This window comes from Quercus robur, chromosome 5 (assembly GCF_932294415.1).
Source record: "Quercus robur chromosome 5, dhQueRobu3.1, whole genome shotgun sequence".
NCBI classification, from domain to species: Eukaryota; Viridiplantae; Streptophyta; class Magnoliopsida; order Fagales; family Fagaceae; genus Quercus; species Quercus robur.
In genome coordinates this window covers 46238061-46310149 of record NC_065538.1, presented here as the reverse complement: position 1 = coordinate 46310149, position 72089 = coordinate 46238061, and the positions used below count along the sequence as shown (strand labels likewise).

At 36.1% G+C, this 72089-nt stretch overlaps 1 long non-coding RNA gene and 1 pseudogene across 1 annotated transcript; one reads left to right on the top strand and one right to left on the bottom strand.

Moving 5' to 3' along the window:
- The first annotated feature begins 45934 nt into the window (after positions 1–45934).
- On the top strand, positions 45935–62370 carry LOC126726104 (glutamate receptor 2.4-like; annotated as a pseudogene).
- Positions 62371–62624: 254 nt separating this feature from the next.
- Positions 62625–64856, bottom strand: LOC126726120 (uncharacterized). Its single transcript, XR_007655710.1, has 2 exons — positions 64063–64856; positions 62625–62834 (listed from the first exon to the last, which is right to left on the bottom strand). It is a non-coding gene; the product is annotated as an uncharacterized LOC126726120 (long non-coding RNA).
- Positions 64857–72089: the final 7233 nt, after the last annotated feature.

Below are 72089 nucleotides of genomic sequence, written 5' to 3'. Positions count from 1 at the left end.
AGAAAGATTGATAAAACAAAATAAAAAAATTCACAAGTAGACAAGCAAACAACCAACATCAAAAACAGCAAGCAAGCCAAACAAACATTGTCGCAAAGCATAGGAAGTATTAATGCATGAACATGTTGTAATGCTTATGCATGAGTACCCTTTTTCACCCACACGTCACTTGCGTTTGGGGTGATTTCCTTATAGGATTGGGTACGGGAGTTAGGGCTTTCAAACCTTCGTGAGAAGCTTTCCAAGCAGTTGGTGAATGCACCAATCATCTTCATCACGTTCATCATTCCGGGATCTCCATTTTGATCTCTAGATTGATCACCTGCCCAAATTCTCCTATCATTTCTGGGTCCTCCTGACCTTTGAGGAGTTGCATTGTTCTTTGCTCTCAGCTTTTGGCAATTTGGTCGAGTATGCCCTTGAAGTCCGCAATAATGGCACACATAAGTTCCTCTAGGACCTCTTTGTGGTCGTGGACGTGACTTGGCACGAGATTCAGACCTGCCCACAGACTGATTACGGGGATTCAGCATCCGTTGGTTCACCACATTCTTCTTCTCCTCCACCTTGAGCTTCTCATCAGTAAGGTCAGCTACAACTGGATCTTTGGCCTTTACAAACTTCACTTCTTTAGTGACATTTCCAGATGAACTACTTCCTCCGGTATATCCCAATCCGGATTTGTCTGAAAAGCTCTTTTGAGATGATATAACATCATCTAGCTTCTTGATGGTGACCCTCTCTATTTTAGCATTCGCTTGCACAACCTCATTCTCAAGAAATCTCACTTTTGTGTAAGCTTCGGACAACTCACCATTCAGTGTTTCTATCTCACATTTGGCCTCCCTATATCGAATTAGGAGACTTTTGTAGTCCTCCTCAGCCTTCTTCATTTTTCTCACAGCAGCCTTGGCCACCCGTGTGTACTCACCCGACTTCTCCAAGAGTGAGTTATAATTCTCTTGAAGATTTGCTGTGCTTTCATCTTCTTCAGCATCTGATTCTTCAACAATTCCCAGTGATTCATCATCACTATGTTCTCCAAGGTCTCGTACAAGCAGATTCAACTCATCCGAAGACTCAACATGAGCAATAGTCATAAAAGCTGAATAGTTCCCCTCTCCATCACAGCTCTCTTCAGATTCTGAGTCAGACGAATCCGAGTCACTCAAGGTCGTGGCATACACTTTGCCTTTCGATTTCAAATAATTCGGAAATTCCTTCTTAAAGTGTCCATGCCCGTTACATTCGAAACAAGTGACACCTTGTGTGGGTTGGGATTCTTTTCCATCTTTCTTTTTGAAATCCCTCTTCTCCCTTCCAGAACTTTGGAATTTTCTTTTATCATCAAATTTGCCATTATTTTTGAATTTCAAGAACTTTCTGAAATTTTTGACAAGGTAAGCTACATCTTTGTCAACCACATCTTCTCCCGATGAGTCTTGATCTTCCACCTTCTCATTAATGGTCTTTAGAGTAAGGGATTTACTCTTCCGTTGATTGGGCAGCGACATCTCATAAGTCTGCAGAGAACCAACCAGCCCCTATACTTTGATGTCATCAAGATCCTTGCTCTCTTCAATTGCTGTCACTTTAGCACGAAAACTTTCCGGCAATGATCGAAGGATCTTCCTTACAATCTTTGAGTCCTCCGTTTTCTCCCCCAAGTTGAACTTACTGACAACCACCTCATTTAGCTTCCTATAGAAAGAGTCAAAAGACTCATCCTCGCCCATTTTGAGCTCCTCAAACCGAGTGGTCAGCATTTGTAACTTGGTGTCTTTCACTTTCTTCGTGCCTTCATAAGTGGTTTCAAGAATCTCCCATGCTTCTTTGGCAATGGTAATGTGAGAAATCCTGTGAAATTCATCTGGAGACACACCACAGAAAAAAGCATTGAGTGCTTTACTGTTAGCATTAGATGCAGCAAGTGCTGCCTTATCCCATGTGGATTTGGCTGCCTCAGGTTTGGTCCAACCAATCTCAACAGCATCCCAAACAGATTCATCAATAGAACATAGAAATGCTCTCATACGAACCTTCCAAAAAGCATAATTACTACCATCAAAATATGGAGGTGCATTTAGGGATTGAGACTTTTCCATCTCAAAAGGGAGTCAAGGATCACACAATGGTAATGAAACCAATAGCAGTGTACCCGCTCTGATACCAATTGAAAGTTCAAAAACGTGTATAAAACACCTTTGAACGTTTAGACCCCCAAATTACAACTTAACCAATACAAGCAATATGTCAAACAACTAGTATGCGGAAACTTAACACATGCTATAATATGAAATTGGTTAAAGACTATCTAAGCCATAACAAAATAAAACCACAGCAGATAATAAAAAGGCAAAGATAGAGAGGAAGGAAGATGCAAACACAAAGACAACACGCGATGTGTTATCGAAGAGGAAACCGAAGTCCTCGGCGAAAAACCTCTCCGTCGCCCTCCAAGCGGTAATCAATCCACTAGAAAATACAGTTGGGATACAAGGACAGCAATAGACCCTCCAAGCCTAATCTACCCAGTGCACCTAAGCCCTCCAAGCTTCTTGCTCCAACGAGGTTGCGTCGAACCTTTTTCTTTTCTAGCTTCCCGGATTCCGCTACTAGACCGTAGCATCAACCAATGAAGATTGGTTCCTTCCTAACTGCTTTCCAGAAATCCAAACAACTGTCTCACAGTGATGATGATGGTGAGAACCAGGTTTGGTATAATGCCTCTCAAGGATTTGACAATGGAGAGGAAGAGAGTTGAGGAATTTGAAGAGACTCTAAGGTAGAGATTGTGGGTGAAACAATCTGGTTTTTCTTTAGGGTTTCTCTCTCAAAATTCACTCTGGAAGCTCTCTTTCAATCGTGGGTAAAAGGGGTATTTATACTGGAGTGGGAGAGGAATGTGAAACGTCAGGTTTTACAAAACAGGGGTAGCTCGCGGCTTGACCTCGCGGCTTGACTAAGTCGCGAGATCCAGTCACGAGTTAACCGTATGGCCAGTTGTCCTGTTTTGTCCTGTAGTGCTCCAGCTAGCATGACTGTTCATCTTCCAGCATGCTTGGCACGTGTGCTGCTTCTGGCGGCTTGCAGCCGCGAGTCACCCGCGAGTCCCAGCCGCGAGTCTCTGTTTTCTTGCACACTCTTGAGCAAACTTCACTCTATCTCACTCACTACCCTTACAACAAACCCACCTAAATACAGGGTTACTAAATGCTGAATTACAAGCAAATTTGGCACGGAATAAAGCCAATTAGATGGTTGAATAAATTCAACCTTACATGCGCTATACCTCAAAAAGACTAGTCACAATTGAGACTCTTTGTAGTTATTAATAAAGCCCTGTTCAACCCAATAAATACCCGATGTGGGACTCATCACACACCCACACATACACACATCACATAATCAATCAAATTAGGGTATCACAGGTCACAGATGTAAAAATAACATACAAAAATCACATCTTTACTTTTTTACAATTTATTGGAAAAAATGGCATAATAATCTTCATTTTTAAACAATGTAGCCAATTAGCCATTTTTTCTAACTATCTAATAAAATACCATTCTTTTAGAACTTGACATTGCTGATGTCGAGTTTTGACTGGAACTCGATATTCACAATGTTGAGTTCTTTTTCTTTTTTATAAGGTGTGTGTTTTTGAAGTGGGGACTTAATGTATCACAGGTTTGCAAGTCCTTTTCCCATAAATAAATAAATAAATAAAAGGATTACATAGAAATGGGTGCACATGTGTGCATGGTGACCCGACTAAGTAAAGTTCCATTTATCTATAATCCAGCAATAACTAAAGTCTAACTCACTATTTTCAGTGGAGTGGTCACTATAAGTGCTGTAGGCCACACTCCCTTTTTCTACCTTTCAGCTCCCCCTGTCGTGTAGGTGGGGTATGTATTTTGCTTGTTCTCCCTCACGACAATTTGAGTTCATAATCGGCAACAAGCCCGTGAGTATGCAAATGCCTTTGAAATAGAGGCATGGAAGGAGTCGTCGTCTGATTATAGGTTCAGGTAACATTTAATAACTCCATGATGAAGGTTTACACAATTGAGTTTAGAGTTAAGGTATGATCGCAGGATGGGGTTAAGCCCCCAGCTGCGTAGCTAGAAGTGGCCCTCATTTGTATTACTAGATTACTTAAATGGAGTTTACTAGGTAGGTCCTTACGCATGTACACACATCCTAACCCTAGAATCTAAATAAGCAAGAAACGAACAAAGAGGCAAACAAACAAAGGGAGAAGTGTCGAAAATTAATCACCCAAACATTATGGACATAGATCACAGGAGCATCAATCCAACATGTGAGCATCCAAATCATGTGAGCATTCAAGCATATGAACATGAACATCCAAGCTATGTACATTTGGTGGAAAATGGATATGTTGACTGTAAAGAATAGTGTAAAATCATCAAAAAAAATTGTACATTTCATGTACAGATTCTTTAGATTCTTAGAAAAAATTTAAGTGCATTGATGTAACAGAATTGTGAACATTCAACGAAAAATGGATAGGTTGAATGTACAAAATTTTGTAAATTAAACAAAAAATAGTATAGATTTTCTAGAATCTAAGAAAAATTTGAGTGGGTTCATCATACAGAATTGTGTAGATTCAACAACAAAAATGTGTACAATTGATATACAGATTTTCTAGATTCTTAAAAAAATTGAAGTGCGTTTGTGTAGAACATTGTGTACATTCAGTAAAAAATGGATCCATTAAAAATATAGATTCAATTAAAAAATGTATACTTTTGATGTGTTCTTAAAAAAAATTGAGAGCGTTCATAGTACAGAATTGTATACATTCAGTGAAAATGGATACTTTAAATGTATGTAATTGAGTAAAATAAAAAAAAAAAAAAATTGTGTACATTTGATGTACAAATTTTTCATGGATTCTTATAAAAAATGAATGCATTCTTTGTACAAAATTGTAAAATATGGATTCACTACATGTACAAAATTTTGTAAATTAAAAAATTATGTACATTTAGTGAAAAATGGATATGATGAATCTACAAAATTGAGTAAATTCAATGAAAAATTGTGTACATTTGATATACAAATTGTCTAAATTCTTAGAGAAATTTGAGTGCATTAATCACACAGAATTGTGTACATTCTGGGAAAAATGAATAAATTGAATGTATAGAATTTTATAAATTCTATTATAAATTGAGTACATATGATGTACAGATTGTCTAGATTCGTAAAAAAATTTAAGTGCATTGATGTAATAAAATTGTGTACATTAAGTGAAAAATGGATGATGCATAATTTAAGCCTACAACAACTTGTAATTTTAATAATTGATTGATGACATAGTTATTGATTTTTGATCTTTTGGAAATTTTGCAAGTATAAAGGGTGTAAGAAGAAAATGTAATCCAATGATAGATTTGTCAAAATTAACATTGAATAAAAAGATATTGAGTAAAATTGTAGTCTTAGGCTACAACCAAGTTTGTAGCCAAACTTTGTGTGTGCGCATGTGTGTATAGCGTGTAATCCTGAATCGGTGCATTGATATATATTGGTTATCAAAATATTCTATTCCAATTGACGATTTGAAACAATCTTCATAATTAACAGAATTCAAAATCTTGGTTAGACACCCACAACACTGATCCCAAAAGATAGCACATTGTTTCAAAATTAATCCAAAGGTTCAACATTTAAAGGATAACTAAAGAATTTGGCATTTGGTTCATTATTGACCATGTGAAACTTGTATAATCTACCCTAGAGAATGACATGGGAAAATGTATGAGCATGTGATTATATAAACACATAAATTTATCCAATGAGATGACATGTCAAATACATGAACATATGAACAATTTATTCTAAAAAACAAGACTAGAAAGCATAACTAAGCATGCGATTGCATTGCATTTACTTGGAAAGCAAATTGCATGACAAATTTAATGAAGCCTTACCTCATTCCATAGCATTGCATAGTATTGTGAGCCCTCTCCAAACATTTTTCTGATGCAAAAAGACAAAGAAACAACAAGAAACTCAAGGGCTTAAATTCAATAAAATGGGAAAATAATGTCATTTAAAAATTTTATTAATTTTAAAGAAAATATTTTTATTTTGATAAAGTTTGGCACCAACTATACATTTTTATGACTTGAAGGGCCTTTGTGAACTTTTGGAAGTTTGGCGGCTAATGGGCTTAAGTCACATATTCGGTGGACTGGGCTTGTTATTTGAGTGTGAATTTGTTTCTTTTTACTTTGGGTTAGGCTTATTATATGGCTCTCAGCCAACCGGGTCAGACTAACCCGAGCCACTACTTCTTTATCAAACCGATTCCCCAACCCTTCTTGAACGTTCTCAAACTCCTCTCTCTCTGTTCCAAAACTCCATGGCCGAAAGCTTCGAGCTCTGCCTCCTCCTCTCATCGCCACCGCCGGCGGTGGTGCTTTCTTTTCTTTCTCTGACCGACCCACTATCGATTTCGCTCAAACCCAGACCCAAATGTGTCGAGCTCCTCCACTCTAAACGCCACCGCCACCAAAGGCGGCGGTTTCCTCTTCAATCATCCTAGTACAAACCCCTCTCTCTCTCTCTCTCTATTCGAAAATTTCAAACCTTAAGGCTCTCACTCCCTCTCTTCGATCCAGTGCCTCTAGACGGTGCGTGGGTAATGGATTCAAGGAATGGAAGTTCTGAAGATTGTAGATTGAGGGTGGGTTATGTGTTGGCGCGTCAAAGTCGTGTTGGATATTCTGTGTTATGGGGTTTGAAGTTTTATCGAGTCTTTGTGCAATTTTCTACTTCTGAGTGTGTGAGATTGTGTACAGAGTACAGAGAAGTTTATATATAGCATAGACATAATGTATGAACTATGAACATGTACACAGATTTTATTTTGAGGAATGAGAAAGGAATTTCCCCTTTTTATTATTATTCTGTTCTCTGAATCTGATTCTGAATCTGCTTTCTTGGGTTTCTGAGTACAATTAAAGTGGTGGGATTTTGGATCTGTTTGTTTTTCTGGGTTTTCACTATATTTTTGGCTGTCTGTTTTCTGCTCTCAGTTTTTGCAGTTAAGTTTCTCTGGTATTCTTTCTGGGTGTTTTTCTAGGTCTTTGGAGTTTGGGGAACTGTTTTTCAGGGTATTTCGAAAAATCATTCCAAAAGATGCACATGTGTTTAAAAATTGAAAATTATTTTTTGAAAACATTTGTAAAAATACGTGTATGTGAGTGAGTATGTAATGTTGTTTAAAAATTGAAAATTATTGTTTGAAAATATAAACCAAACACCCCTTAGGCTCATGAAGCCCAGTTTTTGGACAAATACAAAAGCCCAATCCACACTATAGTTCACCACGGACCAAGGCCCGGCTTTATCGTCAATTTTCCACTTAGGTTGTGTTTGTTTTGGCTGAAAAGGATTTCAGGAAATCATTTTACACCAGCCTGAGTGTTTGGTAAGCACAGAAAATTGGGTCAAACGGAAATCAATTTCCGCGTTGATCGTAAAATACCCCTACAAAGCCGAAAATGATTTTTAGTTTCTATTTCACCTTCAAATGAATTCTAGGCTCACAGACAAAGAGAGAGAGAGAGAGAGAGAGAGAGAGAGAGAGAGAGAGAGAGAGAGAGAGAGAGAGAGAGAGAGAGAGAGAGAGAGAGCACAGGTGGCCGCCTAGCTAAGCTCTGGCCAGCCCAGATCGTGTCTCCCCCACCGCTCAGATCACGTGCCGGCCAAACACCCAAGACCCACAAACACCGGTCCACCCAGATCTCAGCCCACCCCTCCCTCATCACCGATCCACCTTTCTGGTTGCCAGCTATGCACCCACAGTGATTTTCTCCCTCATCTTCTCACTCCACCTCACTGTTGACCAGTCAAACACCTCCTCCACCTCTGCATGAACTTGATCCACCACCGCCATTGCTCGATCTGGAACGGTATCACCATCCCTCTCTTCAATCGGTCTCACCCTCCCTCTCTTCTCCACGGTGGTCTTCATCTTCTCATCTCACTTTTTCTCTCTAACCCGAACCAAACCCCCCACATATTTCTATGTTTGATATTCTTTTTCTTTGATTTTAGATTTTGTTGTTATTGTGGTGGTTTGAGTGGTGGTTTTTTGGTGGATTTTGGTGGTAACGAAGCAATGTGGGCGGTTTTTTTCCTCTTCTCGATCTGGATTTTGGGTGGTTGGTTGTGGGTTGTGCTTTTCCTTGGTGGTGGCGGTGGCTGGACCAAGTGCTGGCCGGGGGCTGACTTGTGTTTCCCTTTTTTGAAAATAGGTTTTTTACATGTAAGACCAAACACAAGAAATAATTTTCCGGCATAATTTTCACAACACAGTCAAATAACCGAACATATTTTCCTTTTACATAAAATATTTTCCCCTGAATCTATTTTACACTCGGAAATGAATTTGCATCGAGCCAAATGCAGCCTTACTCCAATTCTCCTCTCCTTGGATACTTTGGATTGGCTATTGATTCAGAAATTAGTATCTCCATTGACCTCGTCACTCGGCTGATGGCTCGGCATTAGTGTTTAGCCTCAAAACAGGGACACGCCCCTATATAGCCATTATGAGAGTTTGATAATTATGTTCACCCAAAAAGAAAATAAAAGAACACAAAAACAAAAGTCTCTTAAATCTTAATTACAGCAACTTTTATTTATGGACGTGGTTGAATACCATTCAATTTACGTAAACGTGTATGATAGTCATTGATAGAAAACGACTAACGAAATCGAAGGATGGCTATTTTTAACATTATTCAAAAAGTCGGAATAGAATTTTTGTTTTTCAGTATCTTTAACTTAGATCCTTAGACTTGACTGCTTCAATCGAACAAATTACAAGTGCAGGGAAAGTTGGCTTCTTATGGTCAAATCCAAGCAACTATTACGAGGCATCATGGAAGATGATATTTTTTGACTTGTGATGGCAAGAAAGTACATTACAAAATAAATTGTTTAATTGCTTCTAAGTGATGTCAACGTCTACAGAGGCGAAAATTATGGGTCCGTTTGGATTGAATTTATTGTTGCTGAAACCGAAAACTGAAAACACTGTAGCAAAATAAATTTTAAATGTGTGAAAAGTACCGTGGGACCCATTTTTAATATTTTTAATGCGTAAACAGTACTGCTACAGTACGTGAACAGTACTGCTACAGTGCATGAACAGTAATTTTTTTCTCTGCACAGTAAATTAACTGTTCATACGCTAAAAAAAAAAAAAAAAAAGGATGGAAACGTGAAATGAAAACGTGAACGTTGGTTTCAGCTGAAACCAAACGCTCACTATGAGGGCGTTTGGATTCAAAAGAATCCTGCGTCCACGTTTTCTAGTGTTGCGTTTTCCTTTGTTTTTTTACTTTTTTGCCCACATTTGTTGATTTTGGGAGACAAAATATACTGTTATGAACAGTGTATGTACTGTTCACGCACTGTACATACACTGTTCACGTATTAAAAAATATTAAAAATGGGTCCCACGGTACTATTTACATATTTAAAAATTATTTTGCTACAGTGTTTTCAGTTTTCAATTTCAGCAACAATAAGTTCAATCCAAACGGACCCTATATCTTGTACCTGGCATATGTGCCAGGTCACTCAAATATAGGAGGGTCCTACACTACAGGAGATACGAAAATTCATGCAAGTTGGGACCCCAATGTTATGCTATGCAGTAGGCAGTATGCAGTATGAAATACGCAATTATTTTTCTAATAATAAATTAATCATATAATACATAATATGAATGGGATAGAGCATTCAAACCAACTTATCTATTTTTTTTTTTGTTAAATTTTAGCTTATAACTATTTTCTTATTTTTTTTTTTTTGCCCCACTTTTTATATATAACTAAATCAAATTTGCTTCTTCTCAATAAATAAATATAAAGGAAGAAGATGAAGAAGTCAAACTACTTTTTTTTTTCCCTACCTATATTTCTAGAAAGCACGGTGCAGATTCGAGTTTGGGTGTGGGTGTGGGTGTGGGTGCAATGCAACAGCATGACAATTTTTGAAAAAGTAGGATATGAGTGTGATAGGATACATTTATTAATAAATTATTAAATATATTTTTATTTTTATTTTCTATATATTGCAAAGAATTTTATTTTACATATAATGGTAAACATATAACAATTTAAGAGCATTAATAGATAATAAAATGAGAGATAGAGGGAGTCTGAGGAAGAGCTGGACTGCTAAAGCCGTGGGTAGAGAGAGAGGTGACAAAGAGAATAAGAGAGACTTTGGGATAATTTTAAAGTTATTTCTTTAAAGTAGGTTGTCAAAACGGTGTGTTTTGATGAAACATTTTACCTTTTTTTTTTAAAACAATTATTTCTTCTCATATCAGATTAATTTAGGGCATGTTTCGGCCCTTTTTGAACCCAATCGGACTGTATTGGCCCAAATTAAAAATAACAAAAAAAAGTTCGGCCACGAACACATGTGTAGCTACATCTATGGCCGCATAGCCAATCCATGCATATCCGACTCAGGTGCACTAGCCCAATCAGCGCACCCATGCTTCCTAGCTATATTTTCATTTAGTAATTATTCTATTTTCTTTTATTATTTTTTCTTCTTGTAAGGTTGAATTTAATCAACCATCTTGTTGGCTTTATTCCGTGCCAAATTTGCTTCTATTTCAGCATTTAGTAACCCTGTATTTAGGTGGGATTGTTGTAAGGGTAGTGAGTGAGATAGAGTGTTGAAATGCTCAAGAGTGTGCAAGAAAACAGAGACTCGAGATTGGATCTCGCGGGTGACTCGTGGCTTCGAGCCGCCAAAAGCAGCACACGTGCCAAGCATGCTAGAAGTTGAAGCGTCATTCTAGCTGAAGCACTACAGGACAAAATAGGACAACTAGCCATTCTGTTATCTCGCAACTGGATCTCGCGACTCAGTCAAGCCGCGAGGCCAAGCCGTGAGCCAGCCCTATTTTGAAAAACCTGACTCTTCACATTCCATTCTCACCCCAATATAAATACCCCTTATACCCACAAAAGAAAGAGAGCTTCCAAAGAGAATTTTGACAGAGAAACCCTAGTGTTATACAAGATTGATTCATCCACAATCTTCACATAAGAGACTCTTCAAATTCCTCAACTCTCTTCCTCTCCATTGTTAAACCCTTGAGAGGTCTTTTTACCAAAACCTTTTCTCATTATATCCATTACTGTGAGAAGGCTGTTTGGTGTTCTAGGAAGCAGTTAGGAAGGAACCAATCTACATTGGTTGATGCTATGGTTAAGTAGCTGAATCCGGGAAGTTAGAAAAGAAATAGGTTCGGCGCAACCTCATTGGAGCAAGAAGCTTGGAGGGCTTAGGTACACTAGGTAGATTAGGCTTGGAGGGTCTATTACTGTTCATGTATCCCAACTACATTTTCTAGTGGATTACTTACCGCTTGGAGGGCGGTGGAGAGGTTTTACGCCGAGGGCTTCGGTTTCCTCTTCGATAACACATCGTGTGTTGTCCTTGTGTTTGCATCTTCCTTCCCTTTATCTTTGCCTTTTATTATCTGCTGTGGATGTGATTTTAATTGGCTTAGATTGATTACCAATTCTGTTTATAGCTTGTGTTCATTTTTCGCACTCTAGTTGTTTGTTATAAAGCTTGAATTGGTTATTTTGTATTTGGGGGTCTAAAACACTATTTGAAATTTCAATTGGTATCAGAGAGGGTACACTTTTAGTGGTTTCATTACCATAGTGTGATCCTTGACTCCCTATTGAGATGGATCGGTCTCAATCCCTAAATGCACCTCCATACTTTGATGGTAGTAATTATGCTTTTTGGAAGGTTCGCATGAGAGCATTTCTATGTTCCATTGATGAATCAGTTTGGGATGTTGTTGATATAAGTTGGACCAGGCCTGAGGAAGCCAAATCCACATTGGATAAGGCAGCACTCACTACATCTAATGCTAACAGTAAAACAATTAACTCGATTTTTTGTGGTGTGTCTCCAGATGAGTTTTACAGAATTTCTCACATTACCGTTGCCAAGGAAGCATAGGAGATATAGGTTGGACCAGGCCTGAGGAAGCTAAATCCACATGGGATAAGGCAGCACTCACTGCATCTAATGCTAACAGTAAAACACTTAACGCGATTTTTTGTGGTGTGTCTCTAGATGAGTTTCACAGGATTTCTCACATTACCGTTGCCAAGGAAGCATGGGAGATATTGGAGACCACCTACAAAGGCACAAAGAAAGTGAAAGACACCAAGCTGCAGTTGTTGACCACTCAGTTTGAGGAGCTCAAAATGAGTGAGGATGAGTCCTTTGACTCTTTCTATAGCAAGCTGAATGAGGTGGTTGTCAGCAAGTTCAATTTAGGGGAGAAAACGGAGGATTCTAAAATAGTAAGGAAGATCCTTCGATCATTATCGGAAAGTTTTCGTGCCAAAGTGACAGCGATTGAAGAGAATAAGGACCTTGATGACATCAAAGTCCAAGAGCTGATTGGTTCTCTTCAGACTTATGAAATGTCACTGCCCACTTAACGGAAGAGCAAATCTCTAGCTCTTAAGACCATTAATGAAAAGTCGGAAGTCCATGACTCATCGGATGAGGATGTGGTTGACAAAGATGTTGCATACCTGGTGAAAAACTTCCGAAAATTCTTGAAATTCAAGAATAATGGTAAATTTGGTGATAAAGGAAAATTCCAAAGTTCAGGAAGGGAGAAAAGGGAATTCAAAAAGAAAGATGGAAAAGAATCCCAATCTACACAAGGTGTCATTTGTTTTGAATGCAACGGACATGGACACTTTAAGAAAGAATGTTCGAATTATTTAAAATCGAAAGGCAAGGTGTATGCCACGACCTTGAGTGACTCGGATTCATCCAACTCAGATTCTGAGGAAAGCTGTGACAAAGAAGGAAATTATTCTGCTTTTACCCATGTTGAGTCTTCAGACAAGTTGAATTTGTTGTACATGAACTTGGAGAACATAGTGATGAAGAATCATTGGGAGTTGTTGAAGAATTAGATGCTGAAGAAGATGAAAGCACAGCCAATCTTTAAGAGAATTATAGCTCACTCCTGAAGAAGTCGGGTGAGTACACAAGGGTGGCCAAGGCAGCTGTGAGAAAGATGAAGAAGGCATAGGAGGACTATAAAAGTCTCCTAATTCGATATAAGGAGGCCAAATGTGAGATAGAAACACTGAATGGTGAGCTGTCAGAAGCCTACACAAAAGTGAGATTTCTTGAGCAAGAGGTTGTGCAAGTAAATGCTAAGATAGAGAAAGTCACCACCAAGAAGCTAGATGATGTTATTTCATCTCAAAAAAACTTTTCAGACAAATCCGGGTTGGGATATACCAGAGGGAGTAGCTCATCTGGCAATATCACTAAAGAAGTGAAGTTCATAAAGGCCAAAAAGTCAGTTGAAGTTGGCCCTACTGCTGAGAAGCCCAAGATAGAGGAGAAGAGAAATGTGGAGAACCAACGGATAGTGATCAACCCTCATAATCTATCTGTGGGTAGGTCTGAATCCCGAGCCAAGTCTCATCCACGATCACAAAGAGGTCCTAGATTGAACTATTTGTGTCATCATTAACGATTTCAAGGGCATACTCGGCCAAATTGTCAAAAGCTGAGAGCAATGAATAATGCAACTACTCCAAGGTCATGAGGACCTAGAAATGACAGGAGAAATTGGGCTGGTGAACCATCAAGAGATCAAAGTGGTGATTCTGGAATGATGGACATGATGAAGATGATTGGTGCTTTCACCAACTGCTTGGAAAGCTTCACACGAAGGTTTGAAAGCCCTAACTCTCATACCCAATCCTATAAGGAAATCACCCTAAACGCAATTGACGTGTGGGTGAAAAAGGGTACTCATGCATAAGCATTATAATATGTCCATGCATCAATACTTCCTATGCTTTGTGACTTTGTTTGGTTGTTTGCTTATTAATTGTGTTGGTTGAAATGTGTTTGTTTGTTTTTGCATTCTATCGTTTATTCTTTTTTGTTTTTTTTTTTATCAATTTTTTCCTTCTTATGTGTCAAAAACCCAAAAACCACATAAAAAGTAGAAAATCAAAAAGTTTGACCGACATTGTTGAGTTTTGTCTCAAGACTTGTTTTGCCTTGTACCTTTGTGCTAATGGCTTTGTGCATTTATGAGTGTAGCTTGTTTCTTTGCACTCTTATCACTGTGGAAGAAATCTTGAAATCTGTGTGACTATTGTAAATAGATCTTCAAACTTGTCATGAATGATTAGTAAATGGTTATGTTGATCTTGAGACATGCATAGACTTGTGCCTATATATCTTCCCACTCTTTATTTTTGTTTTTTGCTAAAATGAACTCACCAAATGTAATTCTCCAAATGAAAAAAGATATTGAACTGCAAAAGTCTATCGCACATACTAGTATTCGACTAGGAAAAAAGGAAAGTGACCAAAAATTAAAGTGAATGATTATTCAAAAAGCCAAAGGCTATCTCATTAAGGTGAAATATCAAATATCACTCTCACAATGAGAGGTGATTGTCTCAAAAGGATCAAAAAGATCAAATATTTTGATTGAAAGTGGAGTCAAATGTAAAGCTCCAAAGTATGTAATCAAGTCTTGTGGGAGGTTATATATGCATACTTCTGTAATTGAGATGAGTCACATGATCTAATGTTAATTGCGTATGCCTTGATTGAATTGATCATTGAAGCTTCACATTAGACTAAGGACTATCTCATTGTTGATACCCACACACAACACACAAGATTATGTTCAATGAATGCCATATTTATTTGTGTGATTGTACTTAATAAAATGTGTTTTCACATGCTCAATCTTTGTTGATTCAAACACAAAAAGATTTTTGAGTGTTTTAGGTGTTTTTTGGAAAGTATTTTGTTCTTCAAAAATTGCAAATTTCAAAAAACAGTGTTGCCCTATTTTGGCAACTCAGTCGCGGGTAAGTCAAGTCGCATGCCACAGTCGCGAGCTTGCGGGACAATTTTGGAGACTTGTTCGCGAGTGGAAGGTCCAGTCCCAAGGGTTACACAGAGATTTTCGCTGCTCATCTCGCGATTCCCTCGCGAGTGAAACTTCCAGCCGCGAAAAACACTTAGAAAATTTTTCAAAAACTTTTGGCTTAAAGTGTTTTGGCGGGTGTATCTGACGACTTACCTCAGCCGCGAAAAACGCGTGTTTTGCACAGTGAGGGCAGTTTTTAAAATCTTTTTCAGTTTTCCCTCGAACTTTATGTGACTGTTCATTTTCTCTTTCGTTTGAAACTTACCCAAACACTCCGTGTCACCCCCTTCGAACTCCATTGTTGTATCATTTCTTCTCAAAATCATCAAGAAAAGGTATGGGTCTTCTCTTTCTCACTTCATATTTTATGTTTTGAATATTTTTTTCTTGCTTTTTGAGTTGTTACTGTATTTTGACACATACTGTGTTCGAACATTTTACTCTTAGATTGCTGGGTATGGTTGGTTGTGTTTGGTGTTGTTTTCATTTGCTTTCATATCGTTAGTCACATTGTGCTAATCTTTGTTTTGTGTTTTGGTTTTTGTTGGTTTCATACTCATTTGGTGTATGGGTTTGGTATTTTTCAGTGTTTTACTCCGTTTGTGAGTGTGAGTGTTTAAGTATGTCTGAGGCATTGGATTGCTTATCTTATATTACTATGTTTTTATGTTGACATAACATGTATGTGCTTCCGTCTTGAGGGTATTACTTTAAAACATTCCATTTTTAGTATGTTATGCCTCACTGCCATTTGCTCTATTTTGGGTGTATGTGGTTTCCACTGTTCTTACATATTGATGTTTTATGCCTGTTCTTATCTTCTGTGTTCTAATTTGTGCTATCCTTCCTTATTTCTCTAATGTTCTTGATCTGTGCATATCATGCTCATGGTATATTGTCTCATTGACAGTTATTTATAAATTTGTGTTACTCTATGTTCTCTTGCACTATCACCATTTTGATGCACCTGTCTCATTCTATACTTCAGTGTTACTTATGGTTTTATTTGGCACTAACCTGACTTTTGTTTGTGATTGAGTGCGATATCTCTGGTTTACATTTTTATCTGAATCTAATCAAGTTGATATCTGTCCTTTGTGGTGCTATTTTTGGTTCTTTTCTGTATGCCTACTCTCTTGCAGATGTCTCGTCGATCCTCTAAGGGCAAAGACATTGTAACTGATGATCCATCAACCTTGGTTGCTAAAAGTACTCAACTCTCATCTCAATCATCTAAAGACTCCGATTTGGAGAGGTTTAGAACCCCACTTACCTCACACATCTACTCAAACATCTTTAACAGGGCATCTCCTATAGTGGAACGGGTGGTTGAGTTTGACACCCTGGGGACTGCTTTTATCCCTCGAATCTTTGAGCCAAGAGATTGGGCAAACTTATTTGGGAATTATGATAACCCAATGGATGAACTGGTTAAAGAATGCTACTCTAATTCAAGTGATCTTGGAGTTGAGTTAATTTGTTGGGTAAGAGGAAAGGAATTTATCATCACCCCAAACTCCATAGCCGGAATTCTCCGTATCACTAGACCTACGAATGTGGATCTAACTCCGTATGATGATCGAACTACAGAGACTCAAGACATTCTACAAGTTCTTAGACCTGACCATGAAGTCTCTTGTACAGGCACATCCATAAGCACTGCCAAGTTTGCACTTAAGCTGACCACACTAAAGCTGATCATGTTCTCCAATCTCTACCCATTGTCCAACATGACTTTCATCAATCTTGGAAGAGCTCAATTCCTCTGTGATCTTATTACAGGAGCTCCAATTGATATTTGTACCCACATCTTTCGAACCATAAGGAAGACTGTAGCTCGATCAGTAGCTCGAGGATGTATTCCATTTTGCAGTCTCATCATGAAGTTCATTCTTCATGAAGGTATTGTTCCTCCCTCAGATGGAAAAATGATGACCCGTCTACGTCCAATTTCCATGTTCACTCTACAAGCCAGCAAAATTCATTCCTCTAAAACACCAAAGAGTGCACACATCTCTCCGGTTACTCCATCTGCTCTTGAGTCAGAGACATATGCACATACCACACCTACTTCGCGTGTCATCCCTGAAGTTCAACAAACTAGCATTCCACAAGTACAGTCTGATCCTTAAACTGATAGAGTGGGTAGTTTGCTTGAAAGTATTCAGAAGCGCATTGAGGAAATGGTGACACTTCTCTACTCCACCAACAACCATGTTCAAATGCAACTCGAGACCATGGAGAATTAACTAGAAGCTATTTAACAAAAGTTAGACGACAACCTTTAGCTATTCATGCCAAAAAGGGGGAGAGCGTACAGTAAGGGGGAGAAAGTTCAAAGGGAAGTCTACATAGTAATAGGGGGAGTACACATACTTTTGTTTTAGTCTTACCTTTTAATTTATAGGTTTATGTTTTGGATAATTATTGTTACTATGGGTTTGATACACTGTGGTTTTGGTGTATGTTTGTTTCTAACTCATAACACATGGATGGTTTTGAAACTTGGTTTACTTTATATATATATATATATATATATTGTTGATGTTTTTCAGTTTATAATGTGGTTTGTACCCATGTTGCTTCTGTAAGCTTTTAGGGTTTGTTTTCTTTATCTGTAGGCTTTATGGTCTGTACCATACTTTATGCAGCCTTTTATACTTTTTTAAATCAGTACTTTTAACTAAATGTCATGCATTTTCTTGTTAAGTATTGTCACTCTTGTGCCCTTGTAGGATTGTTCCTAGATGCATATACTTAGTGTATTGTGCATTGGTTGAGTGTTGGGCATGCAAGCGACTTGCATTGAGCTTGTTAGCTTGTTTGTTCAAGTGTTCATTCCAAGTGTGAATGAGCATTGTTGTCACTATCTTGTAGTGATTGCTTTCTTGATCAAGCCATGGTTTGTTTCTTAACTCCATCTTTGCTTGATCGCATATTGCCAGCTTCATATGCATTTCATGCTTTTCTGCATACAATGATCATGGTGTATTGTTGTGTTTCAGGAGTTTCATATTCATATGATTCAAGAGCTTCACGGTTTCTAGAGTTAGGTGTGAATGAGTTTTGCTCAACTGTTCCCAACTCACATGTTAAGTCTAGAGTTTGTTTTAGGGTTTTGTTACGGAATAGCCAAAGGGGGAGATTGTAAGCTTGAATTTAATCAACCATCTTATTGGCTTTATTCCGTGCCAAATTTGCTTGTATTTCAGCATTTAGTAACCCTGTATTTAGGTGGGATTGTTGTAAGGGTAGTGAGTGAGATAGAGTGTTGAAATGCTCAAGATTGTGCAAGAAAATAGAGACTCCCGACTGGATCTCGCGGGTGACTCGCAGCTTCAAGCCGCTAGAAGCAACACACGTGCCAAGCATGCCAGAAGTTGAAGCGTCATGCTAACTGGAGCACTACAGGACAAAATAGGACAACTGGCTGTTCTATTATCTCGCGGCTGAATCTCGTGACTCAGTCAAGCCGCGAGCCAGCCCTGTTTTGAAAAACCTGACTCTTCACATTCCATTCTCACCTCAGTATAAATACCCCTTATACCCAGAAAAGAAAGAAAGCTTCCAGAGAGAATTTTGAGAGAGAAACCCTAGTATTATACAAGATTGATTCATCCACAATCTTCACATAAGAGACTCTTCAAATTCCTCAACTCTCTTCCTCTCCATTGTTTAACCTTTGAGAGGTCTTTTTACCAAAACCTTTTCTCACCATATTCATTACTGTGAGAGGGCTGTTTGGTGTTCTGGGAAGCAGTTAGGAAGGAACCAATCTACATTGGTTGATGCTATGGTCAAGTAGCGTAATCCGAGAAGCTAGAAAAGAAATAGGTTCGGTGCAACCTCGTTGGAGCAAGAAGGTTGGAGGGTTTAGGTACACTAGGTAGATTAGGCTTGGAGGGTCTATTGCTGTTCATGTATCCTAACTACATTTTCTAGTGGATTACTTACCGCTTGGAGGGCGGCGGAGAGTTTTTACGCCGAGGGCTTCGGTTTCCTCTTCGATAACACATTGTGTGTTGTCCTTGTGTTTGCATCTTTCTTCCCTTTATCTTTGCCTTTTATTATCTGCTATGGATGTGATTTTAATTGGCTTAGATTGATTACCAATTTTGTTTATAGCTTATGTTCATTTTCCACACTCTAGTTGTTTGTCATAAAGCTTGAATTGGTTATTTTGTATTTGGGGGTCTAAACGTTCAAGGGTGTCTTATACACTATTTGAACTTTCACTTCTCTCCAAAATATCTTCCTTTTTATTTTTTATTTTTATATTTATCTCTCTTTCCATCCTTCTCCAATATTTTATCCTCATCAAGCTTCCCATCTGAGCACCATCCTTTTACCAATAAATATCCCCAATTTTCATTAACAAATAACAAAATTTTGACCAACAAATCACAAACTTGTTGGTGGCCCCTCTCCATACTCCTGAAAAATAACATTACACCACTTAGACCAACCTATCAATTCTTGCCCATAAAATTCTTCTCGCAACCTCCCTATCAATCCTCAATAGGGTCAATGATTCTTAATATCACGCCCCGAACCCACTAGGTTCTAGTACATGAGAAAAACCAAGAGTTTTTAGAAATGAAAAAGAAGTTTTCACACACATGGTTAATTAAAAATAATAAAAAGAAGGAGAAGAAGAAAAATCACACACATGGTTGCATCGACTAACAAAGTATAAACAATATTATCACTTTGAAGAACAATTAAATTCAATACAACTATGTGTTTGCATTTAATTTAGAAACTTAATATAATAGACCTAAGGAATTGTATATATGTTTTACCAACAGTAGGTTCCAGTTAGCATATTTAGTAAAGTATTGTTGTCAAATAAGAAATTTGGAATTTGAACCTTGCCTAATCCAAAAACCGATTGGTATCTTAGCTTGATGATAAAGAGTAATCATTATGGAGCAAATGTCATAGTCCATATATTTAAATTCTATTGTATTTATCTAAATATAAAAATTTTACCAATAAATTATTATGACTAGTATTATTCATGTTTGATGTGTGACTTAATTGGCCATATGCCATTTGATGTGAAATCTAATGGAATTAAACAAGGGATGCTTATGCATTGGTGCATGTGCTGCTAGTTTTAATGGTTTCTAGAACTGTGAGCCTTTAATTGCAATTAACATGAGAACCAAAGTAGAAAGCCATAGAACAATAATGAAAGCCAATCATTTACATCTCCAAACATGTAAATGATGTCAAACAAATAGCCATGACCCCTGAACATCTAAATAGAATAAAAGCATATAGGAAGAAAAGAAGAAAGTATTAGAGAGTAGAGAAGTGATGATCTTCATCAAAATATGCTGAGTTTAATGAAAGGTATATACCCAAATTCTTTTCATTGGGGTATGTTATCAAACAACTGGAGTGCAAATAAAATGAACTCAAGTTGTGAAATGAAATCCAGCGGCCATGAGTTCCTAAACACCCATTACAAAAATCATTCAAGATACATCATCTTCCCATCAAGACCAACCATAATCATCAAAGAGCTCAACATGGGTATCAAAGAAAAGCAACCCAAAAAAAAAAAAAAAAAAAAAATCAAGAACACATATGGCAAAAAATTTTATGGGCCAAGAAAATCAAGGAATTTGATCTGACTAAAAGAGAGGTGGTCGCAAGCATATTAATTTAGAATTTAGAACATGTTGCCATTAAAATGAACCCAAAAATTGGTTAAACTATGAAACTTTAAGGCACACCAACCTTCAATATTACATCAACAAAATGTAGCAATAATGACCACAATTCCATAAATTCCAAGTAGAGTCCTTTTGAAAATAGCTTATTTAACTAAAATTGAAAACTTTTTACTAAAAATACTATAGATAAAGCTAAAAGGTAGCTGAAATAGTACAGTGGAGCCCATAAATAGTACCAAAAAGTGGAATGAAACTTATGAATAGTAGCAACAATAAACTGAATAGTAAAAAAACTTGACTTTTTAAGTAATCTCAAACACACACATTGGGGTTATATTAGTTTTTTAGTGTTGTAAATTTTAATTACTAAAAATGACAATCTTTAAATTTGCTACAAGTAATCTACAATAAATCTAATTTGGGTGATGAGTATTATGGGTTTACATTGGGTTATATTGGGTCTTTGGTGGTATAAATTTTATTGACAAAAGGTGAAAATCTTTAGATTTGCTAAAACTAATGAACAGTTGATCTTTAGATTTGCAAAAGTTGAACATACATAATCATCATTTGTCAAACATTAACAACAACATTCTGTATTGCACACATCGTGTAGACATTAACAACAACGTCTAATGTTTATGGTCAGATGTGAGTGTTAGCATTTCATTTTTAGCATGTAGTAGTACACAAATTTATGAATGTCTTTGTCGTGTACCATCTTATGCAACTATACATTATTTACCAACAATTGATGCATACTGTTAACTCGATCATTTGATGTTATTGTATTTAGCGTCAATGTCTAGTTATGGTAACCCTTACATCTATAGGCCTTGCGATGTGTTCATTGTGATGGGTCATTGCTGGGTATTGGAAGATGAGTTTAGCTATCCAATCGATCCAAATCTGTGAAATAGTGCAAGGGTTCACAATACCATGAGGCAGGAGTGGGCTTGGTTACCTATGAATAGGAAATGTTTTATGATGAGTTGGTCGGTTATAAGTTGCCAGTGCCTCAACAACTCGCATCGCAGATGCTAAAAGACACAATCTACGAACTTCGTAGAACACTGAATCGTATAAGAAAAGAAAATAATTGAATGAAGATACGTCTTAATTGATATCGGACCCAAGTTGAGATTCGAGAGTTAGTGGAGTGTAAGTTGTATGAGCAAGCATGATACATGCAATCACTTCTTGCAGCAGACATTTATCAATCAGACATGAAGATGTCAGATAAAGAGTAATCGTGTGGTGGTGTAATTGGATATTGTTGGAGAACTATTTTCCTTAACTATGTTTTAGATGTATGTGTGTCACTGTTGTTGCATTTGTACTATGTAGGGAACAATGTCTACTTTACGATCGACGAACTTCGTAGAGCATTGAACTGCATAAGAGAAGAACATAATCAAATGTAGATAGATCTTAATCGATATCAAACCCAAGTCGAGATTCGAGAGTTAGTGGAGTGTAAGTTGTATGAGCAAGCACGATACATGCAATCACTTCTTACAGCAGACATTTATCAGTCAGACGTGGAGATGTCAGATGAAGAGTAATCATGTGGTAGTGTAATTGGACTTTGTTGGAGAACTATTTTCCTTAACTATGTTTTAGATGTATGTGTCATTGTTGTTGTATTTGTACAATGTAAACCTTATTATTGATTGTGAGAAGCATGCACGTTATTCGTAATCTTGAATATTCCTACATAACATATAAAAGTTAAATATTCCCACACAGGATGTTTTTCAATATGCACCTACAGCATACCGAACCAATTTATTACATGCATAACATAGAAAACTTAAATATTCTTACACGATGCCAAAAATATGCATGCACTGCATATCGAACACTAACAGTACTAACATTATTAACTTAATCCTAGACATAATACACACACCACATAGAACCCAGGTAGGCGATGTCGTACATAGGCATTCATTCTGACAGGTAGTTCTCATAGTTAAGGACATTATTATGTTCCGCTGAAGTGAGTTGCCTATTGGTTGCGGCGGCCAGCTCTTCCGCAAGTTGTAGCATGTGATACCTGCACCTATGGAGTAGCATAAGATTGTTCACCTTTTTTATTTTAGCCACTGCACGCCTATATTGGTCCATGTTTTGCCGTGACAATGTGAGCAAGATACGGTCAACAAGAGGCGCTCCAAGTCGCACGAGATCATCGTGTAGAGGGTTGGACTCATTCATGAGAAAGTCACACTCCCGCCTCAGTCTAGCGTAGTATTCCTTCTCATTGACATCTCTCTCCCTCCTATAGTTATCTGGAAAATGAGGTAGTATCCAATTGTGCATTGACATTGGAAAATGTGACTTCAGATCGGTATGTGTAGATTTTTTGCAAGGGTATATGTAAATGTGACTATATATAGGAGTTTTTCAAGGGCAAGTATTCATGTGAATGTGACTATATGCAAGGGTAAGTATTCACGTGAATGTGGATGATATGACTGGACAATGTGTGAAATAGTGCTGAGCTAATGAGCAGCACATGCAAAATTGCGAACATGACTTGGCTAAACAGTGGCGACTGTTGGCGCATGTGGTTCACTGAAAGGGTTTGATATGACTACAGTTGGTGCTACAGTAGCGAGTTGGTGATGTGTACTGCAAAAGAGGTTGCGTATTTATTCACGTGAAGATTCTTCAGCATTCCTATGCTTCATTTGACTTGACTTGACAAAACAGTGCCAAGCTGTGTTAAATTTATCATAAACTTTTCAAGGATCCTCTGCATCATTGAAAACAATGCATTGCAAAAGGCTGCATATCTGTGTATTGATGTGAGTATGGATGATATGACTGGACAAGGTTCAACAGTGCCGAGCTATTGAGTAGCACATGTAGAACTACAAACATCAGTGTAGCAACGGTGGACAGCTCATCAACAAAATTTTGCATAAACTTTTCAGGGATCCTCTGCATCCTTGAAAACAGTGCATTGCAAAAGGTTGCATATCTGTGTATTCACGTAAGTGTGGATGGGTACTTGTGGACAAGGTTCAATAGTGATGAGCTGTTGAGTAGCACATGTAGAACTGCGAACATGACTTGACTGAACAGTGCCGATTTGTGTTAGCTTTCTCCAACCTTACTTGCCAAATGCTACTATTAGGAGTAGTGAGTGTAGCAACACTGGAGATTTTATCTCCATATTCCCTTACAAACTTTTTAGGGAGCCTCTGTGGGTACAAAATTTAGTTACATTTTCTTAACATCAACGTAAAATTAAATGAAGGAAACTGTGCTTCCAAGGTTTACATCAATGGCTTCTGATCATCACAATTGCAACATTAGGGAGCTTTGGAGCAATGCTACACCAAACCAATAAATTGAATGAAACATTTTAGAGGCTGATCAAGTTTTTAGGCTTTTACCCTATTTCTAAGTAAACTAAATATCCTTGTGATAGTATGTTGTGTGAGAATAAACTTTCCTTATGACAAGTCAAGAAACTTGGTTCTTATTGTAACTCAATTAAAATAAATAAATAAATAAAAAACTCCTATCCATTGTAACATTGCAAATTACACAGAAAAAAATATTGGAAACAACATATCTAATTGGAGGCATTTCACTTCCTAAGGTGTTTCTTACATTACAAAGCAGAGGATATTGTCCAACAAAAGCACAAGAATCATATGTAGCAACAAAGAACAGTTGGGAAAAAAAGAGCAGGTGATTTCATATAAACTTAGCCAAAATAGATTAATGTAATACATTACCAGTTTCATGTCACGCATGGTGAAAGGGAGTGTTATCTTGAAGAAATGTAAGTGTCTAGACCTCGATGGTTGGTGATGGTCCCAGTTGGGCCCCACTCAACTCTGGCGAGCCCTTGCTTTAGGAGCTATATGGTTTTTCTATGAAAGAGTAGTTGGCCTGTGTGGTTCGAATGAGTCTTAGAGTTTGTATGTTTTGAATCTATTACATTTGCTACAAGTAATGTACAATAAATCTAATTTGGGTGATGAGTGTTATAGGTGTACATTGGGCTATATTGGGTTTTTGGTGGTGTAAATTTTATTGACAAAAAATGAAAATCTTTACATTTGCTAAAACTAATGAACAGTTAATCTTTAGATTTGCAAAAGTTGAACGTACATAATTATCATTTGTCAGACATTAAGAACAACATTCTATATTGCACATAAGGTGTAGACATTAACAACAACGTCTAATGTTTGTAGGTAGAAATTTTTGGAAATCATCATTGCTTGAATCTGAGATGTCTGAAATATTTTTTTCATCATCTAACGGAGTAATTTCATTAATAGACTTGATGTCTTGCTCTTGCGCCTTCCCCTTTAGATGCTTCCTAACTTTTTGGATTGCATGAAAAATGTCTAGTATGTTGGCAGGTTCATCTCTAGGTAACTTAGCTGAGCGTGCCTTAGGAACTCGTAACCCATGCCATTGACAATATACCTCCAACTCACACCTCTTCTTGTATAGGGTTGACCATGGTGGTTCTGCTACGACGAACTCTATTGCGGTGGTATTTGTACTTAGTTTTGTAGGGTTGCCGACCATGATGTGCTCGACGCTTCCAAGATTCTCATACGTGTATATTGGAATATTAAAGAAATCTCTCTTCTTTCCAACCCATTTCCTTCCATAGTGGTCCATGTATATTTGTAGTTGTTGATCTGCTAGAACTTCTGATGATCCATTAGTTGAAATAGATCCAAACTTGTTTCGCATTGTACGATGTGATATTGAGGCATTGCGACTCATAGCTTAGTCAATCTAAGAAGTTAGTAGGGTAGAAATAAGATCATTATTGTGCTGCATTTATAACCTCATTTCATGGTCCAAGCATTATAATATCAGTTATCAAGGCTTGTCATGTCAATACAAGCTAGAAAAACAATATATGAACAGGATTGTCCATGTTCCCAATGTTACAGTGAGATTTCAACATGTGGGCAGTAGTTGTAGTGTACTTGAACAGCATCATCTTTAATTGACACAGTGCTATGTCCCACGTCTCGTCTATAACTAAAGGGTACACATTAGTTACAGGAACTGATTCTGACTCTCTAGCTCCACTAGCATACTACGAACCCTGGTCGACATTAAACCCAACAACGTCAACAGTTACGTACAAGTCAGAAGCTATGAATTGCAGTGCCTACTTTATCACTCTCCACATCATGTCCACATCATCGTCGTGTTGCAACTAAATTGAATTGTAGAAAACTTAGGTACTCACCAGTTGCTGAAGAGCCCGATATACAATGGAGATGTCATGGGAATCCTTGTCTAACCCCAAAGCTGACATTATCTTCCGTTTCATTTTTCTCATGTGTATCCCACGTTTCAGTTTAATAAACTTCTGCTTTTGGTTCAGACCTCGGTATGATAGCCCATCCAAATCATTATAATATGCCTCTCCATTGTAGTAAATGTAGAAGTAATGCAGACTCATAACGAACCTAGACCACAAATACTACCCAATATCATGCTATGTAAAATTGTGAAACTGTAGACCAACTATATATGTCCTATGTTTGGGTGTTCATTTAGCTAAAAAAACCTAAGCAAATTGTGCTAAAAAACCCATCTTTTTATCATAATTTTTTTTTCATAAAGTTTTGATGATAAAAAATACTATTGAATAACTGTATCATCTAGTCCATCAGACTGAGGTTTGGAAAACAAAAATGTTCGCACAATGTGTTTGGGTTTCATGTAGGATACTATTAAACAAATGAGAATTCAGAAGCATTGCAAATAACCGAGATAATTCCTAGCATGTAACATGTACCACATTATTACATTCAGAGACAACCCATTCCAATTACAACATTCAAAGAATTTGTGTTATCATAAATTGTACTACAAGTGTGATCAGTTATTACTTGTCAGGCGAGATGTTAACAGAATGGAGAAGACGTGGACGACAAACAATTACTACACTTGGTGAAACTGGTCAGTTGAACTTGAAAGTGGCATCACAACTAGTGAAAAAATCATGTGGAACTCTCAGAGTCTCAGACTCCGCTCAGACATTCAGAGAGGAACCCAGACAGTTCATGCATGGCAAATGGTTAGTGGTCCCAGAGGGGGGAGATAATTTGAGATAATTTAATAATACTCGACTTTATGTCAATCGAGTTGCTTCAAGAACTCGATTATTGGAATGCCGAGTATTATTTAAACGCAGTACGGATTGGTGAATATAACTCGATTACAAGGACATCGAGTTTAATGTAACATATAACTCGTCCCTCATGAAATCGAGTATTATTTACAGCACTGTACAGACATTAGGCAGCGGTTATACATACTCGACTCTCTGACAGTCGAGTTACATAGGAATCGAAGATGAATCAAGTAGGAGTCGAATCAGGTATTGGGGAGGCCGTGGGAATGGAAATTGTCTTCGATGGGTCGAAACTACTCGATGGGTTGAACAACAATGCAACTCGATTCTTGGATAATTGAGTATTGAACTCGATTATTCTAAAATCGAGTACTACTCTCCTTTACTTATAAAAAGACAAACTCTTTTCATTCTGGTTGGGGGGTTGAAAAGAAAAAAACAATCAGAGACAGAGAAGAGAAGCCTCCTTTGATTCTAGAGGTAACATACCCATATGTTTCGTAGTTGTGATTAAACAAGTCAAAGGCTGTACAATTTTCATTTATGCAACTGTTTGTCAGATCTTGGTAGAAGCAACGTCAAGGTTGGTATAGTCCACCAGCACGTGTTGGTAGGGTGAAATGGTACATGTCTATCTAATTTACCTTTTGAAACTTGTTAAGTTCTAACTCTTGGACAGCTCATGCGCTTTTAACATACAGTCCTATTGTACGTTCCTCTTTTAGGGTGGTAGATACTATGTTGTTTTCATTGGTCATGCTCCTAGTATATACAACAATTGGGCAAAAGCAAGTAGACAAGTTCTTAAATTTGCAAATGCCGAACACAGGTCATACAAAGATCGATGGGAAGCAAAATCCGCATACATGGAGTTCTTGCAACGTAACGGTAGGAATGTGCAATATGGTGCTTCCCCATCGTGGACATCTCCTAACATGTCGACATCAAGTCCAGGGAGGATGTCTCAAAGCAAAGGATCCAGCTATTGCCATGGAGGCATTAGGAACAGTTTGTTGAGGTATCAGTTAGATGTTGCCATTGAGGAGTGTGACCACGCAAGGAGGATTGCAACCTTGAGTACTAACATTCTCAATGAAGTGGTAGCCCATGTTATGCGAGATGATGAAGTTCATGATTCGACATGACAAGGAAGCACAAATTGAATGCAAAAGTATGGCTCCTGCTTGTGGTATTTACGAATCTAGTATTATTACCATATGTGTTTTTATACTAAAAGTGGAAGACATTGCCTCAAGTTTGCACTAGAGATTGGCTGAAATGTTGTTCAATAGCCTTTTGGTTTCCTTTTAGTAGTTTATTTTGGAAACTGTCTTGGCCTCTTGGCCTGTAATTGCTTGAATTCTTGTAAGAATTGGTTAGCTTGTTTTGGTAATTGTACTTGGCTTTGGATAGCCTATAAGTACTTTCTCTATATATTTTTGCTTAGTTCAATAAAATACACTTGTTTTGAAGAAGTTGCAAATATAACGTGCAATCTGAAAAGTCATAACGCTTCTGTAATATACCACTTTGTTCAAGTTTATAGATTCTGCAGCATGAAATGAAGCCATCTTGAAACATAAAATCCAAAAATGAACACCACCTAGCAATGAAACAAGAAAGGCATATACAAAACTTTTTCAGTACATAATATGCAGCTATGCACATATGGATCTTAACATATAGAAATGTACATTTTCATTGCATTTTAAGATATTTGTCATTTTACATATATCATTAGTCCCTAACTAGAAGCTGCTAATATAGAACCTAATATGTTTGATTAGCTTCATTAGTTACAAAAATTGTTAGATATTATTTCCAACAAATTGTTCAATATGTTGTTGTCCACTAGTTGTCATTTGTATGTGCAATATATTGTCCATTAGTTGTGCAAAAAATTATCCAAAATTATTGAGTACCTTGGCAAGTAAGACATGCTTTGCAAAAATATAATTCAAAAAGTCTCCAATATGGTGCTCTTCAAGGATTGTAAATCATCATCAGCAGCTATGGAAACCTGCAAATATGCCACCAAATATAAATATGTGTATAAGAAAAAGAAAAAGAAAAAATAAAAAAAACTTAGGAAAAATAGAGGTTCAAGTTGTAGCAAAAATCACAAGGAACTAATTCACATGTTTATCTCAGAATTTCAAGTAGTGAGGTGTTCAGTCTATATATATATATATATATATATAACTAATTCTTATAAGTAAATCTCCCACATAGTCAATTACACTTTGTTATGGGAAGGAAACATTTCCTTATTTTTTTTCCTTCCTAATATAGTAAAATATAGTAAAACAGATGTCTTAAATATAGTAAAATACTCATTTGACTTTCCTATAGTATCATCCAACTGAATAAAAAAGGAAGACAAACCATATAGCTCATTATTGTAGTCCTAAGCTTTCAAAATGAAAATGCAAACTGCCAACATCATCATCACTCATAAAACCAATCTAAAGTCGAGTATGGGTTACTAAACTTGATCTTGCCTTAATCTGGTTAAGTACACGACAAAAACACTTAAAGTGCAACAGGTGATTTTACTTTCCTTAGTAACTCGATTTTATTAGGATCGAGTTTTTAATAACTCGATTTCCTTACTGTCGAGTTGTGAGGAATATTTTATTGCCGAAAATCCATGGTGGCGAGCCAGTGTGGCAAAAACCTGATCAAAACTCAACTTTAGCATAGTCAAGTTTCTTATATAACCCGATTATGCTATGATTGAGTATCAAAATAGGGACACACCCCTATATAGTTTTGAAACAAGAACATATTGCTATTTTTTATCCTTAATAGGGGCAAAAGCCCATTTTCTCCAGCATATCTAACTAATCTAATGCTTTGAAAAAGTTATTCAAATTAAGTCTATTCTCCATATCTTTTAGTGGTTTATTATTTTTTAAATTTCTCAATTATGTGTGTGTTTGAGATTACTTAAAAAGTCAAGTTTTTTTACTATTCAGTTTATTGTTGCTACTATTCATAGGTTTCATTGCACTTTTTGGTACTATTTATGGGCCCCACTGTACTATTTCAGCTACCTTTTAGCTTTATCTACAATATTTTTAGTAAAAAGTTTTCAGTTTTAGCTAAATAAGCTATTTTCAAAAGGACTCTACTTGGAATTTATGGAATTGTGGTCATTATTGCTACATTCCGTTGATGTAATATTGAAGGTTGGTGTGCCTTAAAGTTTCATAGTTTAACCAATTTTTGGGTTCATTTTAATGGCAACATGTTCTAACTTCTAAATTAATATGCTTGCGACCACCTCTCTTTTAGTCAGATTAAATTCCCTGATTTTCTTGGCCCATAAAATTTTCTGCCATATGTGTTCTTGATTTTTTTTTGGTTGCTTTTCTTTGATACCCATGTTGAGCTCTTTGATGATTATGGTTGGTCTTGATGGGAAGAAGATGTATCTTGAATGATTTTTGTATTGGGTGTTTAGGAACTCATGGTCGCTAGATTTCATTTCACAACTTGAGTTCATTTTATTTGCACTACAGTTGTTTGATAACATACCCCAATGAAAAGAATTTGGGTATATACCTTTCATTAAACTCAGCATATTTTGATGAAGATCATCACTTCTCTACTCTCTAATACTTTCTTCTTTTCTTCCTATATGCTTTTATTCTATTTAGATGTTCAGGGGTTGTGGCTATTTGTGTGACATCATTTACATGTTTGGAGATGTAAATGATTGGCTTTCATTGTTGTTCTGTGGCTTTCTACTTTGGTTCTCATGTTAATTGCAATTAAAGGTTCACAGTTCTAGAAACAATTAGAACTAGCAGCACATGCACCAATGCATAAGCATCCTTTGTTTAATTCCATTAGATTTCACATCAAATGACATATGGCCAATTAATCCACACATCAAACATGAATAATACTAGTCATAATAATTTATTGGTAAAATTTTATATTTAGACAAATACAATAGAATTTAAATATATGGACTATGACATTTGCTCCATAATGATTACTCTTTATCATCAAGCTAAGGTATCAATCGGTTTTTGGATTAGGCAAGGTTCAAATTACAAATTTCTTATTTGACAACAAGACTTTACTAAATATGCTAACTGGAACCTACTATTGGTAAAACATATATACAATTCCTTAGGTCTATTGTATTAAGTTTCTAAATTACATTCGAACACATAGTTTTATTGAATTTAATTGTTCTTCAAAGTGATAATATTGTTTATACTTTGTTAGTCAATGCAACCATGTGTATGCTTTTTCTTCTTCTTCTTCTTCTTTTTATTATTTTTAATTAACCATGTGTGTGAAAACTTCTTTTTCATTTTTAGAAACTCTTAGTTTTTCTCATGCACTAGAACCTAGTGGGTTTGGGGTGTGATATTAAGAATCATTAACTCTAATAAGGATTGATAGGGAGGATGCGAGAAGAATTTTATGGGCAGGAATTGATAGGTTGGTTTGAGTGATGTAATGTTATTTTTCAAGAGTATGGAGAGGGGCCACCCACAAGTTTGTGATTTGTTGGTGAAAATTTTGTTATTTGTTAATGAAAATCGGGGATATTTGTTGGTAAAAGGATGGTGCTCAGATGGGAAGCTTGATGAGGCTAAAATATTGGAGAAGGATGGAAAGAGAGATAAATATAAAAATAAAAAATAAAAAGGAAGATTGTTTGGAGAGAAGAAAAAATAATAAAAGAAAATAGAATGATTACTTAAATGAAAATATAGCTAGGAAGCATGGGTGCGCTGATTAGGCTAGTGCACCCAAGTCGGATACACACAGATTGGCTATGCGGCTGTGGATGTGGCTACACATGCGATCGTGGCTGAAATTTTTTTTTGTTATTTTTAATTTGGGCCAATACGGTCCGATTGGGTTCAAAAAGGGCCGAAACATGCCCTAAATTAATCTAATATGAGAAGAAATAATTGCTTAAAAAAAAGGTAAAATATTTCATCAAAACACACCGTTTTGACAACCTACTTTAAAGAAATAACTATAAAATTATCTCAAAGTCTCTCTTATTCTCTTTGTCACCTCTCTCTCTAACCCACAGCTTCAGTAGTCCAACTCTCCCTCAGACTCCCTCTATCTCTCATTTTATTATCTACTAATGCTCTTTAATTGTTATATGTTTACCATTATATGGAAAAAAAAAATTCTTTGCAATATATAGAAAATAAAAATAAAAATATATTTAATAATTTATTAATAAACATATTCGATCACACTCGTATCCTACTGTACGGCACTGTGATACCCAGGCCCAGCTAGGCCTTGGACCCTGACTCAACAGTGTGGCCCATGGCATCAACCACTTTCTACCTAAAGCCCGAGCCCAAGCCCACAAAAGTCACAATCCCAGTCCTTATATTGTCTAGAAGCCTAAGGAGTAGATAATCTCAATTTGCACGCACCTTGTTCCTCCGCCTGGGCTTTGCTTGGCGAATCACATCTCGAGCAAGTGGAAAGGCACTCGAGGGATACCATTTCTTGTATACATGGCAGTGCCTTAGGGAATATCGCTACTGAGCATATCTACTGAAGTGGGAACTATTTCCAAAGCCACTCTCATCACACCCCGCTCCCACCTAAACACCCACTTACGATTATCGACATTGGACCTCCTATTGCGCTAACCTTGGAAGTAACCATAGTCTCTCCACTAATTTTAAGCTATAAATATGAGAAGCTGAAGGAGGAAAGGGGGTTGGAAAAAGCTTGCAAAGAAACAAAGAGAATAGAGTGAGGTGAGTTATCCAGGGTGAAGAGGGAGGTAATTTCGTTGAGTCTTTATGCCGAGAATGACCCAAAGTAGGAAACTCAAGCTCACAATACAAATAGATTGTGAGCCCGAGTGAGGCCCAACCCATTAGCCTCGCTTTTGGCACGTATAATTGGCGTCATCTGTGGGAATCTCCTTCAAAGTTGTGGTTCAACTAAGACTTACGCTTGAGAAAATGTCTGAAAGACCTTCGGGAAGCAATACTGAAAGTGGTTCTGTGGGGTCTTCTCAGGGATCCACTCAACGAGAACAAAGGCACAAGAGGTGTGAAGATAGGGATCGCGAACCAGAGGAAGAATGGTCCAGTCTTGGAGAGAAGTTGCACCAAACTCACTGAACAATATCAGGTGCTTCGGGGCACGGGCAATTTAACGAAAGAGATGAGGAGCTAGAGCAATTACACAGATTGGTGAGAGATTTGGAGCTGGAGGTGAGAGGTAGGCACCAAAGAAGGGACCAAGATGACCGAGAAAGGAGAGCTGATAGTGGGGGAAATCGATATAGGGCAGGGTCTAATCAATCTAGTTCTTGTCGACGTCAACACAGGGACAATTACGCAGATTGGTGAGAGATTTGGAGCTGGAGGTGAGAGGTAGGCACCAAAGAAGGGACCAAGATGACCGAGAAAGGAGAGCTGATAGTGGGGGAAATCGATATAGGGCGGGGTCTAATCAGTCTAGTTCTTGTCGTCGTCGGGACCATTCGCGTTCACGGGAGTCCTGTAGACACAGGGACAATTCCTATTCCCAAGAGTCGCATCAACACAGGGACCGTTCATGCTTACGTGAGTATGCCAACCAAGGTTCAGACTCCCCAGAAGAGCGACAGCCCCACAATGCCGCTATGGATGCTATGAGCCGTGCCTTATGTAAAGCCGCTCGGTTGCCGTTCTTGGACGACATTGAACGGGCCCCAATGTCGAGCAGATTTATGCGGCCACCATTTAACTCCTACAATGGGAAAATTGACCTGGTAGAGCACGTCAATCATTATATCCATATGATGTCTCTACACACACGCAACGACGCATTGATGTGCAAGGTATTTCCCTCAAGCCTTGGGCCCACGACATTGAGATGATTTAATGGGTTACGAAAAGGTTTCATTCACAGTTTTGTTGAGCTGATTTAGGAATTCGGTGCCCGGTTTGTAACGTACAGCTGGGTGTCGCAGCTGATGGATGCATTACTATCTATGAAGATGAGGGTCGGTGAAACCCTTCGCAGTTATGCTAGTTGGTATTGAGAGCATTACAATGAGATTGGTGGGGGTAACGAGAAGATTGCAGCAAACACTTTTAGGATAGGGCTACTCAAGGATTTCGAACTACGGGAGTCGTTGACGAAGAGACCTCCCGAGGATATGAGGCAACTCATGAGGCGCATTAAGGAGTATAAATGCCTCAAAGATGATCGGCTACAGAGCAAGGGCAAGGCCCCATTGCTAAATCGTCCTTGGCAGGGTGTTTTTTCACCAAGACCCCGAAAGGATTTAAGAATGCAAGAGCCGGAAGTACAAATGGGGGAGGTGAACATGGCATTCATGGAACCAATGCACAAGATTGTAGACCAGATTAAGAACTAACCATACTTCAAATGGCAGAACAAGATAAGGGGAGACCCATCTTAGAGGAACCAGAACTTGTACTGTACCTTCCATAGAGATAAAGGGCATACTACCGAGCAGTGTCGGGTGTTGAATGATCATTTAGGGAAGTTGGTGAAAGCAGGGTATTTGAAGGAGTTTGTGGTGGATTCCAAAAACCGGGGTATCGGGCAAGGAGCCCAGCAAAGAGGAAATCCTCTCCCACCCCTACTAGGAGTGATTGAAGTCATCCATATTGTGCCGAGGAGTACGACGGTGACTAGAAAGGGGGTATTGACTATTGAACTCATAGAAAATTACTCAGATGAGTAGCCTCTAGAAAAGAAAATGAAATTTGCTTGGGAACCCCTTGCTTTCGACGATGACGACCTAGAGGGAACGATCCAGCCACATGATGATGCGTTGGTGGTGACGGCTCTAATAAGTGGTTTCCTAGTAAATAGGGTGATGATAGATCAGGGGATCAGAGCTGACGTGATGTACCCCGACCTGTTCAAGGGGCTTGGGTTGAAAAAGGAGGACCTCTCAAAGTATGATACCCCTCTGGTTGGGTTTGATGGTAGGGTAGTGATTTCCTAGGGGCAAATCTCCCTCCCTTTGAATAAGGAAGGTAAGGAGGTAGTTGTAACGTTTATAGTGGTAGCCTCATTTTCTCCTTAGACAACGATTTTGGAAAGGCCATGGATTCATGCAATGGGGGCCGTTCCATCCACCTTACATGTGAAGGTTAAGTTCCGCATCGAATAGGGTGCTGCCGTGATGAAAGGAAGCCAGCAAGTAGCTAGACAGTGCCTAGTCACGGTAGTTAATTGGAAGAACGATCGGGCCGATCAAGAGGAGACCACTAAGGAAGCGACTTTATAGTAATTACAGGAGTCCCGAGAAGAAATGGGGGTTGCTGGTGCCGAGGAATTTATTAGGGTTAAAATATTACTGGATGTTGACAGATATTTCCAAATAGGAACAAGTATGAAAGATGAGGATAGGGTAGGAGTGTTGTTGTTTCTCATTCAAAATGTAGATGTCTTTACTTAGAGCCCATATGAGGTGCCCGGGGTGGATCCCGAATTCATAGTCCACAGGCTTAATGTAGACCTGTCGTTTTCTCCCAAGAAGCAGAAGCCGATGAGGTCAGCCAAGGAGCACATCGAGGCAGTTAAAATGGAGGTTAACAGGTTAAAAGAGGTCGGGGCGATAAAGGAAGTCTTCTTCCTGGAGTGGCTGGCGAATACTGTGGTAGTCAGGAAAAAAGAATGGAAAATAGAGGGTTTGTGTAGATTTCACGGATTTGAACCGAGCATGCCCAAAGGACCCTATGCCTAAGATCGATTAGTTGGTGGATGCTACCTACGGGCACCCAAGGATGAGTTTCTTGGATGCTTTTTAGGGCTATCATTAGATCACCCTAGCTGTCGAGGATCAAGAGAAGACGACAATCATCTCCCTTGATGCCAACTACCACTATACCGTGATGCCTTTCGGATTAAAGAATGCCGGGGCAACGTATCAGCAGATGATGATAAGGATGTTTTGGGACAAAATTGGGTGTATGGTTGAAGTGTACATTGATGACATGGTGGTAAAAATCAAGTAAGAAGTATGGCATATTGAGGATCTTCAAGGGGTGTTTGAAGTACTTCAGCAACATAAGATGCGCCTTAATGCGGAGAAGTGTGCTTTTGGGGTAGGAGCTGGTAAGTTTGTGGGGTATTTGATCACTTGCTGGGGAATCAAAGTCAATCCTGACCAGATCGAAGCCGTGAAGCATCTCAATCCGTTGAGCAATCCAAAGGAGGTGCAAGTATTGACCGGAATGATGGTCGCCCTTAACCGGTTCATTTCTAAATTTGCTGATCTCTACCGCCCATTCTACCAACTCTTGAGGAAGTGGAGGGGATTTCAGTGGGATGAGAAGTGTGAAAAAGCTTTCCAAAACTTAAAGGAGTACTTAATGCAGGCACCTATGTTGACAGCCCCAGAGCCCGAGAAGGACTTATTCATGTACCTCTAGATGTCCGATCACACTGTAAGCGCCGTGCTTTTGAGGGACCGAGGAGTGCCATAGTCTGTGTATTATATTAGCAAAACCTTGGTTGATGTTGAGACAAGGTATCTGGCTTTAGAAAGGTTGGTGTTGGCACTAGTTCATGCCACAAGAAAGCTGCCCCATTACTTTCAGGTTCATACCGTATACTTATTAACCGAATACCCCTTGCAGTCATTGTTGAAAAGATTTGACTTCACAAGACAAATAGCTAAATGAGGGACTCGGCTCGTAGCCTTTGACATAAGGTATAAGCCAAGGAGTTCGGTGAAGGGGCAGGTGTTGGGTAATTTTGTGGCAGAATTTTCTCCTAGGAACAAAGGGGAAATGGCTTGTCATGTGGAAAGCCGTCCATGAAGGGTGTTTGTGGATGGTGCATCAAGCGCCATGGGGGCTGGTGTCGAGATCGTCATAATTACTTTAGAAGGAATACGGTTGGAGCATTCTTTTAGGTTGGGGTTTAGGGCCTCTAATAATGACGCAAAGTACGAGGCCTTGCTTTTCGGATTGAGAACCATTTTAGGCATGGGTGCCCGGGATGTAGAGATTTATTCAGATTCACGGCTGGTGGTTAACTAAGTAGAGGGCAGTTTTGAAGCCCGGGATTCTCGAATGAAAGAGTACTTACAAGTGGTAAAGCAAGTTATGGGTAAGTTTTGTATGGCGAAGGTGACCTAAGTGGCCTGGGGACAAAACAGGCACGCTGATTCTCTGGCTATGCTAGCTTTAGCAATTACTGAGGATGTTCCTCAGTTAATCAAAGTGGAGCTCATAATAGAACCAAGCATTGGTACCGCGATTGATGAGGGTGTCGCCGGGGTTGGTGTTACTGTGATTTCAAAAACCGACCTGTGTTGGATGGACCCGATTATTGACTTCTTAGCCGAGGATCGGATTCCGGATGATGAAAAAGAGGCTAACAGGGTTTGCAGAATAGCCACTCGATATTGGTTGTTGGCGAATAGGAAGCTATATCGGAGGTCCTTTGGAGGGTTGTACCTTTTGTGCTTACACCTCGGGAAATTAAATGAACTCTTGGTTGAGCTACATGATGGAGTGTGGGTAGTCATGTGGGGGGACGCTCATTAGCCCATCGGGAAATGACTCAGGGATTTGGTGGCCACAAATGCAGAAGGATGCTGTCGAATATGTACGTAAGTGTGAACGGTGCCAAAAACATTCTCCCTTGATCCACCAGCCAACGAGACATCTAAATCTGATTAGCAGCCCTTGGCCTTTTGTACAATGGGGGCTAGATATTCTTGGCCCATTTCCATGGGCAACGGGCAATCGAAGGTTTGTTTTAGTGGCTGTAGATTACTTTACCAAGTGGGCGGAGGCAGGAGCATTAGCCAACATTCGGGATGTGGATGTCAAGAAGTTCATGTGGAAGAATATAGTCATTAGATTTGGGGTGCCGGACTCTCTTATATCCGACAATGAGTTGCAGTTTGATAGTAAGGCCTTCCGCGAGTTTTGCAGTGATCTCGGCATCAAGAACAGATACTCTATCCCGGCGCATCCTCAAAGCAATGGACAGGCTGAAGCCATTAACAAGACAATTATGAATGGATTGAAGAGAAGATTGGACGGTGTGAAGGGTAATTGGGTCGAGGAGCTGCCCAATGTTTTATGGGCATACCGAACAACACCTAGGAGATCTACAGGAGAAACTCCATTTTCCTTAACATACGGGGCAGAAGCCGGGATACCGGCCAAAATAAATCTATCCAGTATACGTGTCGAAGGATTTAATCCCGCCCAAAACGAAGGAATGATGGTGGAGCATTTGGATCTGCTGAAGGAATACCGAAAAGCAGCAACCATACGGCTTGCCGAGTATCAGCAGGACCTCACTCAGCATTACAATTGAAATGTGAAGACTAGGGAATTCGATGATGGGGACTTGGTGCTACGGAAAGTAGTAGGGAACATGCAAGATATGAATGCTGGGAAATTGGCCCCTACATGGGAAGGGCCTTATAGAGTTACTGCTATCGCGGGCGTAGGAGCGTACTACTTGGAGGACCTAGACGAGAGGCTACTTCCCCGGCCGTGGAACATCCATAACTTGAAGAAGTTTTATCACTAATCGGTTGTACACAAGAGCGTAGATTTAGTGTAATTTTGTACATATGCTTTAACTAATATGAAGTTGATGTTTATTCATACACGTGCATTTTATTCCATTACCGTTAATCCATCAACCCCAGTCGGCAAAAATAGGAAAGTTAAAAAGACCTACACGGTTTGTTTTAAGCTAAGGATAGAAGCCTGCTTCTCGGTTCGATCATTATCATCGAGCAGGTGGGAACCTAACTAAAACTAAGGACAGAAGCCTGCTTATTGGTTAGATCATTATCACCGAGCAAGTGGAAACCTAACTAAAAACTAAGGACAAAAGCCTACTTCTCAGTTTGATCATTATCACCGAGCAAATGGAAACCTAACTAAAAACTAAGGACAAAAGCTTGCTTCTTGGTTCGATCATTATCACCGAGCAGGTGGAAACCTAACTAAAAACTAAGGACAAAAGCTTGCTTCTTGGTTCGATCATTATCACCGAGTAGGTGGAAACCTAACTAAAAACTAAGGACAGAAGCCTGCTTCTCAGTTCGATCATTATCACCGGGTAAGTGGAAACCTAACTAAAAACTAAGCACAAAAGTCTGCTTCTCGGTTCAATCCTTATCACCGAGCAGGTGAAAACCCCACACAAATATTTACTAAGGATCGAAAACTATTTAGAAACGAGGACCAACATCTCAGTTGTCCATGCCCTACATTCTACCTTAGGAGGTAAGAAGGGTGGTTCCTGTTAAGTAGGGTTTCCATTGTCGAGGAATTAACTCATTCCCCTCTCCAAACCCGCCCCGAACGCCATGCAGGCCCGGAGATGATCCTCCTTGATCATTTAAATAATAAACATATAAACATTCACGAAAATCAGAAGAGTATACCGAAGGAACTAACATAATATTAAACATTCATAAACATGATTAAAGTTAAAGTTCGACAATTAAACTTTAATCAAATGTAGCCAACACATAAAAACTAAATCAATGTTTCATCACCAAAACCAAGTGACTATAGAAACCTTAACCTAACAAAGATAATTGTTTAGTCACCACAACCCGATGACATAGGCAAACTTAAAGAAAAAAACAAATTACTTAAATAACAGGGAAGGTAAGTAGTAGGAATCTGGTTCAAGAATTATACTGAAGGGTCTGCAGGCTGCGTCTAGGCAGTGGTCTCGAGTGGTTACTGATTCATTGTGAAAGGCTGAAGTTGGAGGTCTTTGCCGGGTTGATTGCCAACACAAGGGTTTCTGGAGACCTCCACGTCAACTAACTCCATGTGGGAGTTAATTTGCTCCACCAACTCCCTCATACTTGTCATCTCCTCCTCATCAACTATCCCGGGGGGATTCTGCATGGCAAGGGTAGTGCTTGGGAAGGGGATTTGACCGGGATTCCTTAGAGGGGAGTCCTCGGGGACCCTCAAGACCTATCCCCGAAACCTAGCTTCCGGGCTTCCAGGATGACAGGCTCTGTAGAGTTCTCCCTCATTATACCATTTGTTTTTGTAGGCCTCCAAAGCTGCCTTCAAGGCAGCCAACTCCTCCACCCGTGCAGTATTCAAACTCGTCGCCTCTGCTAGTTTTTGCTCGGTCGCCCCTAGCTTAACCTCCAGCTTCGAGGATCTTTTTTCCGCTGCCGCCCTAGCCTTCTCAGATGCAGCAGCTTTCTTCTCCACAATTGCAGTAGCCTTGGCTTTATCTTTCGTGGTCACCTCCGCCACATCTTTAAGGGCCTTTTCCCAACCGGCATCCTCGACTAGCTCCTTCAGCCGCTCGTCGAGTATATGAGCCAGTTGAGCGACCTGATGAAGCAACAATGATAAGTATAAAAACAGAAAGAATGTGCGTAGAAGTTAGTGGTGAACTAAAAAACAAGAGATTACCGCAATAATATATCATTGCAACCTCCTTGCCATGGACTCATTTTTGCCATCCTCAAAAGCGTTCACATCCTTGGGCAAAAGGAGGCTGTGCGTTAAACTTTGCGCAACACGACCTCCCTCACCTTTATCCCACACCCGCACACTCGCGGTTGCAGAAAGAGGCTTGCCGACCAGTTGGAATGTGGGTTGCCACTCCGGCGTAACTCGGGAGGTGGATGCCACGTTCGACCCGATCTGAGCATTTGGCTCCTGGATTATGATGCCTCCTAATGGCTGGGGAGGAGTCCTGGTGGGCGTATCACCCGAGTCGATAGGGGTCTGCTCAGAAACACGTTGCCTCTTCTGGGTTCATCCAGAAGGAGGAGGAGGAGGGGGAGTTTAACCATGGACTTGAGGTGGTTGTTGATGCGCAGCTGGCCGGGCGTTGGGCATAAAATGGATAACTGTTATTATCCTTCGTGTCACCATTTCTTCACCTCGATCGAATTCGGTATCAAAGCCAATAGGTTCGGCGGTTGCTTCCTCAGCTCCTTAAACGGGTGCTTCGGGTTCAATGAGACCCTCGGGTTCAATAAGGGCCTTGGGTTGAACGAGGGCTTCAAGCTGCACTGGCATGTGTGCTTGTTCTCGGCGACGTTGAGACACGTGCCCAACTAACTTGTCCCGTATAGGTGCAAGTTCGTCCGAACATGTGTACCACAGACCAAGATCATGAGCTTCCCCTATCATGACCCTTGGGGGAAAGAAATTTGCGTGCCGTACGTCGATGTATGAAAAGAGGGGACTGTCAACTAGCAAAGCTTGGCTGAATGCTGGACAAGTAGAATACAAGGGATCAACGTCGAGGATTAAATGAGATGCTCGGAGTTGTTCATCCCAATGTACACAAATTTTTGACCTACGCACAAAATTTAGGTCCCGAACATGCACTACTCTAAGATCCTTCTTAAACCTTTTGCTCTCTACACGGAAACAACACAAAAATTGATTAGTAATTACTTGATTAAATCAAAATTGACAAATTAATAAAATTAAATTAAGAAATTATATATGGGACCAACCAAAATCGCGTGGTGAGAATGCGCGAGGGAGCTCCTCGACAAGCCGGTTGCACTCACTCGTACAAACTCTCCAGTTGAGTTCCTATTCGAGTCGAGTAGTCATGAAATAAGCCGTACCTTCATGTCTTTGGTTTTTAAGTAATAGTCCGAATCAATATTGCCGCACAAACTATACATGTAATTAATGTCATGGTAGCTCAGTTGTAAGCTGAACAACTGGTTCAACCTACTGATGCAACTCACCACTCGGTAAAAGTTAGAGGGGAGTTGGTCGAGACACAAACCGTAAAATATAAGTGTACCTATGACGAGGGGGTCAATGGGGAACCTAATCCCACCCTCAAGAATTTCTATTAAGGCCTAGAAAACTGTATTTGCACTATGGCGCCTTTGGATGTCGATATCACCCTCGTGACAGTAGGCAATATCAACATCCTCAGGGACATTGTAGGCAACCCTAAAGGTAGCCAAGGAGGCTTCCGAGGAAAGGAGATGAGAATAACCCATTTTCTAAGGTAAGATTCCTAGGACTATGATTACGATAGAACAGAAAGAAATAGAACAAATAGAGGGAAAGGGAATAGGAACTTACTGAGGGCTCTAAAGAGGAAGGATGTTCTGGGCTAGAAGACGAACGCATAGAGTGTATGCTCGGCAGAGTGAAAGTTTGGAAAATGAAGAATGCAAAAGTGAAGGAGACACTGAAATGGCTATTTATAGAGGCCGAAGGGGGAAATAAATGGCATATAATAATTGGGGAGTGGGAAACCCTATGAATCCTTGCCTTAACTGCCACACGTGCGCCGCATCGATTCACAAATTGTCAAGCAATGATGACGGTTGAACCAACAGTTAGACGTAACGCGCCTTTTGAGGGCGCATTAATGGGTTTCTCAACAGTCCGATATTCACCCATTGAGCTTCTTGGATAGCTATTGCCTCTTGGATTCCTTGATTTGTTCCTGAGAGCCAGGCACGAAGGCACGAATCAAGGGGGGCTAATGTACGGCACTGTGATACCCAGGCCCAGTTGGGCCTTGGACCGTGACTCAATAGTGTGGCCCATGGAATCAACCACATTCTACCTAAAGCTTGAGCCTGAGCCCACAAAAGTCACAATCCCAGGCCTTATATTGTTTAGAAGCCTAAGGAGTAGATAATCTCAATTAGCACGCACCCTGTTCCGCTGCCTGGGCTTTGCTCAACGAATCACATCATAAGCAAGTGGAAAGGCACTAGAGGGATACCATTTCTTGTATGCACGGTAGTGCCTTGGGGAATATCGCTGCCGAGCGTATCTACTGAAGTGGGAACCATTTCCAAAGCAAATCTCACCACACCCCACTCCCACCTAAATGCCCACTTATGATTAATGACATTGGACCTCCTATTGCACTAACCTTGGAAATAATCATAGTCTCTCCACTAATTTTGAGCTATAAATATGAGAAGCTGAAGGAGGAAAGGGGGTTGGAAAAAGCTTGCAAAGAAACAGAGAGAATAGAGTGAGGTGAGTTATCCAGGGTGAAGAGGGAGGCAATTTCGTTGAGTCTCTGTGTCGAGAATGACCCAAAGTAGGAAACTCAAGCCCACAATACAAATGGATTGTGAGCCTGAGTGAGGCCCAACCCATTAGCCTCGCTTTTGGCGCGCACACCTACTTTTTCAAAAATTGTCATGTTGCTGCATGGCACTTGCACCCACACCCACACCCACACCCACACCCAAACCCGAATCCGCACCGTGCTTCCTAGAAATATAGGTAGGAACAGGGACGGAATAGCCTTAGGGCTGAGGAAGGCCATTACCCCCCCCCCCCACCCCCCCAAGCCTTTGAAAAAAAAATCTTATAGAATATATATTTACACAAAAAAGTTACTTTGAGCTCTAAAATTTATATACTTGGCCCCCTTCCCCAAAAAATTGACAAGATGACCCATAAATCTCAAAAATAGATAACAAGAAAAATCTTTTTTTTTTTTTTAAACACATACCCAGATAATAAGAAAAATCTTTGGACAAATCATAAATATGGTCTAAGCAAAAACAATTAACAACAAATCAATTACAAATCCTAGCAAAACAAATAAAAAAAAAAAAAAAAAACCAATAACTTTTACCTAATTTCTCCCTCTCATTTGAGAGCTCTATGCCTCTCTCAAATGATTCCACCTCATAGACACAGAGACAACTCTCATATTGTTTATTGCCTTATCTAGACACGAGTTAATCACCAATAACTTGGATCAGTTGGTGTCTTTAACTCATTAGTGGAAAAAAATTATCTATTTTTTGAATGGTAGATTTTTTTATTATATATTTTTAATGTTTTATTAACTTTGGGACACACTTGGCATGCATTTGTGACTTAACTAAATTAATGTAATGATGGGAAAAGCTTTATTATTTACTTAGTTAAAGACTCAAAGTTACCGTCCATTATCATGTGATTGTTTAATAGATCTGTTTTAATATTTTTTCTTTACTATTTTTTCAAACTTGCAATTTTTCAAAGGAAAAATTCTCAACCTTACCAAGACACCAATAATTGTCTTACCCTTTTTTACACTGAATATTAATGCATGATATTATTAACCATTATTTTGGCTGTTTTATTAATATAATGCTGGACATAGATTTGAACTTTTAACTATAGTTTTTTGTATTTTTTTTAAGAATCTTTTAACTATACATATAGCATTATGAAGTTCTTAGTTATAGAAGTATGTGAAAAGAGTAGATAATTATTATTATTTTTTAATTTATAATGTTGATAGAATAAAGAATCGGACTAATCTTGGTCAGACCTTGAAGTATTAGGACATGCCAATTGACTTACAAAACTCTTGATTATAAATTGTCATTTGTGATTTTTTTTTTCAAAATAAAAAATACAAATAATTAAAAAATTAATGCTAATAATGCATTGTTGTCAACCTCTAGTATTTATATTTCGGTTTTTTAAAATTTTTGAACAAATAACTTTGACCCCCCTAAGTTTGAATTCTGGTTCTATCCCTGATAAACTGCTTTTAATATTTGGTAGAAAAATGGTGTTCTTATCACACTTGAGCCTCCCGCTCAGTCATAACTATTAATTCTGTGTCATTTGATTGTGAATAGCAAATTGCGATCAAATATTTTGTGGCTAGCTAGCCTCCCAAGTTTCCTGGCAAAAGACTTTTTCTTTGTTATTGACTTACTGCTACGTTGGGTTAAGACTTACAAAGCTTATTGCTCATGGTACGGTACAATTTCGTTGACTTGCTTTTCTATGCTCGCTATTTACTTCTTGATAAGCTTTCCTCTAATTGCTATTTTCTTCTTTCTTGATCAAAGTAACATCCCCATCATTTTCATTAATAAAGAAATGAAATTACAATATTTGAATATTGAACTATGTGATTTTGATATTTGAACTACTTGATTTTGATTTTCATGAATGGTACGCTACAATATTTGAATATTTCACTTGCAACTTGGCCTAAGTCAAGAATGACTCGTGAAATCCAGCCTGTCAAAGGCTCTTCAAATTCCAGGACATGCTTCTCGCGTGGCCTGTTTCACAAGTTAGCACTCGTGAGCTAGTTGTGAAATCCTCATTTTCATAGAATCTTTACCAAACTCTCACACACAAGCCTTACATTAAATCCCACAAAAATGCAGGGAAATGATTGAACATAATTAAAATCAAATTTGACACAGAATTAAAGCCAATAAAAAACATAGTTGTAAAATCACAATTTACAAAACTCTTGATTATAAATTGTCAATTGTGATTTTTTTTTTCAAAATAAAAAATACAAATAATTAAAAAATTAATACTAATAATGCATTGTTGACAATCTCTAATATTGATATTTCAATTTTTTAAAATCTTTGAAGAAAGAAATTTGACTACCCCTAAGTTTGAATCCTGGTTCCGTCCCTAGGTAGGAAAAAAAAAGTAGTTTGACTTCTTCTTCTTCTTTTATATTTATTTATTTATTTATTGAGAAGAAGCAAATTTGATTTAGTTATATATAAAAAGTGGGGTAAAAAAAAGAAAAAGAAAATTGTTATAAGCTAAAATTTAACAAAAAAAAATTAGATAAATTAGTTTGAATGCTCTAACCCATTCATATTATATATTATATGATTAATTTATTATTATAAAAATGATTGCGTACTGCATACAGCATAGCATTACATTGAGGTCGCAACTTGCATGAATTTTCGTATTGTCTCTAGACGTTGACATCGCTTAGAAGCAATTAAACAATTTATTTTGTAATGTACTTTCTTAACATCACAAGTCAAAAATATCATCTTCCATGATGCCTCGTAATAGTTGCTTGGATTTGACCATCAGAAGCCAACTTTCCCTGTAATTTAATTTGTTCGATTGAAGCAGTCAAGTCTATACCGAAGCTGTCTCTCTATTTCCAAGACCCCGGGAAAGATACTGAAAAACATTCTATTCCGACTTTTTGAATGATGTTAAAAATAGCCAGCCTTCGATTTCGTTAGTCGTTTTCTATCAATGACTATCATACACGGTTACGCAAATTGAATAGTATCCAACCACGTCCATAAATAAAAGTTTCTGTAATTAAGATTTAAGAGACTTTTGTTTCTGTGTTCTTTTATTTTCTTTTTGGGTGAACATAATTATCAAATTCTCAGAATGGCTCTCCCTTTCATTACCGGTAAAACAGTCATAAAATTTTGCCTCCTCTTTCTCATACTAATCTCCTTTCTTCTCTCACTCTCTCATGGAGGTGAAGCTGCTAATACGACTAACGAAGTTACAAATATCGGTGCCATCATTGATGTCAGTTCCCGAATCGGGAAAGAAGAGAAAATAGCTGTGGAAATTGCAGCTGAAAACTTCAACAACCACCATTCAAAGAGTCAGAAGCTGTCTCTCTATTTCCAGGACCCCGGGAAAGATCCCCTTCAAGTTGTTTCTGCTGGTCAGTTATTTTCTTAGTAGTCACATGCCCACACATTGCGAGTGATAATTTTTTTATGATGGTCTCATTAAATATTTTATTAATACTATAATTTTAGTTATTAGTCATTAGTTTTTTTATTAGTTTTTAAGTTAATAAAAACCTTAAATTTACTTTTTTTTTTTTTTTTTTTTTTTTTTTTTTACACAGACATATAGTGAATCTTTACACATACCTTTAAGAAAACTCTATATATTCCACTTTTTTTTATGGGTAAAATTATAAACTATTACTCTATAATGATAGTGGCTAATTAATTTTATATATTTTTTTAGCGATCTCATATATTTACTAACTGATAATTTACATAACGAAGACGATAAATGAGAGGTAACATTGTTCATTAGTTTTTCGAAAATAATAGTGTATGAAATTTTTATATATATATATATATATATATATATTATAAATAAGGTTAAATGAAATGTCAAAAAATGGATTATTAAATTTTCTAACTTTATTTCTTTTGTAATTTCTACTAGAGAACATCTCTTTTTTAGTTATGATTAATATGATTTCCATAATTAGAGTTTGATTAGTTTTAAATTTGAATTTTGTACTATGATTGTATTTAATTGTTGATTGTTGATTCAATTTTTTAAGTGAATTTAACGGTTTATGTTACTACATTGTAAAGTTTTTAATGTTCTCCACACGATAATTTCTACTTTATTTTTTACTTCTCCTTACAACCTCTTTATTTTCCAATCAACGATTACTAATTGACGTTTTTTTTTTTTTTTTTTTTTTATATTTTTTATCTTTATCTACTCTTTATTATTTTGTTTGGTTTTTTTCTATACCATCTCTCTCTCTGTCTCTCTCTCTCTCTCTCTCTCTCTCGCTCTGTCTCTCTCTCTCTCTCTCTCCATTGGCAACCTATCGTTTTCCAAAGTTTGATGATGATTCTATGACATTAAATATGTATTATTAGTTTTTTTTTTTTAATTTACTGCTTCTAACATGATTTGTTTTGTATTTCATTCTTCCTTTGATGCATTGGGTGTGAGAATGGGTGTTTCCCTAGCATTACTCCACTAAATGTGGACAATTTTATTTATTTAATTTAGGCAAAATATTATATTTTAAAAATTTTAAAATAAAAAAAGAGTGGAAATATAAATAATTTAATGATATATATGGGGGATGTGGCTGAATTTAAATGTTAAATAAAATGATATGAGAAAAAAAAATAAAAATAAAATACATAACAACAAACGCTAACTTATCCAAATAATTCTATGTAATATAATAATAGTACATTCTTATATACTATTTTTAATTATTTATAATGCAATATGATAATATTTAACAATCAAAGTCATAAAAAATAAAAAATAAAAAATAAACTTAAAACACAAAACTAAATCCCATCAACCAAAATAGTGTTCTAAAGAATACAAAACTGTATCAAGCTAACATAGAGATGCAAGAAAAACAAAAATAAAAATCCACCAAAAAATTGAGGGAGAAAGAATGGGAAATAATCAATTTTTTGTGAGAGAAAATTATGTAAAAAATGGAAGAGTGAATGACAAATTTATACTAAGAGGATGATAATAAAAAGAAACAAAATAAAGGAAGATAAAAGGAAAGAGGAAGAGTGATATCAAGGTAAAATGTTTAGAGAGATGAAAAGGTAAAGAGTAGGAGAAAGGTTGGAGAAAGTGTAAATGTTTAAAAAAAAAATGAGTACAATTTGATGAGCACAATTTTCTTTTATTTGAATTTAAGTAAAATATATATATATATATATATATATATAACAAAAGGAGAGAGAGAAAATATAAATAATTTAATGATAAGGAGGATGTGGTTGAATTTCAATAATGAGTAAAATAGAAGAGAAGGAAAAAAAATTAAAAGATATAACAATAAACACTAAAGTATCCAAATTATGCTATGTAATGGAATACTATTTTATTTTTATCTACTATCTTTAATTTTTTATAATGTAATCAGATAAAATTTAACAATCAAAGTGCAAAATAATAATAATAATAATAACTTAAAACACAAAACTAAATCGTATCAACCTAAATTAGAGTTCTTAAAAACACAAAAATTTATCAACCTAAAGCGGAGATGCAATAAAAAATAAAAATCCACCAAAATATTGAGAGAGAGAGAGAGAGAGAGAGAGAGAGAGAGAGAGAGAACCTTTTTGTGAGAGAAAACTATGCAAAGAATGGGAAAAAGTGACAAATTTATAGTAAGAGGGAAAAGATAAAAAGAGACAAATAAAGGAAGATGAAGGAAAATATGAATAAGTAGAGGGTAGTGGGGAGATGAAAAGTTAAGGAAAGAAGAAATGTTGAAGAAAGTGCAAATATTTAAAAAATAAGTGAATGTAAAAAAAATTGTAGGAAAACTGGAAATAAAAAAGAGATATATATAGATGTTAAAATCAACAAAGATGAATATGTAAAGTCAATAATCTATTTATATATTTTTTTGTAAAAAAAAGAATAAATAACAAATAATAATTATGTAGCGAATGACGTGGCGATGAGGTGGCGTAATAGGAGCTCAGCAGCAATAAATGCCACACTTTAGCTTTTAGTAATACTAGTCGCAAACTCGCACATTGTGCGTGATAATTTTTTAAATAAAATACTATTTTAGTCTCTAAACTTTATAAAGAGTTTTAAAAAAAAAAAAAAATAGCTTTATCATATTTTTCATAATCTTGTCTATAACATTTTTTACCATTATCATATATTTATTGGTTGATGATTTGCATAACATAGACATTAAATAAGAGGTAGAACTATTGATTAAATTTTTTTTAAGTCATGGTGTATGAAGATTATGATTATATATATATATATATATATATAATTTCCCTAGTTGGAGTTTGATTAGTTTTAAGTTTAAATTTTGTATTATTATATTTAATTGTTGATTTTATTACACTATAAAGTTTTCAATGTCCTCTGTATAACCATCTATATTTTATTTCTTACTCCTCTTGACCACATTTTTATTTTCCAAATAATGGTCATTAATAGACGTTTGATTTCATTTCTTTTTTTCTTCTTTCATTTATTCTTTATTACTTTGTATGTTCCTTTGCTAGTTGTAAATTTTATGGTTATCAATAAGAAATAGATATCATGGATGGTTTAAATAGTTATAGATGTAATTACGTTAGTGGTATGTCAAAAGGCTTTTTTTTTTTTTTTTTTTCCTTTTGAATTTTCAAGGAAATATGAAAGAAATTTCTCTAGTTTGGTCTCAATCAATTAAGATATCTATAATATATTAATGGAAGTAATAATGAGCCTTAAATTTTTTTTGATAGGCCAAACAACGAATTGACCCCTTGTGATGAATTAATTGATTAATTAGCCAAGTTTATTAATTAATCAAATTAACATGCAAACGCATGGTAGCACAAACAAATCACCAATTAAACTAAGTACAGTAGAAAATAAATTGACACGATGATTTGTTTATAAATGGGGAAAACCTACACAGTAAAAACCCCACCGGGTGATTTTAAGGTCACCACTCTTGAGAATCCACTATTATCATAACAAGCGGTTACAAGTAAAGGAATCCTAGTATCTTATACCAACCTATAGTTGAACCTTTACCTCAATACCTAATTGGACTTTTTCTGTAGTGACAATCTCTCCTTGTAATGCACAACTCCTAGTACGTGACTAACCAATTGTGCGGATCCCAATATGCGACTTCAATCACCAACTAGAGAAAGTTGTTGACTGCAAAGTTCTTCAGTTCATCTAGATGATGAAGATCAAGAAGATGCTTGATCACAAAACCCTACGGTGTACAAACACAGCAACTTCTTCACAAGAAAGATGAACTAGGACAAATTCTGTCTTCGGTCACAATTTGTTTGAACAAACTTTGCTCAATACTTTTGCAACTTGTGTCCACTTTGACGGCCCTTAAAATAATCCTTTTATATGTCTAGGATTGTGAGAAAAGAAAGCCCAAACACATAATCACGGATTAGAGTCAAAACAGAACTGAAATTCTATTTTTCATAAACCTCGACAGATACCCTATCTGTCGAGTTGCTGTCAAGCCACGGGGCTGAACAGCTCTTCACTTCAAGCTCGATAGATGGCTAGTTGTTGAGCTTTAATGACAGACACTTTTTAGACTTGAATCTTGGATAGACTTGCATGACTTCAACACGTGATCTTGAAACAATATTTCTTGAAATATTGTACACATCCTAGATCTACCCAAATACAAGTAAAGTGCATTTTGTCAAAGGATTAGCCAATTACATAAAATAGTGACATATGTTCCTAACAAGTGAACCACATATGTCCTAACAATCTCCCCATTTGGCAATTCATGACAAAACCACAACAAACGAATGAGATATGAGAGAAGTCATAAATCACTCAAGTCATATTCACTTGTTGAATACAATAAAATCTATCCTAACACAAACTCTTGAAACACTTTGCAAGATGAGAGTCTATGGCAAAAAAGACTTTGACAACCTGTATTTCTGAAACACTTTAAACAAAATTCATCAAGGCATCTTTGTGTGAAATAGAAACAATAGATTGCATACAAGTAATAAGAACAATGTGTATAAAGAAAGAAAAGAAACGACACATGCAAGGGTAGGTGAAAGAAAAACATAAATCAACATATAAAGAAAATAAGTACAATGTATGTCAATAATGGTCACAAGACCCATGTACAAGAAATAAATGTATCTAAAGTAGAGAAAAGAAAAAGATACAAGTAGTCCTCATTACATCCCTCAAATATCAACACTCCCCCTAACAAAATGGTCTTATACTAACTCTCCCCCAAGTATGACTACTCTCATAGACCAAAACTACTCCCTCTTTTTGTCACAAGTGACAAAGGGTAAAAGTCTCAAGTTGACATCTCATCTGTACCAGAAGAGCTAGCATTTCCATCATCATCATTAGCATCACTCTTATCTGCAGGGGTCACAGGAGTGGAAGGCATGGTGTAACCACCCATCTCAGCTTGGTGTCAAGCAATGTGGCCAACATGGGTGTTCACCTTACACAACTCATCACCCCAAGTGTCACTCTACTCATAGAAGAGGAGGGAGCGGATGTGGATGGAGTAGAAGAAGTGGGAAGAGCTGCCGTACCGGACCGCCTCGATCAACACTGCGCCTCGCTCCGTTTAACAGTAGCATAGTCAATGGCACACATCAGGGGAAGTGGTCGGAAAAGGGAAAAGGAATAGAAAAATGGCATAAAATCCACGTGATAGTTGAAGGGAAAATGAGCTTATCACGGGTAGCCGTATCCCTATGATGGGTGTCTCTAAGGGCCATAAGGATTGAGTTGTTCAACCCTTCTCTGATCAATGGTTTTACTCCTACTTGGACAAGACCAATGTGGAGGAATTTATGATCTTTTTCCATGTGGGCTTTCATGGCTGCAGGGGATAACAAGTAGCATGTTTCATACTCCTTGTTGATGCTGTAGATTTGTTATATAGATCCCGATGCCCTTGCAGATTGCTAGAGAGGTTACTTCAATAATGAGATTATAGATGTCACCAGCGAGCTATGGCAGAATTATCATTTTGTTGGAAATACTGGCAGAATTTCAGTATTCACCACCAGGCCATACTCTGTAGCCCTCTATCTACCTGTATCCCTATACATATCTATAATAGAAAGAATAAAATGTCAAGGAAAATCTATAGTGAGATGCTCAAGAAGTGAAAGCAAAAATCGAGTACGAGACTTTATGATAGAGTTATAGTGAGAGAGTGGGTGCAAAACAAAAGTCATCACTATGTTCATGAACCTAGAACCTTTAGCAAAGGTCAAACATGGTGTAAACTTACGATTACCTTAATTAGAAGGGCACTTGTAGAAAGCAAAAATCATCTCGTCTTTGGACACAGTCCTCAGACGCTCACATCTAGGGTAGTCAAAATGCTTCTACCCTCGAGACATGGAGCACATCGGATACCAACTCCGGTGTGACAACAATGCACATACCTCAAACGCGAGTATGAAAGAGAGGTACTGAAGAATCAAGTCCATGCATGTTGGAGTAAAACTCCTAGATCAGCATAGATGGATAAGTAACTGGGACATCACACAGTGACTCCCAACCTCGACTATGAATGACATCGGGTAGGTCAGTGTTGGCAAAGTCCAACAAAATGACTTAGCGTTCCGAATGAACATCTTGTCGAGAAAAGTTCTCAGAGAAGTCCTTTTGAGCATCCTCATCACGGAATCGAATAGAAAAGCGGGTAGGATCAGAAGACGAAGATACCTTGGAACGAAAAGGGTTCCGAGACGGAGCAAACTTACGTTTTAGTGCCATGACACACTAACGTAAACTAGAGAGAGAGAAGGGAAGAAAGAAACACTCAAAAAAGCTCCAAAATAGTTCAAATATATTGAATGTAAAGGACGTATGCATGAAAATGCATGAGCATGTGACATGCAACAGTAATATCATCATAGGCTCAACCTAATCCAAACCTACCAACACACAAACAGTCACACATCTAAATGCATAAAACTATAGTTATAATGCACATGGAATTCAATGCATGAAGATTTTAAGATCAAATTTTCAAAACCCATCCCAAAAATTTCACAAAAACCTCTAATTTTGAAAAAACCCCAAAAATTGCAAAAATCCCAAAAACTTAGGTTTCAAATAATGAAATGCATGAAAAATGAGGGATTAGAGACTTACCAAGTAAGGAAAAACTTGATTAAGCTCTAAAAATGCTTGAGGAAGAGGTTTAAGGGAGAGAGGAGAGTGTTTGGGAGATGAACAGCCACGGACAGATCGAAAGAGATCGAGGAAATGAAGTCTGGATCACACAAGAATCTATTTATAAATCCTCAGTAAATCTCGATAGATAGAGGTGTCGAAAGGTATTGAGATAGGTGTTGAGCTTTAAAAGCTTCGACGGATGCATCTATCGAGAGGTGTCCACAACAAAGTGAGCTTGATGGATCGAGGAGCTATCAAGGAGACAGGAGATTTCTTGATCAATCCACCTAGTTATCAAGAGGTGTCGAGATTGCGATAGAAAAACAACTAAAGAGCTCGATAGATAAGCCAGGTGTCGAGAGTTGTCAATGAAGTGTCGATATTACTTAAAAACAGTTTTTCAAGAAGGGAAAAACACAAATATGAATGCAATCAAGCATGCAACACAACTAAGGATCCAAATAACATTTTAACCTCTCAAAAACATCTCTCAACAATAAAAATGTTAAGCACATTGATCCCAAAATACACACACACACACTAAACAAGTCTAACCAATTTTATTTCAAAAAGAAGTCAAGACAGTTTAGTGAGCATACATTAACACATGTAAACCTTGTGATGACCAAATCACATTGTACCTACACATGTATCAAAAGTAGCAAAGAATATTGCGTGTTATGTGTGAAAAATATCGCAAGATTGCATAAGTGTATACATGTTATGACGATTTTAGATATGAGAAAATCACTTTAACTCACACACAATCATAATTGTTTGATGGGGATTATCACTTTCGAGGTACATCCTATGACTCCCATGTCTCCTAGAATACACGCTTGCAATTATATTTAAAAGCATTTTTGACCTTTTTGCTTTTTATTTTTCTTTGCATATTTTTCTTTTAAGCAAATCATGCATGGGCATATAAAAGATAAAAAAGAAATACCCAATGGTTCCAATTTTGCTATGCCTAAGCATACAAATGTCATTGACATTGCACTTTTGCTATACCGAAGCATACAGATGTCATTTCATGATTGGTGGGCAACAGTGGTGAGATGGTTATTTATGCCTTTCTCTTAGGATTTTCTAGTCCTTCTCGTCAAAAAGAGTGATACGAGTGTTAAGTACAAAAGATTACTTAATCTTACTTATCACAAACAAGAGCCACAAAACTCACTTGCTTAGTCGTGCATAGAGATGCTCATCTAAGCTACAAAAGATACAAAATTTTGAAAATTTTGTTTCAATGGCCATTCAAGGTACACAAGTACCAATGTACATAAACACACACTATTTTTGTATTTTTTAGTTTTTTTTAATATTTTTATATGAAAAACAAAATAAAAATAAACTAAAAATAAACAAACAAAAACATGTTAAGCAATGCAAAGCATAAAACTAGACTGACTCAAAACATAAAAAGCAAAATACACAAGTAATGAAAACAAAAACAAAAGGGGAGAGAGAGAAGAAGTGATAGAATCACTTGGAGCCCTTTTCCTTTCATACCTAGGAAGAACCTTTTCGTCTAGCAAACCCTTGATCTGGTGGTGAAGGGGAAGAATTGAAACCGTTCAAATTCGAAAGGAACATGAGAGTTTTGAGAAGATCTCCAAGAGGAGCAAACGAGGAGGGAAACTGATTCTGGTTTCCCGATGTGGTCATGCCGTTGCTCTATTGAGTGGCTAGCCACTTATAGCAATTAGGTTGAGTATGACCGGCTGCTCCACAGTGATGACAGAGATGCTGCTTCTTCTGTTTAGGCTTTTGAGAGTTAGCCTTCTTAGCCCTAAGGTTTTTAACTTCTTTCTTATCCTGCTTAGAGGGTGCTCCTAATATAGATTTACCCTTGTCTATGTTCTCACTAGCTAAATCAGTTTTGACATTAGTGTTCTCAATTTCACCATTATTAGCAGGAGGAACGAAAATAATAGAACTAGTAGAAGTAATACTAGGAGAAGAGAAATCATACCCTAAACCGATTTGATCGGAAGTAGATTTGTGAAGACTGAGCATTTCATCGAGTTTAGCACTTGAACTTAGAACAGTTCTGCCTCAAGCTTCTTGATCTTCTCAGCCAAGAAGTTATTCTCAAACTTCAGTGCTCCAATAGTCTGATTGGACTCATCAAATTTTGTGGAAAGCTCTTCACACTCAAGCTCCACATCACTGTGCTTCACATCACTGTGCTTCTTGGTGGTCAACCTATACAACTTCTCATGCTTTTCTAAGACCTTGTACAACTTTGCATAGGCTGTGTGAATGCATCTTGTTCATCCATCTTCTCAAACTTGGACTCCACCAATTCCTCTTCTTCATCCACATCTTCAACAATCCCTTCAGTAGGATTGACAATGGCAGTGAAGGCATTCAGGATTCCGTCATCCTTATTGTCGGAATCATCCTTAGGCTTGGTGTCGCTTAAGGTAGCAGCAAGCGCCTTATTCTTCCCAATGCTCTTGAGATATGTAGGACACTCCTGTTTCATATGACCGAAGCCTTGGCACCCAAAGCACTTAGGTCCTACAGGAACAGTGTACTGATCGCTATCCCTAGCATCCTTCTTCCTTTTGTCTTAGCTCTTAAACTAAGAAGAACTGGATTTCCTACGGTCCTTGTCGAAGCCCTTCCCATTGGCATTCTTCATGAACTTCTTGAATTGCCTGGTGATATAGGACTTCATCTTAGATTCCTCATCATCTGAAGGCTCATCAGTGTCATTGCTCTTGGCCTTCAATGTTGTGCTCTTGCCCTTACCTAACTTGCCAATTCTTGTTAACCCTAGCTCGTAGGTCTGTAGATTACCAACCAGCTTTGTCAAAGGGATCTTGTCAATATCCTTTGATTCTTTGATTGCCGTAATCTTTGCATGGAATCTCTCGAGTAGAGATCTAAGCACTTTTCTCATAATATTGGGTTTAGAAATGGTTTCCCCAAGATTGAAAGCTGAGTTCACTATGTCCTTGAGCTTGGCATAGAACTCATCGAACGACTCATCCTCCTTCATCTTGATTTCTTCAAAGATTGTAGTGAACCTTTGAAGCTTTGAATTTTTGACAGCCTTGGTTCCCTCATAGGTTGTCTGGAGAATGGTCACATGAACTCCTCTTTTGTGACAACCTTTTTTTTTTTTTTTGGTCAAAACAACTTAAGAATATTAAGACTTAAGTTAACACATGTGGTAATTGTAAAACACGTAGTGATATGAAAAATAAAAAGATTTAAATATTTTAAAAAAACATTTTTAGTAGATTGTAATATAAAACATTTTTTTCTCAATATTTTATATAACTTTTCCCATAAGATCAATATTGTTGGCATCCTTTAAAGATGATACATAATATTTTTTTAGAAGAAGAAGAAGAAGCAGAGACAATGCTAACAAATAATATAAAATTATTAAGTTTGCGTGATTTAAATTTGTGGCAAACAAATATTAATGTATCTATCATAAAAGTTTTTATCTAAATGATATACAGTAGGTCATATTATTTTAGACTTTATTCAAAAAGTTCATTCTCGATAGTCTTTTAAGTCTACAAATTGCTCAATCTATGGGCCTAGACATATTCAAAGTATGCTATCTAAATTATAAATTATATGACCCTTTATCACACAAATATATTGATTCCCCCAATGTATGGTAAAGGAAGGCAAGTTTGTGTCTAGCCATTTTCTTGATTTGTGCTGCATAAATTAATAGTATGGAAGATGTGACTAGATTTAAATGTTGAATAAAATAAGATGAGAGGAAAAAAGAGTAAAAATAAAATATATAGCAATAAACATCAAATTATCCAAGTCATTTTAATTATTTAATATAATAACATTTTATTATTATATACTATATGTATAATGCAGTAGGATAATATTTAATCAAAGAGAATATAAAAGATAACAACTTAAAACACAAAACTAAATTACATCAACCCAAAGTAGAATTCTAATTAACACAAAAATTCATCAACCTAAAGAATTGATGCAATAAAAATAAAAATAAAAATAAAAATCAAACAAAAAATGAAAAACAAATTGAGAGAGAGAGAGAGAGAAGTAACATTTTTTGTGTGAGAAAACTATGCATAGAATGAAAAAGAAAATGTCAAATTTATAGTAAGATGTTGAGAATAAAAAGAGTCAAAATAAAGGAAGATAAAAAGGTAGAGAAAGAATGATATTAAGATAAAAAGTAGTGGGGAGATGAAGAGATAAAAGGGAGGGAGAGTATTGGAAAATTAATAATAAAAATAATTGTTAAAAGATATTTTAATTTTTAAATAATGGAGTTTTTAAGTCACCTTAAATGAGAAAATGTTTAAAATGTATTTATAAGAAAAATTGGAAACAAAAAATGATGACGTGACTGCTGATGTGGCTCAACGTGAGCGTAGCAACATTAAATGCTACGCTTCAGCTTTTAATAATAATATATAGATATAGATTAGGATGATTATGTTAGATTCTTGATTTGATATTAATTATATTGTTTCTTAACTCTTTTTTTGGTTCAGCTGATGAGCTTATTAAAGAAAAGAAAGTGCAAGTGATTGTTGGCATGAACAAGTGGGAGGAAGCAGCAATAGTAGCTGCTATTGGAAACAAAGAAAATGTTCCGGTTCTTTCATTTGCAGCTCCTGCTATAACCTCACGAATTTTGCAACATCGTTGGCCTTTCTTGATTCAAATGGCTAACAATGATTCTGCTCAGATTGAATGCATTGCAGAAATTGTTCGGGCCTATAACTGGAGAAGGGTTATAGCAATATATGAAGATGATGCATATGGTAGTGACTCAGGGATGTTAGGTCTTCTATTTGAGGCTCTTCAGGAGGTTGATTCAGAGATTGAGTACCAATTGGTTCTTCCACCGGTTTCTTCTCTCCCTAATGCAGGGAGGTTTGTTCTTGATGAGCTTTTGAAACTACACTTAACAACACAATCTCGGGTTTTTATCGTTCTTCAGTCATCAATACCAATGGTATCTCATTTGTTCAGAGAAGCTAAGAAAGTAGGACTTGTAGGGAGAGAGTCAGCTTGGATAATTCCCGAGAGTGTTGCAAGTGTACTGGACTCTGTTAACAACTCTGTTATTTCCTCTATGGAAGGTGCTTTAGGAATCAAGACCTACTGTTCTAATAGTAGTAATTCTTATAAAGATTTCTATGGCCAGTTCACAAAAATCTTTGAAACCAAGTATCCCGAGGAACATAATCACGAACCTGGAATTTATGCTCTAAGAGCATATGATAGCATTATGACAATTTCACAAGCCATAGAGAGAACGATTAGTAACTCAATTAGCCAAAAGATGATTTTTGAAAATATACTATCAAGTAATTTCTCTGGTTTAAGTGGCCAAATACATTTTGAAGCAGGAAAGCTGCTGCAAACTCCTATATTGAGGATAGTAAACGTTGTAAAGAAGGGATATGAAGAACTAGACTTTTGGACGCCAGAGTCTGGATTCTCAGAAACTGTTGAGATGAAAAATTGTACAGAGAAAATTGCAGGTCTAGTAACTTGGCCAGGATATCCACTTCAAGGATATCAAGTTCCAAAGGGTTGGGCAATGCCTACAGAACAAAATCCATTGAAAATTGGGGTTCCAGGTAGAACTTCATTTCAGAAGTTTGTAAAGGTTGACTACAGTGGGAACCTAGATAATTCCAAATTTGATGGTTGGTGCATTGAGGTTTTCAATGAGGTGCATAAAAATTTGCCTTATCCTCTGCCCTATAAATTCATACCCTTGAATGGCACCTATGAGGATTTGGTTGATTGCGTTTACAACAAGGTAACAACTCTAGATTTACCATTCAGTTTCTTGAACCTCTTCGTTAATTTTCATGCGTTTCGTACTTTTTTTTTTTTTTTTTTTTTTGAGAATGTTGCGTTTCATACTTGCATGGCACCAAACAAACTCCCACATTAATTTCTCAAATTGTTATATGTTCACTTATATTTATGGACTTACCAAAAAATTTCCTCATTGTTTCTACACACCTAGCAAAAAGTTCCTTTGGATATACATTATTTAGTATAATGAAATTCAATTCAATAGACCAACAAATTTGAATAGAAATCCTCTGCCTCCCTTTAGGTGTTGCACTTTATGTTTTACGAAACACAGTATATCATGTGTCCTGACTTATTTATTTATTTTTTTTAACTTTGATTATTTTATAAAAAAAGAAAAAGAGACATGTGGCAGGTTGTAATTGATATAATATAAAGTGGAACACTATCCAACACTGGTTGCTTTCAAGAGCAAGTAATTAAGCAATAAATATAAATTCTCTCCTTCAAGAGCAAGTAATTAAGCAATAAATGTAAATTCTCTCCAGTCTTGATCTTACATAGAAGAGAGACTACAAGTCAAATTTTCTATAGGTCAAGTTTCTACATGCTACCATGAAAAGAAAAATGAGTATTGCCTATTGAGGAGATAAATTCATACAGAATTTTCTTCTTATGGTTTCTCATAACTTTCAAACTTCTCATTTCTAACATGCACTTCAAGAAAACTGCCAGTTTGACTTCAGAAAGCGAAAGCCCTTGGAAGAGCAGTGAATCTATATATAAAATAAGTTGTGTATAACCTGCACTTTTTTCATTTTTTTTTTTCTCCATTATGAACTAGTTTCTGATAAAGACTACGCTTGTTTTGTACGGACCATAAACCATGGAAGACATTTGACGCTGTTGTTGGGGATTTGACAATATTAGCCAACCGTACAAAATATGTGGAATTTACTCAGCCATATGCCGAGTCAGCGTTGTCCATGGTAGTTCCTGAAGGACCTGAAGGATCAGCATGGATGTTCTTGAAGCCTCTCACGTGGAAATTGTGGTTGATGACCGGTGTTTTGATTTACACAATGCTTATAGTTTGGTTCTTGGAGCATCAATATAATCCAGAATTTAATGGCCCATTGAAGAATCAGATTGGTACCACACTTTGGTTCACATTCTCCACTCTGTTCTTTGCTCACAGTAAGTACCAATGTCTATAATCTGTTTTATTTAGTTATTTTAATTTTTTATGGACACCAATGTTTGTGATTATGATAAGTACTCTGTGATGCCTGGCAATTAGCACAAGTTAAAGATCAAGTCTCCCACACTGTTTATGGAGTCTAATTAGCTTCAAGGTTGCCTCATTGTATCCACCCTAATAACTTATGGCTGTCTTGGTTGTAAAGTAATATAATTGGTTTACCATGGCACAAATCCTTCTCTTATTTCTGTACGTGTAATTAGTTAATTTTGAGAAACCTAGCACTTAGTAATTAGAGGGAGATAAAGTGGTAGGATTATGTTCTAATATCTGAAAGGTTGCAGGTCATATATGACTGGAAAATATTCTTGTGTGTGAAATAGAAACTTTCATTTGATGCAAGATTTTTTTTACAACATAATGCCAATATTAAAAATGGATTAACCCTTGTAGGATCAATTAGGTTCATCTTATAATGAAATTGCTTTCTAATCAATATGAGCCCCCAGAGAAAAGACTAAACACAGCCAAGATGAGATTTCTAATGAATGGAATCCATTAATTTGCAGGGGAGAGAGTTTATAGCAACCTCACTCGAGTGGTGGTGGTAGTTTGGCTTTTTGTTGTGTTGATCCTAACCTCAAGCTACACTGCTAATCTGTCTTCAATGCTCACTGTGCAAAGACTGCAACCAGTTAGAGATATCGAGTGGCTGAAGAGCAGCAATGCACCAATTGGTTGTGATGGTGATTCATTTGTAATGACTTACCTGCAGGAAGTGCTTAAGTTAACGAACATCGTTCAAGTTACAACTGAATATGATTATGAAGAGCATTTCAGGAACAAAAGCATAACTGCAGCCTTTTTTGAACTTCCATATGAGAAAGTTTTCATCAACAAGTATTGCAAGGGATTCACTACCTTCACAGAGACCTATAGATTTGGAGGTTTTGGCTTTGTAAGTAATAACTACTCCTATATGCTCTCTTTCCTCCACACACAAAAAATAAAATAAAAATAAAACTCCTTATAGCCTTTCAGTTTCCACATAACTTCAAGTTGATCATTCCAAATAAAGCTCAATCTTGAATTTTTCCAGAAAAGAAACAGAAGCATATTACATATTAGCACTGGCCATCACAGAATTGATTTCAAAATTTTCATGCGTTTTTTAGATTATTTCAGGTATTTATAAACTCTTTGCAGAAAATTTGAATTCCAGACAGTTTGAATATGGAAAGAAACAATTTTGTTCATCATGGTGACTAAAACTAGCGGTGACTAAAAATAGTTCTTCATTTCAAAGAAGTCTTCATTTATTTTCAGACATTGGTTCTAAACACATAAATCCTCAATAAATATTGATTAAATTAAATTTTCCCTTACATGCTATGATTTTTGTTTTAGTAATTCCATTCCAAATGTGTTAGCATACTCGTCATCTGAATTGTGTCAATTTCATGCTTTAGGTTAAATATTATCAATTTCATGTTGTTTAAAATTTTAAATGACGTGGCATGCTATACTTTGTAAGAAACTAAAATTTTAACAATGAAATAGACTCTTTATTTCAAGTGAAATTGAGAGGATAGTCTTTTTATCTAATCACTTCTAAATTCTAATTACTCTCCATCCAGGTATTTCCGAAGGGCTCACCAATAACGAAGGATTTTTCAAAAGCCATACTAAAACTATCAGAAGATGGTAGCCTAACAGATCTAGAAAAACAATGGTTGAATTCCTCATCTGAGTGTTCAACAGACAAAACATTCGGTAATACAGATCCTTTGAGCATCCAGAGCTTCTGGGGTCTCTTCCTTATATCCGCTGCCACTTGTACTATTTGTTTACTCCTATCATTTATTCAATTACTAAAGAATTATCAACATCATCAAGAGCCAAACAAAGCGAATGCAACTCCTAGCCCTATAAGAGTTTGGAAAAAGGCAGTCAGACTATACAAAATACTTTTATAATGGAGAGATCATTACTCCACCGAGAGCTTCAAGTTCATCTACGCCAGACTTACATAGTTGGACTTCTTTAGGATGGGAAGACATGAACACTATCGACATTCCTGACAATATTACTCAGGCCTCCCCACCTTCAGAAATTGAAATGTCATAGATGATAGAACTCCTTGTTGAATGCACAAAGTGGGATAGGTAGGTTATAGATGAATATTTTTAATGAGCCCAAATGTTGTAATATTTACTTCTAATTAGTTGCAAACCCGCGCATTGCGCATGATAATTTTTTTAGGATGGTCTCATTAAATATTTTATTAATACTATAATTTTAGTTATTAACCATTGGTTTTTCATTAGTTTTTAAGTTAATAAAAACCTTGATACCACAACTGTCACGCCCCAAACCCGGTACCTAGATTTGTGACCATGACCGACATGCTAATATCAAGCCTAAACCTGATATTAACAAGAACCAACTTAACTTTTTGAAAACCTTTACAAAAGCTTTCCTCTTTCTTTTCATTTTTGTTTCTTTACTTAAATGATATAACCTTTCACTTGACATTCAGAGCATCTATATTGTACTCAAAATATAATATAATCCACCAATCATTTAATTTCCACACTTTCACATAATACATCTCTTAATACTTTAAGGTATACACTTTCATTAGATCCTAAAATAAACAATACTACAAATCTAAACATCATTTTGCTAATTTAGGATCTATACATATAAAACTGAAACTAGCTCCTTCCAAACTTGACTAAGGCTCCCTCTGCTCCAAAATAAAACCTGCTAACTGAAAGAGTGGAAGGGGTGAGCTACACAGCTCAGTAAAGGTAAGATATATGAGAATTCAATAAGGATGCATGTAAATCAAATCATTTCATTCTATAAATATTCAAATAGGAGAACATTTTTTCATGCATAGTATTTTATACTATTCATAATAGTAGCTTACACGCTCTTCATAGAAAATAATTGTTCTCCTTTTTCTTATCAAGTAAATATTACCGAACCTTTCGGATTAAACTTCTTTCATTTCCTACAAAGTCGCCATATATATATTCTCATTACAAAATAATTAATTTAACTTAAATCAGTTAATCGCTAGAAACATCTTGACTAATAAGAAAACTTTTCTTTATAAACTTCTTTTCATAAAATACCATATCTTTCATGGTCATAAAACTTAACATTTCATAAAAACAGATATCTGATAACTTTTAAACGTAAACTTGTATTTTCATCAGAAGTTTTATCATTATAGTACAACAAAACTTCAGAAACTTTTATCTTTAATAAACAACTTTCTTTTCATCAGAAACTTCTTATTTTCATGAGAACTTTTAACTTTTCATAATGGATTTAAACAAAATAATTCTCTCATGATTAATAACATAATATAGCTGTTCATATCATATTGGTTAGTCCATGTCTGATAAGTTGTACAGAGAAGGCCTCATCACATTTGGGTGCCCTCGTGTGTATGATAGTGTCCCGTTTGGGAGGCCTGATGGCACATCCCCTCCAGGTTTTGTTCCTCCCCGCCGTCCGTACACATTGGGGAGAAGGCCTTAGTCAGATTAGAGTTACGGGCAACCCCATTTCCTCTACTTTAAATGGCCTAGAGTTACGGGCAGCCCCATTTCCTCTACTTTAAATGGCCAAACAGATAACATTTTTCCATGGAAAACCAATAATTAACCCCTACTGGCTGAGTTCAAATTATCAGAGGACATAACCCGAAAACATTTCATACTTTTACATCATACTGAAACTTCTTATTTTGCATAACATTTCATAATAATAACATTTCCATTCTTTTCATTAAACATCATGTTCGTGGAATCAATAATAGTTTCAATATGCTTAAATCATATACATAAGTTTTTCGAAAGCTCACGAACATAACTTTGTCAAAATAATGATTACATGCAATATCTCTAATCAAAAACATTTTAATGCATAATATATTTTAAAATAACCTCATGACTTACCAAATGCTCATTTAACTTATCCCTTACCTGAAAGCAGAGGAACCGAGAGCCTAAAGTCGAAGGAGCTTAGACTTGGATATTGGTAACACCTAAACCATAAATCAAAGCTTATTACTATCCATAATTTCCTTGTCGTAAACTTCACATTCAACTCAAAGCCTATCTCTTAGAATCAAGGAAGTCCTAATCCCACCTGAAAGAGGTTCCCACAAATACAAAATACATTCATCAAACAGCATGATGTAATAATTATAGAGAAACCAATTCATAAAATTTATATATTATTCTAACATACCAAAGGATGAGCATATTAAATTATAGCTCAAAACATTCACCCTAACTTTAGAATTAAATCCTCAAAGTTAGGCATGTCCCTTACTGTTTACTGTTCTATTCCAACAGCATATGCCCCATTTGTAAAATACAAACGGGCTGTCCAAACACATCCAATTGTCATGAAATTTTATATAATTACTCCCCTGTATGTTCATTATAAACCCTAAAAATTTCGGAGTCAAAGAATAAAACCATGATTTACTAAAAATCACACAAGACAGCATACTCCAATCTGCCCTGACAGAATTTCATGTAACTTATAAATTAAACCATTATTTTTATACTAATCCAAATGTTGTGAGACCAATTCAATAACAACCACAAGTGTCTTAGGTTTCATAGGAATTATCCCTAGCATCCAAATTCACTATATACAATTTAATACATAATTTAACATGCATGAACACAGAATCTGTCACAGTGACAGCTTTGCAACGTTTTATCGTAAATTCATAAACAATTATCAAACGATGGTATTTTCATATGGGGATATGCTGCTGGAATAGAACAGTAAACAGTAAGGGACATGCCTAACTTTTTTAAATGCGTAAAATTATAGACTACTACTCCATAATAATAGTGGCTAATTAATTAATTATATATATATATATATATATATTTTAGTGATCTCATTTCTAACGCTTCTTACCATCATCATATATTTACTAACTGATGATTTGCATAACAGAGACAATAATGAGAGGTAGCATTGTTCATTATATTTTTGAAAGTAATAGTGTATGAAAATTATATATATATATATATATATATATAAATTATAAATTATAAATTATAAATAAGGTTAAATGAAATGTCAAAAAATGGATTTTTAAATTTTCTAACTTTATTTCTTATGTAATTTCTACTACTATCAGAGAACATCTCTTTTTTAGTTATGATTAATACCATAGTTAGAGTTTGATTAGTTTTAAATTTAAATTTAGTACTATGATTGTATTTAATTGTTGATTGTTGATTTAATTTTTTAAGTGAATTTAACGGTTTATGTTAATACACTGTAAAATTTTTAATGTTCTCCACACTGTAATCTCTATTTTATTTTTTTACTTCTCCTTACAACCTCTTTGTTTTCCAATCAACGATTACTAATAGACATTTGGTTTTTTTCTTTATCTACTCTTTATTAGTTTGTATTGCGTTTCTTTCTCTCTCTCTCTCTCTCTCTCTCTCTCTCTCTCTCTTGGCAACCTATCGTTTTCCAAAAAATTTGATGATGATTCTATGACATTAAATATGCATTATTAGTTTTTTTTTTTTTTTTAATTTAGTGTTTTTAACTTGATTTGTTTTTTATTTCATTCTTCCTTTGATGCATTAGGTATGAGAATGTGTGTTTCCCTAGCATTACTCCACTTAATGTGGACAATTTTTTTTATTTAATTTAGGCAAAATATTATATTTTAAATTTTTTAAAAATAAAAAGGAGTGGAAATATAAATAATTTAATGATATATATGGGGGATGTGGCTGAATTTAAATGTTAAATAAAATGATATGAGAAAAAAAATACATAACAATAAACACTAACTTGTCCAAATAATTCTATGTAATATAATAATAGTACATTCTTATATACTATTTTTAATTATTTATAATGCAATATGATAATATTTAACAATCAAAGTCATTAAAAAAAAAAAAAAACTTAAAACACAAAACTAAATCCCATCAACCAAAATAGAATTCTAAAGAATGCAAAACTCTATCAAGCTAAAATAGAGATGCATGAAAAAAAAAATAAAAAAAAAAAAAATTGAGGGAGAAAGAGTGGGAAATAACCACTTTTTTGTGAGAGAAAATTATGTAAAGAATGGAAGAGTGAATGACAAATTTAAACTAAGAGGATGATAATAAAAAGAAATAAAATAAAGGAAGATAAAAGGAAAGAGGAAGAGTGATATCAAGGTAGAATGTTTGGGGAGATGAAAAAGTAAAGAGAAGGAGAAAAGTTGAAGAAAGTGTAAATGTAAAAAAAAAATGAGTACAATTTGATGAGCACAATTTTCTTTTATTTGAATTTAAGTAAAATATTACTTTTTTTATTTTTTAAAACAAAAAGAGAGAGAATGATAAGGAGGATGTGGTTGAATTTCAATATTGAGTGAAATAGAAGAGAAGAAAAAAAAAAAGAAAAATTAAAAGATATAACAATAAACACTAAATTATCCAAATTATGCTAAGTAATGGAATACTATTTTATTTTTATCTACTATCTTTAATTTTTTTTTTTATAATGTAATTGGATAAAATTTAACAATCAAAGAGCAAAATAATAATATTAATAACTTGAAACACAAAACTAAATTGTATCAACCTAAATTAGAGTTCTTAAAAACACAAAAATTTATCAACCTAAAGTGAAGATGTAATAAAAAATAAAAATCCACCAAAACATTGAGAGAGAGAGAGAGAGAACCTTTTTGTGAGAGAAAACTATGCAAAGAATGGAAAAGAGTAACAAATTTATAGTAAGAAGGAAGGGATAAGAAGAGACAAATAAAGGAAGATGAAGAGAAAGATGAATAGCAATATTAAGGGTAATGGGGAAATGAAAAGGTAAGAGCATCCACAGCTGGCCTTGCATATCCTATATCTTGATATATTTTACCATCCAACTCTTAAAATGATCCGCAACCAGCCTTGCATATTCTGTGAATTGTAAAAAATTTTACAATATTGCTATAGTACCATCCTACTTCTAGGATGGTACTTTAGCAAGATTGTAAAAGTTATAATAATATTTTAATAGAAAATATTAGCTCGCTGTTGCCTTCTTCTTCTATTAGATCAAAAGCAACAAATCAAAAGAACAAAATAGTACCAATAAAACGAAATTCTCACGAACCAAACCTCTCCAATCAAACGCCCAATCACATGAACCAAACCTCTCCGATCAAAACGAAACTCTCATGAACCAAACCTCTCAGAGTGGCAACTCATCGACGACCGTTATTTCCGGAAACCGGAACTCTACCACCCGATGCAGTGGAGGCACATCGATCTTAGCCGCAACAAAGTTGCTTGAGCCCTATTCACTGGTCCGTTCACTCTCATCCACGACGATTCCAAGATCGTCCAGCTCTACTCCAAGTGGTGGCTGTTGCTGGCTCCGATTGGTTTGATGGTTTGTGCGTGTGTGGCTCAGTTGATGGTTTATGTTTGTGTGTGTGTGTGTGTGTGGCTCTATGTGTGTGGTGATGGGTTTGGATAGGTGGATCGGTGTATCATGGGTCTATGTGTGTGGCTGAACCGGTGCTAGAGGTTGAGGGAGAAAGAGAGGAAAACGAATAAAAAAAGAGAAATAGTAAAAAAAAAAAAAAAAAAAAAAGGAATAAAATAGAATATTTTAATAAAATGGTAAAATAATAGAATTTTGGGATGTTGGGTGTATTGTAAAATGGTATGTTGTAATTGATGGATAGGTGGATCGGTGTATCATGGGTCTATGTGTGTGGCTGAACCGGTGCTGGAGGTTGAGGGAGAAAGAGAGGAAAACGAATAAAAAAAGAGAAATAGTAAAAAAAAAAAAAAAAAAGGAATAAAATAGAATATTTTAATAAAATGGTAAAATAATAGAATTTTGGGATGCTGGGTGTATTGTAAACTGGTATGTTGTAATTGATAAAGTAGCTTTTTAAGATGGTAAAATAAGATAGGATAGTAAAACCGGTTGGAGATGCTCTAAGGGAAGAAGAAAGGTTGAAGAAAGTGTAAATATTTAAAAAATAAGTGAATGTAAAAAAAATTATAGGAAAATTGGAAATAAAAAAGAAATATATATAGATGTTAAAACCGACAAAGATGAATATGTAAAGTCAATAATCTATTTATATATATATATATATATATATTTGTAAAAAAATAGGAATAAATAATAAATAATAATTATGTGGCGAATAATGTGGCGATGAGGTGGCACAACAGGAGCTCAGCAGCAATAAATGCCACGCTTCAGCTTTTAGTAATACTAGTCGCAAACCCGTGCGATGCACGGGATAGTTTTAAATCAAATGTTAACACGTTCAGATTTAAATATCTCTCTAATTTCAATTATTGAAAGCTAAATTGACTCTGATATAAGATGAAACATATAATATTATGAAGTAATATTAAAAATGAGATAAATACGGATATTATGAAGTAATATATTACAATAATCATAATATGCTTTTACATTTGGTTTAATAAGTATTACAAAAGAACTTCGCACGAGAATGCTACTAATTTTTTTAATTAAAAATAAATAAAAATTATATCCATAATAGAAGGACATAAAATATCATTGTTTTCCCAAAAGATGACACATAGATCACAGTTTTAAGCTGAAGCTCCTCCCCACAGTTTTTAATTTGCACATAAGTCCCAATACCATGTATTTTTGCTATGGCTTTTTTTTTTTTTTTCAATTTCATTTATTTCATGACTTCCACTAAATATTCATTGTATTCATAATATTTAAAAAACGTTGAAGTCGAGCTGCATCCTCAAATAACTAAATAAAAGAGTTTAATTCCTCTCTGTTTCAATTTAAAACCAAATTGTGCATAATTCCACTGTCTGTAGTACCAAAATCACAAATCCATTAAAACCAAATTGTGCATAGAAAATCTTAGAGATTGAAAGACAACTACTTTAAAGTGTTTTTTTTGTATCTTCTTCCTTTGTTGCTTTGTAGCAGTCCCTGAATATGCCCTTTTGTTTTCCTTGAGTACAGATGTTGGTGTGAGTTGCACATTGCTTTGAACATCAAGTTTCACTGATGTAAGCCTAGCAATAGAACAGGTTGAGGAATGTATTACAACATATACATCTTAAATATCATATTTGTAATTTTGCTAAATTAAAGAATACATACTTCTGTCATTTTATCAAGCTAAATTGCTTTGTCAATTTTCTTCAAAAGAGTCAAAAAGTTTCTTGATGGAGTAGAATTCCCATCCATACTTGAGATTATAGTCATTTAGTTGTATTTTTCTTCTTAATTGAAGAAAAATATAGTATTCACATACTAACTTCAGAATTAAAAAATAAATAAAATAAAAATAAAAACATGATTATTTGATAAAATACAAATTGTACATAGAAGTAATTAAAACAATGGAAATCTTGAGATGAAACAATTAAACCAAACATAAAACCAAGTTTGAGATAACCAAGAAACTTAAATATGCAATCATATTCCAATTTTTTCAAATTCTTTCTACAAACATATTACCAATAAATATGCAATAAATAGTACCGAATAAAGGAATGACTGGTAAATACCTGACTTTCCTCATCTTGTAGTTGTATTACCAAATAAGCCAGATATCAAAATGCTAAATCCCTACATGCAAAACAGTAAAAATCCAATTTTCAGCCAAGAAACATTAATAGAAGAGAAATAGTGCAGTACAGAAAGTTTGAAACAGTGTAGTGTAGTGCAGATTTTAATGAAACAGTGCAATGCAAATTTTTCTTTTTTAATCTCCTTCATATCATCAAACAATTTGATTGTGAGAGCAGGCAGCTTAGCCACATAAAAAAAAAAAAAAAAAAAAAAAAAAAAGAAAAAAAGAGAACTCTTCCTATATATGTTATTTTCTTCAAGAATTAAATAGATTAGCATAAAAAATTTTATGATTCTATCCAATGAAAACACAATCACTTGCATCACCATAGTTGCTACTGTTAACTAACTTTAACCCATTTTTTCCATAGTGACCAGTAATTTATAGAGGCAAAGGAACCCAGATATTAAAAGCAAAAGTCTAAACTAAATCCTCTAATTGATTTAAGAATTCCATTTTGTTTTATGCAGTTACTTTCAGTTATAGTCTTGTAGCCTTGCAAGTATTTGAATGTATCTTATCTAATAATGTATCTTATCTAATCAATGTGTCAGCTGCATCATACCTTGCATGTCCATATGTTCATGTGTTTGAAGATAAAAATAATGTTGTTGAGCAATACAATATTCAATTCTGAAAAACTAAACAACACTGAAAAACTAACCTCAAAGTACTCCACACCAATTTTGCTAAGATTATCAGGAATGTTGTGTAATGAAAGCAAGTTGATAACTCCACCTCTCTCAGTTTCTACTAAACAAATTCAAACCCATAGCTCAGTTTCCACACAAAAAAATTCAAATTGATTATCACCATTTTAATATCTATTTAAAATATTGAAGATGTAACTCACTTCAAAAAATATTATCGTCAAAACACACAACTAAACTCAGTTACAAAGTTCCAAACCTAAGACTTATCTAAGCGTGTGCACAAACTCAATTATAGATACAAAAGAAACACAGCTAAAACATCACATATTAAAATAATAAGCCAACAGTAAATTGTTGAAGTTACAAAAACCAACAACTATCACATAAAAAGCTGAATAAATCCCTCTAAAATTACAAAACAGCTGACTTCACTATCTGTTGCAAATGCAATTCACAGAGTTCCATCTTTGGGGTAGCCCAAGACAACGAAGCCCCACATTCTACTACTGGTTATAACGTATCACACCACTTAATTCGAAGATACATTTTTCAATTTATGATACAAAAAAGAAAATAAAATTCAATACAGAAAATTTTATCAACATATACTCAAAAACATTTTGCAAAAAATAGTACATTGACCCAAAACCACCTACTCAAATCAATAATGCATTCACAAAAGAAAATTCCCAAGTATATGTATAATGGTGTTTTTTTTAAGGATTGAAAAGAAGTGGAGCAACTATTATGACAAAAAATTCCATTAGCGTAATCATATTTATAATGAAAGTGGCAGAACACAAAGTGCTTTAGAAAATACCACACATAGATGGCTAAGAAAGTGAGTCCACTTAGAAGCACTCTGCTTCATGGAATAGGATATTCTCCAATTACTAATTCTCATGGCCCTTCAAACGACCCATGGAACAATGAATTTTATACTCAAATTGGAAACATCAGAAGAAGTAAAGGGAAATCCATAAAGCTGGATTGTTGGGGTCATCTATAAATATATATTCCATTGAGAGTGAAAGAAGACCAGCTATTTCAAGCATAACCTAATCTTTAAAACCTCAATAGTTCTTTTCATCGAAGTGAACTAATTCAAAGTAAATTAATTTGAAGTAAACAAAAGCAGATCAGATCCTAAGTCATAATTCCGACATCAAATTGATTGAAAGCAAGCATAAATGCAGACCAACCATAGACTACCACTAAACAAATTCAAACCCATAGCTCAATTTCCACACAAAAAAAAAATCAAATTGATTATCGTCAAAACATAGTACTAAACTCAGTTATAGAGTTCCAAACCCAAACTCAATCAATTACAAATACAAAGAGAAATGCAGCTAAAACTACAATTTAATCAACCCTAGAATACAAAAAAGAAATCAATGAAGTTGGAGTAAAAAATCTCAGAAAGGCTAAGAAAAAAAGCTAAACTAAAAGCTAAGAAATCCAAACTAAACGAATACCATACCTTTAACCCTACTACAAAAACTAAAATTTACTAAAATTAACAACAATTTATAGCATAATAACATATTACCAGTAAATTTTATTTATTTCAATCAACCTAAACAAATAAAGACCAATAAAATTATGGTATATAACACCAATAACCTAGAGGCCAGAGGCCAGAGGTCAGTTCGTGTTTTGTGTTTTTCAGGGAAAAGATGGAGAGGTTGAAAGAGAGTTGAAAAAGAAGTAG